General features: G+C 46.0%; 2 protein-coding genes and 1 non-coding gene across 5 annotated transcripts; 1 reads left to right on the forward strand and 2 right to left on the reverse strand.

The window, feature by feature from the left end:
* Window positions 1–32809: 32809 nt before the first annotated feature.
* Window positions 32810–32896, reverse strand: TRNAM-CAU (transfer RNA methionine (anticodon CAU)). Its single transcript is given in 2 exon segments — window positions 32810–32845; window positions 32859–32896. It is a non-coding gene; the product is annotated as a tRNA-Met (tRNA).
* Window positions 32897–34529: 1633 nt separating this feature from the next.
* Window positions 34530–40098, reverse strand: LOC136477369 (uncharacterized). Of its 2 annotated transcripts, none has more exons than XM_066475510.1 (15): window positions 39746–40098; window positions 39086–39166; window positions 38923–38982; window positions 38761–38808; window positions 38548–38652; window positions 37728–37802; window positions 37565–37639; window positions 37393–37467; window positions 37177–37297; window positions 36964–37074; window positions 36558–36730; window positions 36135–36470; window positions 35856–35975; window positions 35260–35776; window positions 34530–34910 (listed from the first exon to the last, which is right to left on the reverse strand). In XM_066475510.1, the coding sequence occupies exons 1-15, from the start codon at window positions 39794–39796 to the stop codon at window positions 34651–34653; spliced, it is 2208 nt and encodes a 735-aa protein (XP_066331607.1). In that variant the 5' UTR covers window positions 39797–40098; the 3' UTR covers window positions 34530–34650. The 2 variants fall into 2 exon arrangements, with proteins under 2 accessions (XP_066331607.1, XP_066331606.1); XM_066475509.1 differs by having other exon boundaries at window positions 38761–38838.
* Window positions 40099–41802: 1704 nt separating this feature from the next.
* LOC136477370 (uncharacterized) lies at window positions 41803–49713 on the forward strand. 2 transcript variants are annotated; one of them, XM_066475512.1, is made up of 6 exons: window positions 41803–42024; window positions 48729–48806; window positions 48905–48980; window positions 49141–49214; window positions 49308–49381; window positions 49461–49713. In XM_066475512.1, exons 1-6 carry the CDS (start codon window positions 41992–41994, stop codon window positions 49552–49554), a joined length of 429 nt encoding a protein of 142 aa, XP_066331609.1. In that variant the 5' UTR covers window positions 41803–41991; the 3' UTR covers window positions 49555–49713. The 2 variants fall into 2 exon arrangements, with proteins under 2 accessions (XP_066331609.1, XP_066331610.1); XM_066475513.1 differs by having other exon boundaries at window positions 41804–42024; window positions 49521–49713.
* The last annotated feature ends 22376 nt before the right edge of the window (window positions 49714–72089 follow it).

The raw sequence follows: 72089 nt of genomic DNA on the forward strand, positions 1-72089 counted from the left end.
GCTATTCTACGGAGGGGTGGGGGTGTTGACTTCAGTGGTGACGTACCACCCGAACCTGGACTTCACCACTATCTGCAGCGGGTATGTCGACAGCTTGAGCACAAAGGACATCCTATCACTCGGGGAGAGCTTGCTGCCACACGTAAGGTTGGTGGCAGAGCAAGTGTTTGTGCAGTGGGTGATGGATGCCCACCGTGAGGACAAGGCCAGAAGCGTGCATCGGGGGGACATCGCCTAGCCTACGAATGGCACGGAGCCTAGGTTGGAAGTGGGCATCGCCCTACCTTCAACCGAGCCAGATGTCATCCCGCTGAGGAGTGAGCAGCCCGCGCCTTCACCAGTCGCACCGACAGTAGATGCCACCGGGCTGCCCCAATAGCTTGTAAAGTACAAGTAGTTTAGCGGATGTATAAAGTTAAGTTCATGGGGGAGCCCCCATGTAAACATTCTTGTGTACTTAATGACTATAATCGGTTTTGTTTTTTGTGATGGAGTCACTCTGTTCGAGGAAGCTTGTCCCTTTTGTTCCTTGGTTTTTACCTTAGCACAATTTCATTTTTTATTCTTTCTTTTTTGTACTTGCCCGTTCATCCCATAGGCTGCAACCTTAGGAGCCCAGGCGTGGCCCGCGAGGCTCAGCTACTCGCTACCGTAGGTAGAGGCGGGGTGCGATCGGTCAGAATATTTTAAAGCAAAGCTACGTAAGGCAATTTAAAAGAACGAACTACCCTATTGTTCGGGTAGAAAGGAGTTTCACCATATGATAGTAAACAAAAAGAGAGGTAGTAGTTCACACTCGTGGAGCCCTCGAGCGACTCAGGCCGAAAGTGTTCGGGTCGGGGTGCTTTTATAGGAGCAAACATTAAGTAAACAATGGCAAGACTGAATTTTAGGGGAAGAAACGACATAGCTATTCCAAGCGCAGGTGAGAACATTGTCGTTGGCATCCTTTAGTCAGTAGGCGTCCAGTTGGATCACCTTGACCTTTAGTCGTCCAGATCCTTGCTCAGTACGCCCCCTTTCTTGGCCACTGCTTCTTCACCTTTTTCTTCGTTTGGCCCACCGGCCTGTCGCAAAAGGTGCTTGAGGAGCTCCCAGTCCTCGTAGAGGTTGTGGCAGAACCTCCTAAGTTATAGGGCCCACATATACCTGTCACTGTCCGACGACCTTTGACATTTATGCATATGTTTCTAATAACTTAAAAAGACTGTCGGGTGTCCTCGGGGAACCCCGAATCATCCCCGAATCATCCACGATTTCCGAGCAGGATCACATTACAAAGTCATTACAGTATTACAACATTTATTCAAATATCAGCACCAGAGTAAAAATAGCGGAAGTCTTACGATAACATAGTTTACAAATCAGTTGTTTCAAACCTTACAAACTAAGTTCGATAATTATTACAAACCATAGTAGTAGTGGAGTGCATAATTAACATAAACATAGCACACAAAATAAGCATCCTGCCCAAGGATCACATATTCACTTATCGTCATCGACCTGAACAACAGTCAAGCAGCAAGGTCCAAAACAGACCTGCTCATGAGGCTCACCTGCAACAAGGGTCAACGAACCCTGAGTACAAAAGTACTCAACAAGACTTAACCAAAATAAGAACTGATAAACTCAGGAATGCAGGCTCAGAGTTTCAAGGTATGGCTTTAGCAAAAATCAAGGTTTTTTTTTTGCGTAAAAGCTCTTTAACAAAATTCTTTATATCAACATTTAAAACTTCATAAGATCATATACAAAGCTGACACGATCTGCATTGAGATCATGAAACTTCATATCCAACACTTTCTCAAACCAACCTCAAGTTCCAGTTATTAATACTACGATGATGAACAGTGAGTTAAGTCTCCATAATCGAGGAGCAACGATGATTCGAACCGATTAAAAACCCAGCTGGGGATTCCAGACCACACGACATATGCAGGTCCCTGACCTACATATATCAACCAACTCTCGAATCCTCTAAAGCAAGAACGGGTCCGCGCCACCCGAGAATACAGTACTCCACCAATCCAGCCCATTGCCACGTGGGTACACGCTATTCCCACCATCTCTCCACTCCCAGTGCGCGAGTAGCCCTTCTCGTAATAGAATTGCTAAGATCATGCTTACCAGAGTATGTGGTTAGTACTACAAATTCTCACCTCATGTAATTCAACAACGGACGTGCCTTAATCGAAACAGGCGGAAAGAACCCGCTCACAAGACCTCCATGTCTGGTGGCTCACACTCATCGAGTCCGCCCGGTCTAGATTTATTACTCCACATTCCCATATCACATGCTAACATAATTAACCAATGTTCTATTTAAAACTTGCAGGTGGCAGGTAGTCACCCGACTTTCATCGTTCTACGCATAGCTAAGTAAAACTAGGCATATACGAGTTTAAAACTGGTAATATGGTAAATATGGAATAACAAGGGTGGTAATGCACTAATTAGGCTCTTACTTAACTCCTAACCACTTAATGCAGTAACGGAAAGCAAAAGCGAAATTAATTTATAAAACACAAGGTAGGGTTGTATGCATCCGGGGCTTGCCTTTGTTGACGGAAAAGTCCGGCTCCTACGACGTTTCACAAGTATTCGATCCGACCTCAACAGACGGATTAACCTCCTCGACAACTTGATTAACTACCATGTTTTCACCTTCGTTCACTACACGTAATAACAACGCCATGTTTAACATGATGCGGAATACGAAACATGATGCTCAATGATGGATGCAAACTTAATAATTTGAATACAACTTTCCTTCGCGGTACAATTGCAAGTCAAACAGACTAAATCTTTTTCATAACACATACCTCAATTGCCAAGGATCATTATCAACTAATGACCCAAGGTCATCACTCAATCCAAAATTTCAAACAAAACCTAAATCATTAAAGGTTACTATTTGCTTTTATGAATTAATTATTTAATTCAAAATTATGAAATAAATCAACTTATTCTAATTGAACTCAAAATTTTAGTACATGTTCATTACATGATAACTAAGTGGCAAAATAAATTTCATAATTTTTGGACAATTAAATAAGCCTAGAAAAAATCATGGAAATCCATTTATTAATAAATTGAGTAATTTTTATCACATCCAAAAAGTACTGAAAAACATTATTTCATATTTTTCTTAAATACTATACATCACAGAGAGGTCACACAAAAAGTTTCATAATTTTTGGAGCTATAAATAAATCTACACAAAAATAATAAATTATAGCACTATTCAATCATTTCTGAAAAAGGAAAAATTCATTTTCAAATCACCCGCTCACACAAACAACTCGGGAAGAACTAGGAGCTCACACAAACAACTCGGAAGAACTAGGAGCTCACACAAACAACTCAGAAGAACCAGGAGCTCACACAAACAACTCGAAAAGAACCAGGAGCTCACACAAACAACTCGGAAAGAACTAGGAGCTCACACAAACAACTCGAAAAGAACCAGGAGCTCACACAAACAACTCGGAAAGAACTAGGAGCTCACACAAACAACTCGGAAAGAACCAGGAGCTCATACAAACAACTCGGAAAGAACCAGGAGCTCACCCCGAACACATTGGAGCATAAAGCTGGATCGGAAGAACAACGGATGAGTGGTTCGACGTGCATAGAAAGCACCAGTAGCTCACCCTGAGCTCAATGGAGCAAAGAACGGGGCTGGAGAAGTAACGGTGAAGCAGGTCGATGATTCGAGCAACCACGGCGGAGCAAAACGTCGATGATGGCGGTGCTCCAGCGACTGCGGTGGACAAAACTTTCAAGCCACAAGGTATTAAGCACCATGGCATCAAGGTGAAGCTAGAGGTACACTAAGCAAGAGCAACGGCTCATCGGAAAGCGCTGGCCACGATGGCGCAAGCACGACGGTGAGGTTACCGGCCAAGAGGAAGAAAGGCACGCACAGCGGGTTCCCGGTGGAATCAGGCACCAAGACTCGGTTGGCTAGGTGCGCAAGGAGTAGGCGGAGCTGGAACGAGCTTTGCCGAGACGGCAACAGCGCTGAATCAACAGTGAAAGCTCGACGAAGCGATGGTGGTGGCGTCGGGAAAACAGAGGAGAAGGGAAAACGAAGAACGGCGACTGCACAGGCTTTATATGGCGGCCAGGAAGCAAAGAGAAGCCACGCAGGGGCCTTTCCTGTGCCAGCGCGAAGCCAAGGGCGGCCATAGTCGCGTCTGGAAGCAGAAGGAAGGTCGTGGACGGTGAGTTGGCTTTCGCGGTTAGTGTTCATCAAAATTACCAAACTGCCATTCGATTTAAAAATCCAAATTACTCCTAAATTTATGTAACAACTCAAAAATCTCCAAAAATAAAAGTTGTTCAAAATCAAAAGTTCTACAACTTTGCTTTTATAACCACCCTCTAATTCAGTCTACATTTTGAAATGCAAATTTGAATTCAAAAAGGGAACATTTAAAGAATTATGCCTTTTCAAATTACTTCAAATTTTATAAAACAACTTTAAAAACTCCAAAAACAAACTTTGTACAACTCAACAAGCTCTACACTTTTGCTTTTAGGCTCAACCCCAAAATATACTTAGATTTTGAAATAGGTTTTCAGGGTAGAATTTAAATACTAAAAATCAGAGTTTTCGGAAATTCAATTCAATACAAAGAATTTTAACTCAATTCAAGCCATACTAGTCAACACATGTAACATAAAGGTAAACTTGTTTTAGTGTATGCATATAAAAAATCTCGTCCCGAGATTCAAAGTCCAAGGGCAAGTAATGGAAAAAGAAATATGTCAATCCAAAAACATTCACAACTTGTTCATAAAACAACTGAGGTTCCTTTACAAAACACAATTTGTAGCAACCGAGTTCAACTAACATTACTCTATTCTATATTGACGCTAGAAACTCTGTAAACTTTTCTAACAAGTAATCTTCTGATTCCCAGGTAGCTTCCTCTTCTGAATGTTGATTCCATTGTATTTTATAGAACTTGATTGTCCATCTTCGAGTAACACAATTTTTCTGATCTAACACTCGGATAGGATATTCAGAATAAGTTAAATCCGGTTCTAGTTCCACTCCTTCAACTTCAACATTCTGTTCAGGCACTCGGAGACACTTCTTCAATTGAGAAACATAGAACACATCATGCATAGCTGTGAGATGTTCAGATAATTTCAAGCGATATGCTACTTTTCCATACCTCTCCAAAATTTGATACGGTCCAATGTATCGGGGTGCCAACTTTCCTTTAACACCAAAACGGGTAACTCCCTTCATTGGTGATACTTTCAGATATACAAAATCTCCTTTGTTAAATACCAATGGTCTCCGTCTTCTATCCGCATAACTCTTTTGTTGGGATTGAGCTATCTTTAAATTACTCTGTATTTGCCTAACCTTGTCTTCTGTTTCTTTCACAAGGTCAACTCCAAAGAATCTTCTCTCTCCAGGCTCAGACCAACTCAATAATGTTCTGCATCTATGACCATAGAGTGCTTCAAATGGAGCCATTCTAATGCTTTTTTGATAACTATTGTTGTATGAGAACTCGGCCAAAGGTAAGCACTCATCCCACTTATTGGAATAGTTAAGGACATAACACCTTAACATATCTTCAAGTACTTGATTAACTCTTTCAGTCTATCCATCAGTCTATGGATGATAAGCTGTACTATACAGAAGTTTGGTACCCAATGAAGAATGCAATTGTTTCCAAAAGTTAGAGACAAACTGTGTACCCCTATCTGACACTATGGTTTTTGGTACCCCATGCAAACTCATGATTCTTGCTAAGTACATCTTGGCATATTGGATCGTGGGATATATTGTCTTGACTGGAAGAAAATGTGCTGACTTAGTGAGTCGATCTACAATAACCCACACTGAGTCAAATCCCTTTGATGTCTTGGATAGACCAACAATAAAATCCATACTTATGTCCTCCCACTTCCAAGATGGAATAGGCAATGGTTGTAATTCACCAGCAGACATCAAATGTATAGCTTTCACCTTTTGACAAGTATCACACTTCGCTATATATCTAGCAATCTCTATTTTCAATTTAGTCCACCAGAATCTTTACTTCAAATCATGATACATCTTGTTGCTTCCCAGATGGATAGATAACCTAGTAGCATGTGCCTCATCTAGAATTGACTGCCGCAACTCAAGAACTTTTGGTACCACCAGACGATCCTTGAACCATAACACATTTTCATCATCTATGCTAAAGCATTCCGCTTTTCCATTCTTGACTTTTTCCTTGATATGGGCTATACCCTTGTTTTCCTTCTGAGCAGCAATAACTTGATCTCAAATAGTAGCTTCAACAATTATGTTGGTCAAACTTCCTTGTTGAATTACTTCTACATTCAACTTCTCCATTTCTTGGCATAAATTCAAACCCATTGTTCTCACTGTCAGACAATTGCAATAACTTTTGCGACTAAGGGCATCTGTAACCACATTTGCTTTACCCGGGTGATAATGTACTTCCAAATCATAATCCTTAATCAGTTCTAACCATCTTCTTTGTCGCATGTTCAATTCTGACTGAGTAAAGATATACTTTGAGCTCTTGTGGTCTGTGTACATATGGCACATATTACCAAGCAGGTAATGTCGCCAAATCTTCAGAGCATGAACCACAGCTGCTAACTCCAGATCATGAGTCAGATAGTGTTCTTCATGCTGCTTAAGTTGCCTAGATGCATAGGCAATGACTCGGCCTTCTTGCATTAACACACATCCAATACCAATACCTGAAGCATCACAATACACGTCAAACGGCTTCTCGATATCAAGTTGGGCTAATACTGGTGCAGTAGTCAATAGTCTCTTCAAGGTCTGGAAAGCCTTTTCACAATCAGATGACTAGACAAACTTAACTTGGTTCTTCAACAATTCAGTTATGGACTTTAATACTTTAGAGAATTCTAGAATAAACTGATGGTAATACCTCGCCAATCCCAGAAAACTCCGAACTTGATGAACTGTGGTTGGCGGTTTCTAATCAAGCACATCCTTTACTTTGCTGGGATCAACTGCAACTCCTTCGACTGACAAGACATGTCCAAGAAATTGCACTTCCTTAAGCCAAAAATCACACTTGCTGAACTTGGCATATAATTGATGTTCTCTCAAACGAGTCAGAACAATCCTAAGATGTTCTGCATGTTCTTTCTTATTCTTAGAATATACTAAAATGTCATCAATAAACACTACTACAAACTTGTCTAGCTCAGGCATGAATACTGAATTCATCAGGTACATGAAATGAGCGGGAGCATTTGTCAAACCAAAAGACATTATCAAGTATTCATATAATCTATATCTTGTGGTAAATGCCATTTTGGGAATATCTTCAGGCTTTATCTTGATTTGGTGATATCCTGATCTCAAATCTATCTTGGAGAAAACTTTGGCTCTGGCCAATTGATCAAAAAGCAAATCTATCCGAGGTAATGGATATTTATTCTTGATGGTCACTTCATTCAACAGACGATAGTCGACACATAACCTCAGAGTCTCATCTTTCTTTTTCATAAAAATTGCCGGATATCCCCAAGGTGATGTACTAGGTTGGATAAACCCTTTCTTAATCAATTCTTGTAACTGAGTCATCAACTCGGCCAATTCCTTAGGTGGTATCCTATAAGCTCTCCAAGAAATCGGAGCTGTCTCAGGTTGTAACTCTATGTTAAACTGTACATCCCTATCAGGTGGTAGACCAGGTAAATCTTCAGGAAACACATTCAGAAATTCACACACTACCAGAATATCTCTAATCTCTTTGACAGCAGTTGCACAAATCTTGCCCACTGATCTTCTTAGGGTTGGAAGTTGGATGAGGAGTTGAGAATTACTATCAGGCAAACTTACTCTTAAAGTCCTATTCAAAGCATCTATAACAGCCTTATGCTGATACATCCAATTTATTCCTAAGATTACATCTATATCCTAATCCTTAAGGATAATCATAGTAGTGGGAAAAATATGCCCACCCAGGTTTATGGGTACCTGGTATACCATTTTCTTAGTACACAGACGTCCCCCGTGCGACTATATAAAGAAACTTTCCTTTGTTGCCCCAATTGAAATTTCATGCTTCACGACAAATGTTCTATTAATGAATGAATGCGATGTGCCAGAATCAAAAAGTATAACTGCAGGGTGATTGGCAACAGGAAACATACCCATCATCACTGGCTCCCCTTCTGGAATTTCTCCAGCTTGAATATAGAACACCCGTCCTGTCTTCCTCTCATCTTTGCCCTTCTGAACATTCTGATTGGGGTTCTTGTTTGGTGCCTGACCTTGTTGTTGATTAGCAGGGACCTTCTGATAATTTTGATTAGCCTGTCTAGGATATGGACATTCCCTGGAGAAATGACCAGTCCTTCCACAATTGTAACACGGATAGTTGTGACCCTGGGACGTTGGAGCATTGCCACCAGAAGCATTGGTTGACTGTGAATTTGGATAGGTTATAGTAGGACGGACATTTGACTGTTGCCTGGCTTGAGACTGTGGCAGACGGTAAGGAGGACGATTATGATGTACTGGATGATAAATCACCCTCTGCCTCTTCTGATTTCCCCCAAAAGATCTAGACGGCACACTCTTTTTCTTTTTGAGCTTCTTATGCTGCCGATACTTTGACTCTAAAGCAATTGGAATATTTACGGCCTCATGGTAAGTGACATTGGTGCAAGTTGTCATTATTGTTTGCAGCTTGGTATTCAAACCTCTCATAAACCACCTCTTCTTCTTAGCATCAGTATTAACATGTCTGGATGCATATTGTGACAGGTGATTGAATCTTCCCACATACTGCATCACTGTTTGATCTCCTTGTTTTAAAGCAAGGAGTTCATCTAGCTTCATTGCCATCACTCCTTCAGGGATATAATGGGCTCTAAAGGTAGTACGGAACTCAGCCCAAGTTATTAGAATGCCAGTTGGTTGCATAGCCACTAAGTTCGCCCATCAAGCACTTGCTGCACCTCTAAGTTGCTGGGCGGCAAACGCAGGTTTCTGATACTCCATACATGGAATAAGGTCAAATTTCTGCTCCATGGTTCGAAGCCAGTCATCAGCCTCCAATGGTTCATCTGCCTTGGTGAACACTAGTGGTCTTGTGTCTGTAAAATCAACATATGTAGCTTCCTATCTATTATGGTGGCGACCATGGTTTCCTTGCATCTGATTCTGATTACTTAGGGCGATCTCATGAAGCAAACGGGAATTTTCAGCCATCATATTGACAAGTGCGATTATAGCATCAGCTAGATTTGTTGGAACTAGTGGCGGATCTAGAATACCATCCTCATCTTGTGAAGTTCCAGGAACATGCAAACCCCGCGTACGACACATCTGCTCATAACAAGCCAAACTTTATTCACAAGCCTTTATTGAAATGCACAAAAGCTTACTCCAGACACATTACAAAGGGTCCACTAATATAAACGCCAACCTGTAAGTACTAAAAACAAAACTACATAGCTTAACTATAACTAACTATTATACAACTGTACTCTTTTTCGTAATTATTTCAAACTTCAGGCTCGGTATCTATTCCGGAATTGTTACCGCCTTCATCATCACTTTCATTGATCATTACTAATTCTTCAGAATCTTCTTCTTCTTTTGATTCATTATCATTGGCAAGAATGACACCGGGGTCCATGGTATCAGCTTGAGGCTCATGATTCGGGTTTAGTAGATTGCTAAGCCTATGAACTTCCTCATGTAGATAGGTATTATGTTCTTCTAAATCTTCTACATAGAATTCTAGCTCATGAGTTCTAGCTCTAGCTACATTTTCCCTATGCCAAGCTTCATTTCGTCCCTCCACTGTATGAACTAACATACTTTCGCAGTTCCTATGCGCGGTGGTGAGACGCCTCAATTGACCCTGCAATTCTCCTACCTGTATAGCATCCAAAGCCTTATCTCTAGTAGCTTGTGCTAATTCTATAGAAATCCTCTGTATCTCTGCTTAGGGATTAGGCCTAGAACTGCTACTACTAGTACCATCGTTTCTAGGGGCAAGTTGGTGACGAGGAACTCCTTTGGGTCTAGTAGACTTACGGGGCGTCATCTTGGCATGAGCCATACTGTAGGAAACCAATTTAATCCAAGTAAGACCATTTGATCAAAGTCTAAAGAGCAGCTATGATGGATTACATTACTCCAACCAGTCTTACTACTCAACTCCAGACTAAAAGGTGAAGGAAGTAACGAGTGAATTAATAATGATGCATGAATCGTTCTTTCGAACCAAAAACATCAAAGTTTATAATGCACATAAACAACATTTATTTTTATATAGGGCATAGTAATATTACAACTCCACCACACAAAACCTTTTCAATCACATACGGAATAGGGAGAAAGAAATAAGATAAGTCAGAAGCAATTTGGACCAAATTAACAAGTTAAATTTAGTCATCCCAAATCAATTTGAAGTTTTTGTAAAACAATATAACAAAAACCTTGCAACGATCGCTCTGATATCATTCTGTGGCAGAACCTCCTAAGTTATAGGGCCCACATATACCTATCACTGTCGAACGACCTTTGACATTTATGCATATGTTTCCAATAACTTAAAAAGACTGTCGGGTGTCCTTGGGGAACCCCGAATCATCCATGATTTTCGAGCAGGATCACATTACAAAGTCATTGCAGTATTACAACATTTATTCAAATATCAGCACCAGAGTAAAAATAGCGGAAGTCTTACGATAACATAGTTTATAAACCAGTTGTTTCAAACCTTACAAACTAAGTTCGATAATTATTACAAACCATAGTAGTAGTGGAGTGCATAATTAACATAAACATAGCACACAAAATAAGCATCCTGCCCAAGGATCACATATTCACTTATCATCATCGACCTGAACAACAGTCATGAAGCAAGGTCCAAAACAGACCTGCTCATGAGGCTCACCTGCAACAAGGGTCAATGAACCCTGAGTACAAAAGTACTCAACAAGACTTAACCGAAATAAGAACTGATAAACTCAGGAATGCAGTCCCAGGGTTTCAAGGTATGGCTTTAGCAAAAATCAAGGTTTTTTTTTGCGTAAAAGCTCTTTAACAAAATTCTTTATATCAACATTTAAAACTTCATAAGATCATATACAAAGCTGACACGATTCGCATTGAGATCATGAAACTTCATATCAACACTTTCTCAAACCAACCTCAAGTTCCAATTATTAATACTACGATGATGAACAGTGAGTTGAGTCTCCATAATCGAGAAGCAACGACGATTCGAACCGATTAAAAACCCAGCTGGGGATTCTAGACCACACGACATATGCAGGTCCCCGACCTACATATATCAACCTACTCTCGGATCCTCTAAAGCAAGAACGGGTCCGCGCCACCCGAGAATACAGTACTCCACCAATCCAGCCCATTGCCATGTGGGTACATACTATTCCCACCATCTCTCCACTACCAGTGCACGAGTAGCCCTTCTCATAATAGAATTGCCAAGATCAGGCTTACCGGAGTATGTGGTTAGTACTATAAATTCTCATCTCATGCAATTCAACAACGGACGTGACTTAATCGACACAGGCGGAAAGAACCCGCTCACAAGACCTCCATGTCTGGTGGCTCACACTCACCGAGTCTGCCCAGTCTAGATTTATTACTCCACATTCCCATATCACATGCTAACATAATTAACCAATGTTCCATTTAAAACTTGCAGGTGGCAGGTAGTCACCCGACTTTCATCGTTCTACGCATAGCTAAGCAAAACTAGGCATATACGAGTTTAAAACTGGTAATATGGTAAATATGGAATAACAAGGGTGGTAATGCACCAATTAGGCTCTTACTTAACTCCTAACCACTTAATGCAGTAACGGAAAGCAAAAGCAAAATTAATTTATAAAACACAAGGTAGGGTTGTATGCATCTGGGGCTTGCCTTCGTTGACGGAAAAGTCTGGCTCCTGCGACGTTTCACAAGTATTCGATCCGACCTCAACAGACGGATTAACCTCCTCGACAACTTGATTAACTACCACGTTTTCACCTTCGTTCACTACACGTAATAACAACGCCATGTTTAACATGATGCGGAATACGAAACATGATGCTCGATGATGGATGCAAACTTAATAATTTGAATACAACTTTCCTTCGCGGTACAGTTGCAAGTCAAACAGACTAAATCTTTTTCGTAACACATACCTCAATTGCCAAGGATCATTATCAACTAATGACCCAAGGTCATCACTCAATCCAAAATTTCAAACAAAACCTAAATCATTAAAGGTTACTATTTGCTTTTATGAATTGATTATTTAATTCAAAATTATGAAATAAATCAACTTATTCTAATTGAACTCAAAATTTTAGTACATGTTCATTACATGATAACTAAGTGGCAAAACAAATTTCATAATTTTTGGATAATTAAATAAGCCTAGAAAAATCATGGAAATCCATTTATTAATAAATTGAGTAATTTTTATCACATCCAAAAATACTGAAAAACATTATTTCATATTTTTTTTAAATACTATACATCACAGAGAGGTCACACAAAAATTTTCATAATTTTTGGAGTGATAAATAAATCTACACAAAAATAACAAATTATAGCACTATTCAATCATTTCTGAAAAAGGAAAAATTCATTTTCAAATCACCCGCTCACACAAACAACTCGGGAAGAACCAGGAGCTCACACAAACAACTAGGAAGAACCAGGAGCTCATACAAACAACTCAGAAGAACCAGGAGCTCACACAAACAACTCGGAAAGAACTAGGAGCTCACACAAACAACTCAAAAAGAACCAGGAGCTCACACAAACACCTCGGAAAAAACTAGGAGCTCACCTCGAACGCACTGGAGCATAAAGCTAGATCAGAAGAACAACGGATGAGTGGTTTGATGTGCACAGAAAGCACCAGTAGCTCACCCTGAGCTCAATGGAGCAAAGAACGGGGCTGGAGAAGCAACAGTGAAGCAGATCGATGATCCGAGCAACCATGGCGGAGCAAAACGTCGACGGTGGCGGTGCTCTAGCGACTACGGTGGACAAAACTATCAAGCCACAAGGTATTAAGCACCATGGCATCAAAGCGAAGCTGGAGGTACACTAAGCAAGAGCAACGGCTCACCGGAAAGCACTGGCCACGACGGTGCAAGCACGACGGTGAGGTTGCCGGCCAAGAGGAAGAAAGGCGTGCACAGCGGGTTCCCGATGGAATCAGGCACCAAGACTTGGTTGGCTAGCTGCGCAAGGAGTAGGCAGAGCTGGAACAAGCTTTGTTGAGATGGCAACGGCGCTGAATCAACGGCAAAAGCTCGACGAAGCGATGGTGGTGGCGTCGGGAAAACAGAGGAGAAGGGAAAACGAAGAACGGCGACTGCACAGGCTTTATAGGGCGGCCAGGAAGCAAAGAGAAGCCACGCAAGGGCCTTTCCCGTGCCAGCGCGAAGCCAAGGGTGGCCATAGTCGCGTCTGGAAGCAAAAGGAAGGTCGTAGACGGTGAGTTGGCTTCCGTGGTTACTGTTCATCAAAATTACCAAACTGCCATTCGATTTAAAAATCCAAATTACTCCCAAATTTATGTAACAACTTAAAAATCTCCAAAAATAAAAGTTGTTCAAAATCAAAAGTTCTACAACTTTGCTTTTATAACTAGCCCCTAATTCAGTCTACATTTTGAAATGCAAATTTGAATTCAAAAAGGGAACATTTAAAGAATTATGCCTTTTCAAATTACTTCAAATTTTATAAAACAACTTTAAAAACTCCAAGAACAAACTTTGTACAACTCAACAAGCTCTACAATTTTGCTTTTAGGCTCAACCCCAAAATATACTTAGATTTTGAAATGGGTTTTCAGGGTAGAATTTAAATACTGAAAATCAGAGTTTTCGGAAATTCAATTCAATACAAAGAATTTTAACTCAATTCAAACCATACAAGTCAACACATGTAACATAAAGGTAAACTTGTTTTAGTGTATGCATATCAAAAATTTTACTAACACATAAATGATGTGCTATGCATATGATGACATGGCATGTTTTAGTATTTAAACACCCGAGGTGTTACAGATGTGTTTAACGGGGTAGGCGTGGTTGGTGCATGGGCTCTCCATGAGCTCATGAAAGTGACCCAGAAGGTCCTGCTAGGGCTGCTTGCCCATATGATCAGTCATGGCGACCAACGTGGAGTTGGCCGGTCGGCGATGATCTTTTCTATTCTGTTTTCCCCTCTACGTCGAGGGGCCCTCATCCAGATCCTAGCACTTAGCCTTGCCTTTGCCTCAGCCTCCGTTGGAGCACTACGGGAGCGGCGCTCTCTAGATATGTCAGACAAAGGCCCATGGTCTCGGGCCATTTGAGCTGAGACTCCGGGTGCTGATGACGCTGGGAGCGTCTTGGTTCGGCCCGAGATCCTCGTGTACAAGCGATCAATGCGGAGCAGTCGCTAAGTCAAGACGAGGCTTAGATGCGACCTCCTATGCCGCGCTCGACGGCTGTAGCAGTGAGCGGGTGGAGTGATTCGTCTAGTGTGTCCCTACTCCCCTGGTAGGGAGAGAGGCCGGTGTCGCGATGCGGAGCTCTCCGCTTGTTGAATGGCGGCGGTCTCCACCAGTGCCAGGAGGTTCCGGTGGATTGCCTGTTCCTAGAGGTCGTTTGGCTCAGGAAGGCCACGCTGAAGTAGTGCTGCAGTAGCGATGTTCTGATTGGTCTGAGCGAACTTTGGGGGATCGTTCCCCTGTCCATGGTGTTGCGCTAGACCCGACGAGCGTGACCCCGGGCGCCATTCGCCGGTCTATGCGCATGGGGCGTAGTGTGGTGCACCGAGCGTACTGGTGCAATCGGCGGCTAGTTCAGCCACTGTTGTCGTAGCTCCTCGCCGTGCTCCCGTGTGAGAGCGGAGGTCTCCACACAAGGGTCTAGAGGGTGTGAGTCTACAAGGACTCTGTTACCACCGGTGGCTATCCTGGAGCGTCCGCCATAGTGCACTCCTAGGTCAAACGGTGGCTAGGCGCCATGTCACCAATGCTAGAGCCATCACTCTCAACATCATCATCCATGAGGTCGAGGAAACGGGTGGGAGCATAGCTCGCCATCCCCACGAATTCAGAAATGAGAGGGGGCGGCACCGCCATCCTTCGGAGCCCCTAGGCGTACGCGTCCGTGGGAGACGTGAGGCCATAGGGAACCGGTCTCATGGCGGTTGTGGCAGGGGCAACGGGGTCCCTTCGTATAATTTTCAGAAGATAGAGAATAGTAAGTAAATAACAGCATGTACATTACCCACAGTGGGGTTTGAGTAGAGAGTTTGCTCGGAATGAAGCACAGATGCCTTGTCGTTGAAGTCATCGTGCGTCTCAAAGCCGATGGGGGTGCCCCTCCGACGGGTGCCAGAATGAGTGCCTCCTCATGGAGGTGTAGTATGCCGAGCCGGTCAGCGACAAAGTCCAGGCTTCCAAAGAGAAAGGCCTAGGATAGCTCGGAGACGGATGAAACCCACATCCCAACAGGTGGGAGTGTGGGAAACTCCAGTGAGACGAAGCGAGTCGTATCGCCTGAGCCCGCCATGGCGAAAGTGGCAGAAAAGTGGGTCATCCGATGACCAAAAAGTATTGAATGTACAGCGTCTTCCCCACGGACGACGCCAACTATCAGCGTAGACAGTGACCAACACGTAAATATTGTAGTTTTGTCGTACGTTATGATCGGAGATGGCCTAGTACTCAATGACACATGGTTTATACTAGTTTAGGCAACGTAGCCAACGTCTAGTTTAAGTCGGTCGGTGACTTTTATTTCTGAGCCCAGGTGCTCGAAGTTTGCTGTGGGGTTACAAATGAGAAGGAGAAAGATGAGGGTACAAGAGGTTCGATCGGACTCTGGTCGGAAGGGCCGAGAGCGACGGGAGCTCCACTATGAGCTAAGTGTTCGAGCGTGTGCTTGTGGTTTGAACCTGGTGGTTCTGCTGTTGTGTACTAGTGAACTCGATCGATCTGAATCAACCTATCTGTTGAAAGAGAGTGCATCCCCTTTTATAGATGAAGGGGATGGCGTTACAAGTGAGAGGGAGAGAGTATGTATGCCACTACGCCTTGTTGCCCACGCTGGCGGGTACAGGACGATGGTAGGCGCCCACAATACTGTTGAATGTCAGATGCACGTGGGAGGTTGTGTTGTCTTCTTCGGGTATGGCAGACGTCGGCGCCTACCACACTGTTGATACCTGGCAGCATGCAAGGGGGTTTTACCATGTTCGCCTGGTACGGTTAATGCCGGCGCCCACAACACTGTTGATGCCCAAAGGTATGTAGGGGGAGTCTTACCGTATGGGAGTTAATGGCCCCCACGATACTGTAGGGGAAAATATTGACGCCTACAACACTGCTTAGGTTCTATCGTGCTAGGACGGTCGTAGGGTACTGCCCGGCAGGTGCGCAGGGTATGGTCCCTGGTACTGCGGTTTGACTTGTGTGCCTTGCCTTACTTTCTCCGTCCGTTCCCTGATTCTTATCGAGCGGGCGTCCCTGGTCGGTTAGTCCCAGTCGGCTCTGAATGCGCCAGTTGGAGAAGAACAGTGAGCAGGGGTTTGGTGCATCTCCAGTCGGAGACGCAGGTCGGAGTCGGAAGTAGTGCTTTGGCCAGGCCTTGCGGTCAGAGAGGCCGTCCGGAGGTGGGCTAGAGATCGAAGCGAGCACTCCAGTCGGAGAGGTGTGCCGGAGTCGGATACGGGCGCCGTTCCTCCTCGGTCAAATCTTTCGGTCGGTGATTGGATTGCCCTCCTGGTCTGTCGTTTAGTTAATTGGGCCAGCCCATGAGTTGCATGTTTGTTTGCCACGTTACCCTGTTGGGCCGAGCCTTTGTTGGAAAGCCGGTCCGTAAGAGACCCCGGGTTTATGAACCCGACAGTATTGTTGGCTGATTTATTATGAGAGAAAAATACTATTCGTTGGCTAAAAAAGTATGGCTTATAAGCCAAGCGAACAGGACGCATGTTTTTAGGTCCAGCTGCACGATGAATTCAGAGGAGTTTCGATAAACAGGAAAGAAGATTCAGTCTATCAATTGTGCATGCTTTTTTCTAAAAGGAGTCATACCAGAAGAAGCTTCCACGGCAAATCATAGCAGGTGCTGGATTTGATTGAAGATTGAGTAGGAGAGATACGCCCCCGTGATTTCTCTTATGATCCGTCATTTTCAGTTTATTTTATAGTGTTTGTCTCTCCCACGTAAAATCAGCCAGAACAGTATTTCGACTTGTTTTTTCAGCGAAGCGAATGGAGCCATAAGGAGATGTTTTTTTATATATATCAGAAACTATGTCTATAAAACAGTAAAAATGGAAAGAGTTGTGATAGATATAGATGATATGAGATAGGTGATGGATGATTAGAGAATAATTTTATTTATAGAAACCATTTATTAAAATTATATTTTTCTAAAGATAATATCTATATTAAATACTAAATATGAAAATTATTCTATAATTTTATGGTTTGGACTGTCCTTAGCCCCGAACATGGCCACATAAACAATGTCGTTTTCATCTGGGCAACGTGCTCCGGCCATAACATGCGCCGACGCCGTCCATCTCTGTCTCCGGGGAACCCAGCTGTGCACACCAGACGAGCCGGAATTCTTGGCTAATAGTTGCTGATTAGTACTCCGTACATTAAACTGGAATTTGAGATCCTGGAAGCGCATTAAACTGGTTGTAACTTGCTCGAGAGGACGAGGAGCCGGGTGCAAGAAACTGAAGAACGTGCACGGTGATCTGGCATCGGAATCCGGGGGTAAGAGCGTACTAGGCCGTATCGTGTCGTGGTGAGGGGCTGAGAGGGGCACGCACCACGCAGCGATGCTGTCCAGGAGACCAGAAACGCAAGTGGTCAAGAGAACAGTAACGACATGCGAGTCAATGCCGTCCTGGAACGCCGTTAATTACTCTAGGGGACTATTGCACCGACAGGGAAAAATACTAGTACTAGAATGTGTGGCCATCGTGCACGCACTAGTAGAAGCCTCAGAGAAAAATAATGCCCCTACGAAAGAGCATACTGCTGCTCCATCATGGGGTTTTTTAAAGGACGGTACTCATCGATTATATAATGAGTAGTAGAAGAAAAGGCTCGTGTATCTTTTCAATGCCTGAATGGTACAGTAGTATTGTACTGACTACTCAGTACCGACAACTATCCATATTTTTTACTGTGTACATGTAGGTCAGAATAATCAATTCTGCCTTGTTTTTCTTGTGTGTTCTATTTGGGGGAAAAACAATGGAATAGTATTTTTTTTCTCATAATAAATTAATTTTAGCCGTCCTATGAGCCGCAGAAACCATCAGCCGAACAACTTGTCAAGATGATTTAAAATTGGTTGTGCTTTTTTATGTAAAAATTTTCATGGGAGCATAGCTGTTAACATACTCTAGGTTAAGATATCATAACTTTTTATGATTATTTTCATAGGTTGAGAGCTGATACTGCCTTATCCCACCAGATAAAAGGTATTAAAATGGTTAATTAAAATTCTCAAAGTATTGTTTGAATGGGCTATGATGTTATTTACTTTGTCTTTTTTATTTATCCAGATACAAGGTTTCTAGTATAACATATATTTGGGTGCATAATAAAAGCTAGCTATAGGCCTGCTTGGTTGCAAGCTAATTTTTGCCAAGCGAAAATATGGACAAGTTCGAAAGAATTGACGCGCAATTGGTTTAGTTCCAAAATTTTGGCAAGGCCATATATTTTCTCTCTTGTTAGCAGCAAACCAAATACCAAACTTCGTTGCCCTACCAAAATATTGGATTGTCCTAATTTCAGAATACTCATATTTTTGGGCTTGCTCTAAAATTGGCTTGGCAAGAATTAGCTTACAACTAAATAGGCCTCATATATATATATATATATATATATATATATATATATATATATATATTATATACTAAAAAGCCAAACTGAGTTATTGTCGGGTTTATAAATCTGGGGTCCCTAATGGGCCCGCTTCCCAGCAAAAGCTCGGCCCAGCAGACGACATTACAAACGACGCAGAACTCTTGGACCGGCCCAGATATCTAACGATAGGCTGGAAGAGCGATCCAGTCTCCGACCAGAAGGCCTAGCCAAGGAGGGGACGACGCTCGCTTTTGACTCCGACCCGCTTCTCCGACCGGGAGGCCTGGCCAAGGAGGGGACGACGCTTGCTTCCGACTCCGACCCGCTTCTCTGACCGGACGGCCTGGCCAAGGAGGGGACGACGCTCGCTTCCGACTCCGACCCGCCTCTCCAACCGGGAATACACCGAACCTCTGCTTACGGCTCTTCTCCGACCGGCGCGGTCGGAGCCAACTAGGAACGACCGACCGAGGACGCTCGCTCGGTGAGGACCCAAGAAATCAGGCAGAGCAGACCAAACAAGGCACTCAAGTCAACCGCAATACCAAGGACCGTACCCAGCACACCTGTAGGACAATACTATGAGGCCATGTCAGAAGGATGCTTTGCAACCTTCCAGATATGTCAGAACATGAATAGTATTGTAGGCGCCAACATTTGTCCTACAGTATGGTAGGCGTCGATATTTGCCATACTAGAAGAACACGATGGAGCCTATCACATGCATCTGGGCGTCAACAGTATTGTGGACGCCGACAAACCGTCTTGTACCTGACGGCATGGGCAACAAGATTTGGTAGCACACACACTCTCTTTCTCTCACTCTCTCGCTTGTAAGGCCGTCCCCTTCATCTATAAAAGGGGATGCGCCCTCTCCCAACGAAGAAAAAGAAAAAAAAACAAACAACAGATGGATCATTCTGACTCACTCTCTGCTAGCTTTAGATATCATAAAGCTACACAGAGCATACGTTCAAATACTTAGCGCACGTAGGAGCTCCCGTCACTCTCGTCCCTTTGGTCCAGAGTCCGACCAGACCTCTAACACCCCTATCTTATTCCCACTCGTTTGTAACTCCACAGCAAACTTTGAGCACCTAGGCTCAGGAATAAAGTCACTGACCGACTCAAATTACACGTAGAGCATGTTGCCTGAACCAGTATAAATCCTGTGTCATTGAGTGCTAGGTCACATCCGATCACAACGTACGCCAAAATGACAAATATTTACTTATTGGTCACTTTTCGCACCGACAGTTGGCGCTGTCCGTGGGGAGGACGTCGTACGTTCATGTTTTTGATCAACGGATGGCCCATATTTCCGCCATCTTCATCATGGCGGGCTCAAGCGATATGACTCGCTTCGGCTCGCTGGAGTTTCCCACACTCCCACCTATTGGGATGTGGGTTCCTCCCGTCTTCGAGCTGCCCCAGAGCTTCCTCTTCGGAAGCCTGGAATTCGTCGCCGACCGGCTCAGCGTGCTTCGCCTCCGTGAGGAGGCACTTGTCGCCTCGACGAGCGCCAGGACACCCGGCAACATCAACAACGAGACGCCTGCGCATCGCTCCGAGCCCACGATGGGCTCAAACCCTACTGTGAGTAACGTATATATTATTCTTTACTCGCTATTTACTATCTTTCGCCGACTCTCCAGAGGGACCCCGTTGTCCCCACCACGACCACCATGCAACCGGTTCCCCTACAGCCTCACATCCCTCGTAGACGTGTACGCACAGGGGGGCCCAAAAGATGCTGACACCTCCCCCTCTCATGTCCGAACTCGTGGGGGCGGTGGGCTACGCTCCCACCTCTTTCCATGACCTTGTGGATGACGAGGTTGAAAGCGACGCCTCCAGCATCGGCGACGTCGTGGCACCTAGCCACACGTTGTCCTAGGAGTGCGCTATGGCGGATGTTCTAGGACAGCCACCGGTGGTGGTAGAGTCTCTACAGACTCACCCCTCTGGACCCTCGGGCGGAGGCCCTCGCGCGTGCGCAGAAGCACAACAAGGAGCTATGACAAAGGCGGTAGAGCCAATCGCCACCTGCGCTGGCGCGCTCGGTGTAACACGCTGCGCCCCGCGCACGTAACTCGGCGAGCGGTGCTCAGGGTCACGACCGCCAGGTCCAGCGTAACATCATGGATAGGAGGAATGATCCCCCATAGTTCGCTCAGCTTGGCCAGAACATCACCGCTGCAACGATGCTTCTGCGTGGCCTTCTAGAGCTTGTCGACCCCTAGGAGCAGGTGGTTCATCGGAGCCTTTGAGCGCTGATGGAAACTGCTGCCATTCAATAGGCGGAGAGCTCCAATTCATGACACCAACTCATGGCCTCTTTCCCCACCGGAGGAATGGGGGTGCACCAGTCAAACCGCTCTATCCGCTTACCACTATAGTCGTCTAGCGTGGAATAGGAGGCCACAACTACACCACAGCTTGACCCAGTGCCCGCTCCACACCGACCACCTATGCGTGAATGCCTCGGGCCAAACCGAGATGCTCATAGCGTCATCAACAATCAGTGTCAAGTCTGACGTGATGATGATGTCTATCATGGGGTGGTGAGAGCAGGTGGCATGGGCCTCGCCCGAACCACGAGGGGAGCAAGGAAACACATCCTAGGCCTAGTCGCCGACCAGACGACCGGAGTCCTAGCTCGAATAGCCCAGGACCATGGGCCTTTGGCCATCGCATCTAGAGAGTGCCATTCCCACAACGCTTCTAACCGCCTACCAACGTCGCCAAGTATATCGGGGAGACAAATCCTGGTATATGGTGCGAAGACTTCCGGCTCGCCAGCCAAGCCAGAGGAGTGGATGATGACCACTTTATCATTCAATACCTCCCCATCTGCATGGGGAAACATGTTCGAACATGACTCGAATTCCTCCCACATGACAGCATCCACGACTAGGCAGATCTCAAGAGGATCTTCATTGGTAATTTCCAGAGGATGTATGTCCATCCTAAGAATTCTAGGGACCTCAACAGCTGCCAGTAGGAGCCCAATGAGTCCCTTTTAGGATTACATATGTAGGTTCTCAAAACGATGCAACTCCCTTCCAGATGTCGTTGATATGGACGTCATCAATGCCTTCCTCTCTGGGACGACCTGTGAGTCCCTGATCCACAAGCTCGGTTGTCTGAAGCCCCGTACCCACAAGCTCGGTTGTCTGAAGCCTTGTACCCCTCGTGACCTGCTCGATGTTGCCACGAACTATGCCTCTGGTGAGAAGGCGGTCAGAGCGGTCTTTAGTGGAGGTCAGGACAAGGACAAGGGCAAGGCCAAGCACGAGGACCAAGACGAAGGCCCCTCCACACAAAAGAGCAAAAAGAACAAGAAGGATCACCGCCGATCGGCCAACTCCACTTTGGTTGCCATGGCCGATCGTACGAGCAAGCAACCCTAGCAGGGCTAGCCTGACCACTTTGACAAACTCATGGAGAGTCCATGCACTAACCATGCCTACCCCATCAAGCACCTCTACAAAGGACTGTGAACTCCTCAAGTGCTTTCTATGACAGAACGGTGGGCCAAAAGAAGGGAAGGGCAAGGAGGCAGCGACCAAGAAAGGAGGCACATCGGGCAAGGATGGGGATGACTTTCTTGATCCCAAGGAATGCCTCATGATCTTCAGGGGATCTGATGTCATCTACTCCAAGCGCCAGCACAAAGTGCGCTACAAAGAGGCATGCGTCGCCGAAACGGCCATCCCATCCTTCCTTAGCTAATTAGAATCTTCGATCACTTTTGATTAGAGGGACCATCCTTCCCATATCGCCAGACTGGGTCGCTACCCATTCATCGTCGACTCCATTGTCCATAAGAAACACCTCACCAAGGTGCTGATAGGTGGAGGCAACGGTCTCAACATCCTCTACATCGACACCCTCAACACCATGCGCATCCTTCGATCGAAGCTCCGCCCAATGAGCTCTCCCTTCCACGGCATCATCATAGGAATGCAGGCATACTCGCTCGGGCAGATCGACCTGTCCATCATGTTTGGCGACCGAGCCAACTTATGCTCGGAGGTCCTCACCTTCGAGGTGGTGGACTTCCTAGGGTCCTACCACGCCATCTTGGGGCTGCCATGCTACACTAAGTTCATGGTAATCCCTAACTACACCTAGCTCAAGTTGAAGATGCCAAGACCGAACGACATCATCACTGTGGGTAGCACCTTTTCACACGTACACATGCGACCGTGAGCATTGTGAGCTCACCACTATCATCATCAACTCAGCTAAGCTCCCCTAGCTCAGAGAATCATCGACCCTAGCACTTCTAGACTGCAACAAGCCAACCTCCTCGACTACCTTCCACCCACTTGAGGAAACTATGGCGGTCACAATTGACCCCACCAACCTAACCAAGATAGTGTGGATCGGGACCTAGCTCCCGGCCAAATAGGAATGCGAGCTCGCCGACTTTCTATGCGCCAATCGTGATATCTTCGCATGAAAACCTTTTGACATGTTAGGCATACCATGAGAGATCACCGAGCATGCATTACGCCTCATCCTAGGCTCAAAGCCCACCAAGCAACACCTGCATCACTTTGAAGACAAGAGGCGCAGGGCCATAGGCGAGGAGGTCACCAAACTCCTGGCAGTTAGATTCATCAAAGAGGTATACCACTCCGACTAGCTTGCTAATCCTATTCTTGTTAAAAAGAAGACCGAAAAATAGAGAATGTGCATTGATTATACTAGCCTCAACAAGGCATGCCTGAAGGACCATTTTCCTTTGCCATGCATAGACCACATAGTTGACTCCACCTCAGGATGTGAAATCCTCTCCGTTCTGGATGCCTACTCAGGCTATCACCAGATCGCAATAAAAGAGTCTAACCAGCTCGCAACCTCATTCATCACCCTATATAGTTTGTATTGCTATGTAACCATGCCTTTCGATCTGAAGAATGCTGGTGCCACCTATCAATAGTGCATGCAGCAATGCTTCACTGACCAAATTGACTCGCTTGACTAGTCTGACCAAGTCGAGCAGCCAAAACCAACAATCGTTGTCTATGTTGATGACATAGTGGTCAAAACGGCCCAAGCTTGCGACCTGATCGTGAACTTGGCTGCAATGTTCATGAACCTCTGAAGGTTCAACATCAAATTGAATCCAAAAAAATGTGTTTTAGGGGTTTTGAAGGGGAAGCTGCTTGGATACATCGTGTCTAAACACGACATCGAGGCCAACCCTAAAAAAATCACGGCCATCTCCAACATAGGCCCTATACGCAATGTCAAGGGCATACAGAGACTCATTGGCTATTTGGCCACCATGAGCAGTTCTTCTCCTAGCTAGGTGAGTGTGGGATGCCTCTCTACAAGCTTCTCAAAAAGACAGACGTGTTTGTCTAGACTGAGGAAGCACAATAGGCTTTGGAGAGCCTCAAAGCATCACTAACATTGGCCACAATCCTCGTCGCTCCTAAACGGGGAGAACCCCTCCTCTATGTCGTGGTAAGCAACCATGTGGTAAGTGTCACCCTAGTCATCGAAAGGGAGGAGCTAGGACACCACCTAAAGGTCTAGCGACCCATTTACTTCGTCGGTGAGGTACTCACCAACACCAAGGTATCATACCCCTAGGTGCAGAAACTTCTATATGCTGTGTTGATGGCGATTTGGAAGCTCCTACACTACTTCATCGAGCACGAAGTCATGGTCATCACTTCATTCCCATTGGGAGACATCGTCCGCAACCGTGATGCCATGGGGCGGATCTCCAAGTGGGCACTCGAACTAATGGTCCATGACATTAGGTTTATCCCCCGCACCGCTATTAAGTCTCAAGCTCTCATGGACTTTGTTGCCAAATGGACGGAGGTCTAGCTCTTGACCCCAGACGTCACCCATGAGTACTGGACGATGTACTTCGATGGGTCAGTGATGGCACTCAGCTCGAGGGCTGGAGTGGTTCTGATCTCCCTAGATAGGAGCAGGCTCCGCTACGCGATCTATCTCCACTTTTTGTCCACAAACAATGCTGTGGAATATGAGGCCCTCATCAATGGACTACGCATCTCCATTGAGCTTGGCCCTACGCGGCTCTATGTCCGCGATGACTCAGAGTTGGTCGTTGACCAAGTCATGAAGGAGTCCTCTTACAAAAGCCCCCTCATGGCAGCATACTGCTAGGAGGTGTGCAAGCTCGAGGACAAATTCTAGAGGATCGAACTACATCATGTCCCCTAAAAGGACAATGATGTTGCCGATTTTCTCGCAAAATTAGCTGACAGGCGGGTTCCGTCTCCAGATGGGGTCTTCATCAACGACCTTCAAGAGCTGACCGCCCACATCCTAGAAGGTTCAATCCAGACACACCTCAATGCCAATCTAGCGCTCGGGGCTCCGACATCGGTGCCTCCATGACAACATCACCCGCCAACATCGCCGTGGTAGGACTCAGTCAAACCGACTGGCAAGCACCGCTACTCGCCTACCTCCTCGAGGAGGTTCTCTCACTTGAAAGGACTGAAGCATGATGGATCGCTCGACGTGCCAAGACGTTCATCATATTTGGTAACGAACTTTACAAGCAAAGTCCATCAAGAATACTCATGAAGTGCATCCCTACTGACCAAGGAAAACAGCTCCTCCTCAAGGTCCATGTCAGAATTTGTAGACATCATGTGGCCCTAAGGTCGCTGGTCAAAAAAGCCTTTTGGCAAGGTTTTGGCAAGGTTTTTGCTGGCCCACTACGCTGTGAGAGGCAGAGGAGGTCATCCGTAGGTGCGAAGGATGCCAGTTCTACACTGGGCAAACTCATTTGCCAGCATAGGAGTTTCAAACCATCCCCATCACCTAACCGTTTATGGTCTAGGGCCTCGACATGGTAGGACCCCTCAAAAAGGGCTCGGACGGCTTCACTCACCTACTCGTAGCTATGGACAAATTCACCAAGTGGATATTGGTGAAGCCCATCACCAACATTTATTCCGAAGAGGCGGTCAAGTTCTTCCTTGACATCATCTACCAGTTTGGTGTTCCTAATTATATCACCACTGTCCACAGAACTATCCTAACCAGCAAGAAGTTCCTAGACTTTTGAGATGGATACGACATTAGGATCGACTGGGCCTCGGTCAGACATCCATGTACCAACGGTTAGGTCAAGTGGGCCAATGGCATGGTCCTCCAAGGACTCAAGCCACGCATCTTTGACCAACTCAATAAGTACGTCGGGCGATGGGTTGTAGAGGTCCCAATGATCCTCTAGAGCCTGAGAACGACCCTGAACAGATCCATAGGGTTCACACCCTTCTTCCTAGCCTACGGAGCTGAAGCAGTGTTGCCCTCTGACCTCGACCACGGCGCCCCAAGAGTGAAGGTCTTTGACCGTGATTGAGCCATGGAGGCTTAGCAGGACACGGTTGACCTACTCAAGGAGGCTCGTGAGATGACCGTCATCCGCTTTGCTCGCTACCAGCAAACTCTCCGCAGGTACCATGAGAGGAAAATCAGAGGGAGGATCCTTGAGGTCAAAGACCTCGTACTCCAAAGAACTCAATCAACCAAGGAGAAACATAAACACTCTCCACCATGGGAAGGTCCCTATATGGCTACCGAGGTGATTCGACCGGGCACCTACTGACTAAAGGACGACAACGGCAATGTTCTCATCAACACTTAGAACATCGAATAGTTACGTCATTTCTTCCCCTAAAAATTCAGTCTAACTGCTTTTCTTCAATCAATGTTTGCTCCCACAAAGCACCCTAGCCTGAACACTCTCAGCCTAGGTCGCTCGGAGGCTCCACGAGGGTGCGATACAAATCCTCTTTTTTACTATCATATAGTAACGCTTTTCACCCAAACAAAAGGGTAGTTCGTTCCTTTAATTACCCTATGTAACTTATGTTTTAAACTCCTGACCGATCACACCCCGCCATGACCTATGGTTACGAGCAGCCGGGCCTCACGGGCCATGCCCAAGTTCTTAAGGTTGCAGCCTATGGGTCCAACGAGTAGGTAAGAAAAAAGAAATGATAAAAAACAAAGCTATGCTAGGGTAAAAACAAAGAACGGACGGGACATGCTTCCCTTATAAGTGATTCCATCACAAAACAAAACTGATGTATTCATAAATACAAAAAATTGTTCACATGGGGGCTCCCCCATGAACTTTTACTTTATATTTACTAACTACTTCTACTCTAAATTCTACTGTGACCGACCGGCGGCACCGGCTAAATGCACGGTCGATGAGGATAATGGCTGCTCGCTAATCGATAGGGCGATGTTCGGTTCGGTCAGAGGTGGGACGACGCTTGCTTCCGACCCGGCCTCCACTCCATCCGCATGCTAGATGATGTCTTCTTGACACACACTCGCACGGTGAGCCTCCATCACCCACTACGCAGAGACTTGCTCGACCACCATCTGTGCGTGTGGCACCAAGCTCTCTCTGAGCACGTGGATGGCATCCAAGCTCTAGCCATTGGCATACCCTATGCAGATGGTGGCAAAGTCCAAGTCCAAGTGGTGCACCACCACTGAGGTCAGCACCCTCGATGTCCCGTAGAACATCCCATTGGAGATGAGCGCCCAAATCTCGTTCAGGACCTCCACCAGCTGGATGGCGGGCATGCTGGTGCTTGGTGCCGACCTGAACACCTCCGAAACAATGACCTAGGAAACGTTACGGATCTGGTCGAGCTCCCCCTCGAGAGCATGTCGCTCTTCAAGGGACTCGGCCAGCGCCTCCGTGCTCTGACCGATCGCTACCTTGGCTATCTCCAGCTCCTACTCTAGCGATCCAATCCTTCCGCCCATTTCTAGAAGAAGGACGACAAGATCAGAAGCAAAGGAAAAAAAATCAAGGCATCGACCAAAGGTGCAATAGGTATGTACCAAGGTGGCTGTTCTCGAGGATGGAGAGTCCTTCTTCCTGCCAGGTCACCTTCTCGAGCAGCCGAGTGTTCGACTCCTCCACCCCAAGCACTTGCCCTCGGAGCATGAGCACTTCCTGATTGACCTCCAACCGGGCCTTCCGCTCCATCTCTAGGGTCTCCAAGGACTTCTAGAGCACCGTCTTAGTCTCTGTCAGGTGGACCTTCACCGCCGTGAGTCCACGCTCGGCAGCGGTCGCTTATTCCATCGCGATCAGCTCCACCGCCCGTGCTCCCATTGCCTTAGCTGCTCGGTCTTGGGACTCTAGCTGGCGCTCGAGCTCGTCAACCCGCTATGACATCATGGCTTCCTGCTCTATCTGACCATGCTCCTCTCGAAGGAAACAAGACTTGCGGATCGACGCCGCCTCTAACTCCTTTAAAGCAAGAATCAAGCACGCTGAGACAACCAGTGGAAGACCAAGGAGTTGAGGATAAACACTAAAAACCCAGAAGGCTTACCTTGGCAACGCACAGTAGTTCAACTGAGACTGCCTGATGGATGAGCTCAACCCGCTCTAAGGCCTCCTTAAGCTTCGCCTTGGTTTGGGTGAGGTCAGACTCCATTGACAGTCCGCTCTCTTCTAGGAAGTACCAGAGTCCTACCTCCTCCTCGTCATGCAGGATGAGCCGAGCCTTCCTCGGGTCACCGGGGTATGGCCACACCATCTTGCGGGTCGCCCCCAACCCACTAGAAGGCCCAGTCGATGATCGGACCATCGCCAACTCCTGCGATGGCGGGATGGCCGGCAGCTCCTTCCTGGTGCCTGCCTCGCCGGAGTAGGGGATCTCCACTACCTCGACCCCATGGCCCATCGGTGGATGTTGTGCCTCCAGCCTAGCCACGTCACCTCTTGACACCTCCAGTTCTGACCAGGAGGGCAAGCCGTGCGTCCCTCCGTCGAGCGAGGTAGGGAGCCTAGTCTCCCTCATCTCTTCTGCCGTTGCTATTAAGGGAGGGATCGCAAGGGTCACCTCTGACCTAGCCTTCGCCATCACCACGGGGATCGCCGCCATCACCACTACCACACACCGGGCATAGTAAACAAGGTGCAACCACACACAAACGGCCCTTCGCCTTCCTAGGCAGGACTTGCGAGGGCCAAACAACGGGATCTCCATCAAAGGAGAGACCAACATGCTTCCTAAGTCGATCAGATGGCTTAGGCGAATGTCGAGAGACAGGTAAGGAGCAGAGGGATGCCCCATGTGGGCTATGCCGACTCCATCACGAATGACGGACACGGATCCCAATCGAACATAACCGATAAGACCACCTCAAAACCATCACTCGAGTCATCAAGGTAACTTTACCAAATGTTCTTACTTTATTTTCTGATACACACATTCATACAATCATTCATTCATCCTTTCTCATACATGCAGTCATACATTCATCCATACAATCATTTATTTATCCCATACATCCAAAGCAGCGCATATGCAATTAATGCATCACAATGTTTTGTGTTGCGTCACAAAGCGGAAGTTGTCTCATTTAACATGAGCAATGACCAACCGGGGTTCATAGGTCGGCCCGTGAAGGGCTTGAGGCCGCCTCGCATCAAACAGAGCTAGGGGAGAAAACGCAGATGAGCCCTAGTGGCCCTCGCCTGATCTGCCCTGAAGCAGATAGGGTCATCTCAACGTTCTCGTTCGATCCTAACCTCGAGCCATGCCCACAGAATCTCCATCGAAGGAAGGCCAGCGGACCACCTGAGTCGGTCTCCGGAACGACCTGGGCATCTGCCATGAGGCGGATTAAGGAGCAGTGGAATGCCACATGAGGGCTATGCCGACCCCGTCATGAACGATGTACCCAGATCCCACTCGAACATGCCCATTAGCGAGCTCACCGAGTGCGTCACTCGAGCCATCGAGGCAAGCGACATTAGCTCAGCCCCACCAGTTGTGAAAATTGCGAACGAGGTAACACATGGAACTAGACCAACCCCTACCGAAGCCAACAGGGCTCAGGGGCTCAGGTCGCCCGACACCTACTCGGGAAATCAACCGACCGCACAGGTCGTGGGTGGGATAAACACGGGCGAACGGCAGAAACACAGGAGTCTACAGCCCTAGGAAAGAGTATCAAGATGCTCAGCCTCTAACCGACTCACTAGTCGGACACAGGCTCAGGGCTACACCTACCGGATGCGCTCGCGCGCAACCGCTGGCAAGTCAAAAAATCCCCCAAATGATTCTACCCGAATCGCCCGGGGGCTCGGGGGCTACACCCACCGGGTGTGCTCGTGCGCACCCGCTGACAAAACAAAAAATTCTCCAGACGATTCTACCCGAATCGCCCGGGGGCTCGGGGGCTCCTGTTGGGTTTATAAACCTGGGGTCCCTAATGGGCCCGCTTCCCTGTAAAAGCTCGGCCCAGCAGATGACATTACAAACGATGCACAACTCTTGGGTCGATCTAGATATCTAACGACAGGCTGAAAGAGCGATCCAGTCTTCGACCGTAAGACCTGGCCAAGGAGGGGACGACGCTCGTTTCCGACTCCGACCCGCTTCTCCGACCAGAAGGCCTGGCCAAGGAGGGGACGCCGCTCGCTTCTGACTCCGACTCGCCTCTCCGACCGAGAATACACCGAACCTCTGCTTACGGCTCTTCTCCGACCGGCGCGGTCGGAGCCAACTGGGAACGACCGTCCGGAGATGCCCGCTTGGTGAGGACCCAAGAAATCAAGCGGAGCAGACAAGACAAGGCATTCGAGTCAACCGCAATACCGAGGACTATACCCTGCACACCTGCAGGACAGTACTATCAGGCCATGTCAGAAGGATGCTTTGTAACCTTCCAGACATGTCAGAACGCGAACAGTGTTATGGGCGCCGATATTTGTCCTACAGTATGGTAGGCGTCGACATTTACCATACCAGAAGAATATGATGAAGCCTACCACATGCATCTGGACATCAACAGTATTGTGGGTGCCGACAAACCATCTTGTACCCGACGACGTGGGCAACAAGACTAGGTAGCGCACACTCTCTCTCTCACCTATAAGGTCATCCCCTTAACCTATAAAAGGGGATGCGCTCTCTCCCAAATAAGAAAACGACAGACGGATCATTCTGACCCTCTCTCTGCTAGCTTTAGACATTCTGAGTGCTCGAACAGCTCCACGGCTCTAGAGCTCTAAAGCTACGCAGAGCATACGTTCAAATACTTAGCGCACGTAGGAGCTCCCGTCACTCTCGGCCCTTCGGTCCAGAGTCCGATCGGACCTCTAACACCCCATCTTATTCCTACTCGTTTGTAACCCCACAACAAACTTCGAACACCTGGGCTCAGGAATAAAGTCACCGACCGACTCAAACTGGACGTAGGGCATATTGTCTGAACCAGTATAAACCCTGTGTCATTGAGTGTTAGGCCACATCAGATCATAACATACGGCAAAATAATAAATATTTAGTTGTTGATTATTTTTCGCACCGACAGTTATAACAGCAATTTTTATAGCAGCAAATAATTTGTTTACAAAAATATTCCCTGACGCAGTCGAAGCCCAACTGCCATTTCACTATCGTAGATGGTCGCTGTCTCGCTGAGCTAATCGGCTCCTTTCGTCGTGGCTTTTATCGATGCGCTGCGCCGGTGTAGATGAGACGTCACCGTACGCGCAAATTCCTTTCACCGACGCGCGGGGGAGGGAAATATTAAGGAAAAGATGCAGAAAAAAGCGCCAAGAAGAGACGACACTTGCTTCCATCTTTGCCTCTGAAAAATACAGTATGCTACAAACAAAACGTGCCCCCCATCAATCAACTCTACAACAAACAAATAAAGCAAGCGGAGAAACCTAAGTACCGGGACAAAAAAAAAAAAAAAAAACACGCGCGTTAATACACGACCTACTCCTCATCATAGACCAGAACATGATCCACGCCACGAACGGACATCCGTCCGCCGCAACCTTTAAAAAAAAAAAAGCAAACACTACCTTGTCCTCAGCAGGATCTTTCTTTCGCCCTCTTCACTTACTTATAAGCTGAATTTTTTCGGCTAATAAATAGTATTTTCTTTCACAATAAATCAGTCAACAGTATCTTCAACCATGGCTTATCAACCAAGGCCATATTTAGTTCATCCAAAATCTAAACTTTAGCACTATGCAAAAAGAAGATTCTCCGTCACATCAAACTTGCGGTACATGCATGGAGTACTAAATGTTGACGGAATCAAAAACTAATTGCACAGTTTGGTTGTACTTTGCGAGACGAACGTTTTGAGCCTAATTAGTCAACGATTGGTCAATTATTACCAAATACAAACAAAATGATACATTGCGCTACAGTGCCTCAGGATTTCAGGCGGCGCCAACTTTGGGGGCAACTAAACGCGCCCCAAACGAAAAGAGCGTTTGTTTTTCTCCCGGGAAATGAACTGGATCTTAGTTGGCATGGAAAGCCACGGCCAGGGGCCATGAGGGGGGTTATTTGCTGTTGTTAGTTGCTACAGCCCGGACACGATTGATGCCACTGACCGATCGAACAGCGCGATCTTCTCTTCTCCCACCGGCACCGGGCAGTGCCCACATCGACCGGTGATCATTTTGTGTGGACTACAGAGGCTAGGAGCCTGGCCCAAATAGTCACTGGCTCACCGGCTGGCTAGCGAGTAGCGACCGTCCACACGACTGTCACTGACTCTGACTGCTGAGGAGTCCGGCATCCTATGCTCCTCGTGGCTACAGTCCGGTGCGTGCTGCTGCCTGCTGCCGGGTCCGGCAGCCTCCTCCGTTCCGTTGGTAGTGTTGCGCTAGCTCTAGGCTACGTATGCACGAATTTCTCTAGCTCCGCCTCCGCCCCTGCTCCGTTGGTGGCGTAGCGTAGGGATGGGACGTAGCAGTGATGCTGACGAAGGAAGAGAGCGTGCAGCGTGGTTTCTGGATGCCCGTGGTCCGTGGAGCATACTCCTAGAAGACGCGAAACTGTTAAGAGGGAGAGTTAAAAAAAGAAACGTGGGGTGAGAGAGGCTCGAACTCTCGACCTCAGGATAACTCAGATTAGCTATGAGACCTACGCGCTAGCCAACTGCGCCACCACCCCTTTTGGTGCCTGGTCAACCCATATTTCTGAAAACCTAGTATCAACTTGAGTCAGAATGAGTTCACGCAAGATTCTTCCGTCGACCTGGCTCCGTGGAAATGAGATTCAAATCCGTTTCTTGCAGGTTTGATTGGCGTGACGCAACTTGGTTGCTTTTGGCTTCAAAATGGGTTAGGTCAAGCAACCCATCAACAGCCAAAGCAATACGAGCAACCAAACAAAGAGGTTTTACATTGTCTCAGCCGGGTGAGCGGATGCTCTGCATCCCAGATGCGAGACAGGCCAATTAGGGAAGAGAACAAACAGGCCGCACCTGCATCGTCTCTTTGAACTTTGAAGCATGAAGCCGATCTTCAACGAGTCAATCCATTTGCCAGACTTGACAGCATCTTCAAACGTTGAAGCGATCAACGTGCATCTATCATTTTTTTCGACAAAACAGGACTGCAGGAGATGTTCAATACTGAGTACCTCACAGGACTGGCAAATAAAAAAAAATCTATGCTTTCATCCATTCATGTAACCGAGCATATCAGCAACGCTTGGCCTTCTTTGTTAAGATCCTTCGTTAATAACCTGTGTTGCTCTGCAGGTCTTCGCTGGCGCAGTACCACGAGCCTCGCCCCGTGGTGGCGCTTGTCAGGGGACTGAGCAGTGAGCACGCGATGCATCCTCCGGTCTCCAGCACTCCTGCCTGAAAAAACTCCCTGCTTCGCCGTGTTCTGGCTCACTGGCTCAGGCACTCGGCACTCCACGCGGCTGGGCAGCACCCTCAACTTGCCGACTTGCCGTAGGGCGTCAGCCTCACCAGTCACCAGGACCCCAGTCGTGGCAAGTGCCACCAGGAAGTGATCTTGGAAGAGGCTGAAGCTCTTCTTCCAGAGCCAAATGACAGATCCCTCTTTGTTTTTTTTTTCCTCCGCGGAGGCTTCTCTCCAAACGCCATCACGCGGTTCCAGTATGCCATTGGGCGTGTTTGGGATTGAGTCTACAGACCGCGCGGTTCAGTATGGGAAACGAGGCCGTCCCACAGCGGCACGGGAAACGCGACCGCAGTTCATTTTTGCGGTGCGCTTGCCGGGTGCGGCGAAAACAATCGCGGCCGACGCGGGGCGTTTGGCACGATTATACGCTTGTTTTGGCTGCCACCGCAGGGAACGCTGACACAAACACGCCCATTGTCAACTCAGGCTGCCAATTGACATACCATGCCTTATCGAGCGAGACCTCTAGACGAACGGTACAAGGCTGTAGCCCACATGGAAAACACAGTGAAGACAGCAGATGAGTTGTTGCCCTGTTCGGAATGCAGGAATCTTTCCTAAATACTGTGTTTTTCCTGAAAAAATCTACATAACAAAATTGTTTGTTTTGTTACAGGACTGAAGACTCAGAGTCCAGAGAAAACTCGATTCAATTTATTTTCACTGGCTATGATACAGGATAAGCCCTATCCTGTCCTAGTAGTGCTACCTACTACACAAAATGGGCAGTTGTTACAGGTGCCAATCCCATAACATAGCCACATAGGCGTGTGATAAAACATCAGGAGGCAGAAATATTAGAAGATAGATTAACTAACTCCTGCAAGGCGCAACAAATCTAGCCAGCCATAAAGTCTATGACAGCAAAATTAGATTAGGGTGCAGCTGACGACCACAGGGATGCTAAACCAAGATATACAGAGAAAGAGTAGCAAAAGAAAAGAAAGGATATACAGCAATACAAGATTTCGACACCCAACTTAGTAATACCTAGTACTGAAGAACCAGATTTCTTTTCTTCTTGTCCAGAGGGTCACTTGCAGGGCATCTGCGAGACTCGTGCTTTGAATTTTGCTGTGTTATGCAGTCCATTAAACCTTTTCTTCGTGTGGATGTCATGCCCCTCATCAAATGTAATGCATTCTGATCAATGAAAGGACCCTTCACAGCTTTAGATGCAGATGCAGCCTTAGCTTTCTTCGCCTTCGGTTGAAATTTCAAGTTTGGAAGTAAAGTCTCCTCTTCCTCATCTATAAATGAGACAAGGAGAAACGTGAGCCCTTAAAAAAGTGAATGAACAGTGTTTTACAACATGTAACATTCAACTGCGTTGAGAAACAATTAAATAGATCCAAGATAAATCAGCACAACAGTGCAAATCTGATGTTTAGATCTGAAAGGGTGAGGTGATTAGAATCACATTGAAGGATTAGGCCAGTAATCAAATCATAAAGTAGTAGTGTTGTCAACTGCACAATAAATTGAGTGGGAATTCATATTAAATAAATTTAGTGGGAAGTTCTATCAAGGAAAATAAGATAGATGCATTACGAAAATAAAACCAGAAGCTCATAACTATAGTTGAAAATGCATACTTACCTAAGTCCTCAAACTCAAACACGCCAAACTCATTATCAGAGGACAGTGACAGTCGTTTGGAGCACCGTGGAGTAGAGGGCTTGTCCAGATTGGTAGTTTCTAGACTGCAGAGACATCTAGCCGCATCATTTTGGAGAGAAGCCCTGGATGGATTATTTTCATCTATTGTATTATTGCTGTTGGAAGCACCAAGTGAACTTCTCTTAGATGGCTTCTCAGGAAGGAATGATGTTTTGTACCGACTCGTTTCATCTTTCTCTGTCTCCTCTAATTGGCTGGCTTCAGTTTTCTCTAACTTATCACCAGAACTACTGCTACTGCCTCCTCCAGAAGAAGTTGAACAGTTTGCATCTATATTTTCCAAAACTGACACAGGAGATGTGCCACAGGTATTCTCAGCTTGTAGGGCATCCTTGCCTTCTAGCAAACTCGAGAACCATGGAAATTTGCCCTGCCTAACATAGAATAGAATATATGCTTCCTGGTTTAATGCACTTGAACCAGTAATAGAATCAACCTGCAAAATGACTTGCCTATTACAATGGTGAAAAGGTTCATATCATCAAAAGCATTAGCAACTGACTGGTGGCACATACATTGGAGTCATTCATCAAGTACCATGTGCTTGGTGAAGAACGAATGGTGCAGACATAATGGCCATAGTTGGGTAATCCAGAATGCTCAACAACACCATAAAGATCATATTTCAGCTCCCCCTGCATGTGGAGGTATAATAGAACATTAAAATCTACCTAAGTGAAAATAACTCTGTGTAGACTGTAGAGGGACTGGAATCCAAATCCTTAGTCTAGATATTACTATAGCAGCATGTCTTCCAAACAGGCATTCAGTAACTTACTATAGGAAAAACTCACCGCAGTGTCTGGGTTGCTGTGGAATGGCTTCAAATCAACCTCCAGAGGGTACGCCACATGTTTGTCAATCTTCTCAACGGAATTGTCAAGGGTTGTAAAACGCTTGAGATGAAATGCAATAACATCCGGTGCTCTATGAAGTGTAAGCTGCTTGTTCTTACAAACTTGAGCATTGCAACTTTCACAGGTGAGCTTGTTTTCAGAGTCCCCAATCTGCTCTACCTTGGTAAATGATTGCAAAGCATCTACCAGGTGATCGACCTGATCAATCTCCAAGCTTAGATCCAGGAAGGGCTCGAATGTCTCTGAGCTGTGACCACACTCGCAGCAAGATAACTATAGATATAATAGATATAAAGAGTAGCATTAGTTGCGATGCTAGTACCAAGAGAACAAATAGGCGATGAAGAAACTAAATATTACATGGCTTTTCAGTTGTCCTCCAAAAATCTCCTTGACTATACTTTCTTCGTCGAAGGATGAGCCCTTGCCCTTTGACTTGGGATCAAGAGTACACTTATGCAAGTTATCGAGCAAGCAACGTAGGAATTCGTGTGCATCTTCTTGCTGTCCTGGTCTAAAATCCGAAGATAACTCTAGAAAATATTGTTAAGGAATCTTATATCACATAACTTCACATGGAAGGACTATAGCAAGCTGGAAACAATTGAAAGGATGCAGTAGCGCAATACTGAAGAAGAGTAAGGTGAACTGAATGCTGAAAGGAAGTGGAAGGACATGAATTAACAGGAAAAAAACATATATGCAAACAGCAGTTATAGTGGGGAAAATTAAACAGACTCAGCAAAAGTTCAAGAGGAAAGGATACTTCTTAAACTATCTCTGAACTTTGTTGGCGCTATAACAGATCCAGACCTTCGAATTGATTCATCAGCATGTTCTTTAAGGGCACAGAAAGAACAGAACCCATCCTTATTATCTGCAGGTTAACAGCAGTTCATAACATCCAAACTAAAAAAAAAAACAGAATGTACAAAAAAAATATTTCGAACAATAATTAGTTGTATGCAATTATCCATACATGAGCATGGAGTGAAATGATCAGTTGAGCGAAGCTTGAGAAAAAGCGGTACAGTATGAGTGATACACTGAAGAGTTGCATTTAGGAAGCATGTGTTCCCCATATTGCTAAGACCAGCTCCCTGCACATGGGAAAATTTTGTAACATGATAAAATTGTGATAAGTCCTTAAGGATGTCTATAAAGTATAGAACTTAGCACAGAAGATATTACATACCACAGATTTAGGTTGCCTTCTATAAGAAACAGACAAAGGAAAATGCATATCTTCAGCATCACAAGTTTCACCAATCTATTGAACAAAGCCCAGCAATACAAATGACTTGATGTAAGGAAGGATCAAACAAGAAATGACAGATAAGATGTGATTAAGACAATAAAAGGTTTACATTAGAGTTCCATTGCTTGCTGTTATAGGGCAACACTTGCTGATTATCTTGGACACCCCATAAGTCTATTTCATCCTACAGCAGCACCCAAAAATAATGTTAAGGGACTTTTCAGAGGGCAATGCTAGCAGTAAATATCATAGGGTGTGGAGGGGACGCTTACAAATGAATCGGGCTGCTCTGTGACAAGGGGCTCTGGCTGCTCACTTGTTCCTCCATGTGGCACATCAACTCCATCCTACAATATAGGAATAAGTTAAAGTTAAACCCAAAAGGACAAGAACTAGGGATCTTCTATGCACAGAATTTTGTATTAATGTTATATACAACAACAATGCCTTTTTTGTCCCAAGCTAATCAGAGGCAATCTAGATATGAAAGTCAACAAAAGCCATCAAAAAAGTGGGTAGAAAGGAAAGAAAGAAAATGGTATAGGTAGAAACAACAATAGTACCGGAAACTAATGTCATAGGTCAAGGTTCAGGCACATGGATTGCTATAGGAATGTCATGCATGGAATTATAATTGCAGATCAGCTGCATGTGTCATGAATTGTACATAATCATTTAAGTTTCAATTTATGCAGAGTTCTACATCATTATCCCACTATTAGTAAAGGGCGTACAAAGTGCAGAGAGCTTCCGCTCTGTGCGGGGTCTGGGGAAGGGTGTCAGTGACAACCCTCGCCTGTGCAACGCGAGGAGACCGCGACTCGAACCTAAGACCTTCCGGTCACCGGCGGTAAGACTTTACCGCTTGCACCAGGCCCACCCTTCATTATCCCACTATTAGTCTCTCAAAGAAAACCTTAATTTAGCTTAACAGGCAACCTTAGTTAGTTAGTTGTGCTTCGTACTAGTGGCTGTGTGAGGATTGTGCACACTTTTTATTTTTATAAAGGTATAAGAGAACAGAACAGGTACATAAATGAAGTTCCTGAGATGATTTTGCAGATAAAAACTGGCAAGCTGAATGCTTTGTACCATTGATTGTTCCATGTTCATGACATCTTGCACCAAACTGACTTCCTCATTGATTGAATGTGGTGAACATGACTTGTCTTCTCTGTCCAATGCACCAGATATGCCCTGAACAACAAATCCAGAACCAGTAAGCAAATATTACTATCAGAAGAGCCAAGACAAATTCACTAGAGCCATTAAGTTTTAAAGTAAGGGCTGGGGGAAAGGACACACCTCAGGTTGTGGTTGCTTGCTTCCAAGGGGAGCAGATGCGGTTAGGGTCTGTTCATCCGCAATTGAGTTCAAGCCACTCTATATCAGAGAACATGTATACCCAAATGATTACAAGCTACAAATTATCAAAAGATCACATAAATCCTGAGATAAAAGGCTCACAGTGTGGTCATTTTCATTGGCAGCAGGAGCACAAAACCTATCCCACGAATTCGAGTAGCTCTGTAAGCAGAAGGAGGGAAAACATATAGACAAGTTATGAACTTAAGCATAATAACAAATTGACACTGTCAATTCTGGATAGAAGCATGAGTTTTGGGCTTACAACAGTGCGAAGTGGCTGGCACATCGAGAAAAATGGTTGATACTGCTTAGTATTCTGATCCCCATTTTCAGCAGCAGCCCCCTAACAGAAGTGATGATGTTAATATATTTTCATACAAAAATTACAACTATCACTTTCTATGATACTCATTCCCCGTTCACAGCAAATCGTGCAAAGCAGATGGTTCCGAACGAACACAGATCAGAACTATGACCATTCTAATTTTGTTTTGACATGGGTTGGCCGTTGCATTAATAATTAAAACGATTTGAACAAAGAAAACGACAACCGCATCACAACCCCTTCCTGTATTAGAGGTGTTAGTAGCGATCACTCCTGCAGCTAGCAACAGCTGAGGCGCCGATACCGAATTAACGGGTTGGGGATATCCACCCGCATAATCTCCTCAGGGCCCGAATTAGCGAGATCCGAGGTAAAACCGCCGCAATAACCCACACTGAGAACGCACTAAGACGCCAAAGCCCTGGCGCAAGCATCACACTGCAAGTCAATCGGCCCCGGAAAAATCACACCCTTAGTCGGTAAACCCTGAGGCTCCAAGCCTCTAAGCCCAAGCGTACCTCGGAAGCTTCCGCCTCCAGAGGGACCTGGAACTCGGAGAGTCCAAACCAACCCAAGCAAAAAGGCAACGAATCTTACCGGAACGGAGTCGGGCGGGCTCTGCCCCGCGGCGCCGTCCTGCTCCGCCATGGGATGGAGAGGGAGGCGGGCGCCGAAAAGGGTTTGGCGCCCACGGAGTAGGTGGCCGGCCGGTTGGTGCGGGCGGGGGAGTCCTGGCCTCCAGCGATTCCGGGCGAGAGGAAGGTTGGTTTGGTTGGGGGGAGGCTAATCGAGGCAGCAGACGAGCAAAATGGAAGGCGATTTGTTGGTTGGGCGGAGGCAAAGGCGAGGGAAGATTTTTTGGGACGCCGGGAAATTTCGGGTTTGAAACGGTGGCGGGCGCGGCGCGGCGCGTTTTGGTTAACTGATGAGTGATGACGCTGCTGCGGCGGAGGAAGATGTGTTGTGTCGACTATCGACTAGGAAAATGGGACGAAGGCGGCAACCAAGGTAGTGGATTTCGCGTTTCCCGCTCGCGGCGCGTGGGGTCGTGGTTCGTGGCTACTGGGCTGAGGCTGTCCGCACCGCTGGACGCTAAAGGGCCCTGCATCGCGCACGCGCGCCTGTAAACGCTGCACCGCGCGCCTGTAAAGCGCACGTGCGCGTAGCGGCTGGCTGCGCGAGCGCTATTTCCAGAGGCCGGCTGTTCACACGCCAAACACTGTAGCGAGAGTGAGAGAGAGTTAGGGAGAGAGAGAAAGGGGTATGGAGGGGAATAAAATATGGAATAGTGGGTATATAGTATATGATAGAGATAACACGGGTGTAGAAGAAATAGGTATAGAGTAGAGAATCTCGATGACTAGAATAGAATATTCTTTTTTAGAGATGAAAATAGAGGTGGACAAATACGGATAGCCTGACTACAGCGCGGCATTTTTTTTTTTTTTTTTGCCACGGGCGCGCGCGGCGTGGCCGGCGTGGAGTGGAACGGACTTGTGGGTCAAAGTCAGACCCCTCCTGCCCTAGTGGTGTGTGAAGTGTGGACGGTGGGCGGGGACCCGCCAAGCGTTTTGGTGTTCTCTGATTTTTCGTTTTTATTATCGCTTGTTTCAAAATAAATACACACGTACGGAAAATTATTTTGATAACAAAAATAATCAAAGCAACTTAGGACACGTACAACGCTGGACGCTTATAGGTCGTTGGATCGTTTTCTTGCCACCGTGGAGCACAGCTTGGCCAAGTTCGGGCGCTTGCAGATGGCGTCGCCGCTCCGCGAAGCAGCGGCGCTTTGGCCGACTCCAACGTATTCACGTGACATGCTTTCAGTTAACTTTCATATACGAAGCGCCTGCAACATGGTTTTGCATTGTAGATTAAGCAGTTAAAAGAGACGCAGTTCGTTTTTCTCCTTTAGGCGTTCCTATAAGAGTCCCTGCACTATACGTGCCCTTATAATTTGTAACTAAGAGAGTAAGACCTATTGAAAAGACCAACAATGTCTAGAGGGGCGAATAGGATAAACCTAACAATTCAAATAACTTGTGGTGGGTTGCATCATCGAGTCCTGAAAATTCCGTTCATGACAAAAAATTCGACCCAAATCTAATTTATAATGGGCTTGCTTGGGGTATTTACCAAGTAGTCATCTTTCATGAGTGGATATTTACTAAGTGGTTATCTTTAAGAAATTGTTATTGAAACCATCGGAGATCTTTTTCTTTCTTTTTTATCAAAAATAAAGAGTTGTTTTAAGAACCTTTTGAAGATACTCTCTTTTTTTAACAAAACAAAGTAGAAAAAGGGTAAACTTCTCAACACAACTAGGCCGGCCCATTAATCAAGCCTTCTGCAGCCTCATGGGCAGAGCCGTCGGGACACAAAACGTTTGGCCGGGCTCCTGTCGGCTCTGGCTCTGGCACTGTAGCAGGGTGTCAGCCGTTGGACGGCCAACAGGAGGCTGCGGGAGCCGGAGCCGGAGCCGGTGGAGCTCGAATTTCTGGCTCCAGCTGCTGCGACGGCATCTGTGAGTGGGGAGGAAAGAAGATAGAAAAATGGCTTCGATAAACAGTGAAGAAATGTCTGGCTCGGCTCCACGTCATCACCTATCCCTGTTATCCCATATCCATCACGGAAAATAAAATAAAATAAAATTATAAACAAAGGAAAACAGAAAAAGGTGGGGAAGTTGTCAAGAACTCCTCGATCCCACCTATCCATCGATCGACCGACTCCCGTTCCCCTCGGAATCGAGGCGGCCCCGAGAATCCCAACGCACGAGAAGAGGAACAGGGGAACCCGGCGGCGCGAAGAGAACCCGGGGTGATGAATTGTTACGGTTTATGGACGGAGCAAGCAAGGAGCCTCTCCGCAAGGTAAACACCAACACGCGATTCCTCTCCAATCTCCGGCTGTTTCCCGAGATCTGGTGTTATAATCCTTTTAGCTTCGACTCGTGGACTTTTTAGCGTCAGTTCGACCATGAGGGCAACACCGGATTCGGAAATTTTGGGCTGAACCTTGTGTTGTTGAGGTGCTGGAGGGGAGTGGTTAATTGTGGTGCAGTACTATGGACTCAAAAGGCGGATAGAGTCCATGCCATTTTTTATTTGATTTATTTTCGAGCTGCTTTTAGCGTGCGCATGATTGGCACAATCTCTACTGTAGTATTGCTTTGTTGCGGTCTCTCTAGTGGAGTGCACAGGGCTGTATGGTTGCTTTAGAAGTGGCTAAAATTAGTCTTGCTTGACCGGGCAGGTGACTTATTTAGCCTGCTGAATTGTAGGTAGCATTCCAGTTTGTGGCCGTCGTGCGCTTTGGCTTTCAGTTCAACCATCTTTACAGTATTTTCAAATTACTTAAAAAAATTCAGCTGATAATAGATGCAGCAAAATGGTTCCTATTCAGAGCTGGTTTGGTCATTACTCATAATCAGAGTATCAAACAATGGCTGGCATAGTATTATCCACCATGAAAACACACTTAGCTTGCAGGTCTGAACTAGAAATAACGCGCTCTCCCGTGGGGTGTCGGCGTTATGGAGCTAGTTGTGTAGAGTTCAATCCAATGTTTGCCTTTTTTAATGTTTTTTTATTTATTGAAATCAAAATGTGGCGAATTTTAGAAAGTACTGTACCTGTGGAATGGACATAGCAATAACGAATAAATGAGTTGTATTTGCCTGTATAAAAACTTCTGCTCCAAGCAAGCAAGATTTTATATCACATAAATGACTACTTCGTTGGAGCAAAAATTTATATCGGAGAGATTACTACCTCGCTGTAACAGCCACCAAAAGGCATCAAAGAATATAAAATTGCAATGGACGAGCATAAGCATATAGAAGATCGTATTTGTTTGGCAAGTTAACAAGTACTTGGCGTGTCCTTGATGGAGTGATGACTAAGCAATTCTGATAATGCAAGCATAGGAATGCTTTGATAGCCTAAGTGGCTAAGTGCTCATTGTTTTGAATCATGTAATATTGATGTGTTAATGAAATCGTCTGAAAATCAAAGAGGGTCCACACATTGTCACATGTCATAGTAAAATCTTTCCAGAAAGAACATTCTCCATCTGGTATTTTGAAGACTGAACTCTGAAGCAGCACATATATATATGATTTTAGAGAAGCTAATAACTTGTTGGCTTGATGCTAAGGCTAGTAGCCCTGTAAAAATGGGTGTTCGTACTTTTTTATTGGTATTAAAATCGAGAATCAGGTACCTGAATTCAGAATTACCAAAGTACAGCTAGGATATTTTCTGTTCACGTTTTCTTAGAAAGCAGAACTGCTTCTCCATAGTTGTTTTCTGTACATGAAGAGGTTATGATAGGGACCATCAAAACTTAGCAACACATAAGCTTCAGGAATGAGGATGCAAGGTGTAAAAAATTGCAACACCATAAGCTAGAGGTATTGCAAACCAAACATCTAATTAGCTAGCCTTGAAGGTAAGAGGTCCAAAAGCTTGGTATCTTTTGTTATAGAAACATATTTTGTTGTGAGACTTAGCTTGCCTAGCATTGGAAGTGAGATCCAAAAGCTTGGCATCTTTATCCTTGTTATTGCAAGGTTTCTTCGATATGCCTCTCCTTTGTTCTTTCCCTGGCTACACAAAACAGGGGTAGGTCGAATACTGGAAAGTATAGAAAATAAAATGCAGGTAAGGGAGCATAAGTTATTTGTGTTCCTAGAAGTAGTTATAGGGAAACAGCTTAGTGCGCAATGTATCAACAAAGGTTGAAAGTTTTTATGAGATGCCACAGTTCATAAATTTTCATTTTGTGCAGTGCTTTACCTTTAGAAGGTTCAGTCCCATGATGATGGTTAATCCAGAAGCAACTACTGAGAGTCCATGTCCAACCTGAACATCTGGAATGTGTAAGGTTGTTGTCAGTCCTAATATAGAAGCATTTGAATCTGACGACCTCATACATAGGAGAAGCCATGTCAAATATCTGGAACTATATTAAAGGAAGTATCCAGTTGGAAAATATTGACCTTTCAACAATACGGATATGCTTAATTTCCTAGAATGCTTTATTAACTTGAATTTGTAGTACAGGTCAGTAAGGGTTGTGGAAACAGTTCTTCTGAAATTGAAGCTTACAAAAAAACAATGGGTTGGAGCACTCTGCCCCACTGAACCATATCATAAACTTCTTGTTAGCGCAAATAACATCATTTTGGATAGACACTGCGAAGAGGTTGACGGCTTCTAGTATTACACAGCTACTTGCATATCCCGATATCAGTGCATTGTTAGGTCCGGATGTCCATGTGTGGCAATGCACTCAAAAGCTGAAAAGCATCAAATACTGCCTATTTAATAGATTGCCAGAACCTGGATGCATGATGCCCTCAGTTGATTGATAAATCATTTAAAATCATCATTGCAATTTCAGATTAAAAATGTAATAGTGTATATTTAGAACTTCATTAACAAAATAGTCAAAATATGACCCCTTGCAGTGACTGATTTTTTTTCTTCTCGAAAACGCAGGAGAACTGCGCTTCATTGTATTAAGAAGATAATAAGGGGGGTAAGAACCCATACAACACAACACACACAAAACACATTGCAGCAGCTGCTGCTGCTACTAGGAAGCTAACACGCCTTAGACATAGAGGACGCTAACCACCCGGAGCGAGGGCATCCAAGAGGGATAATCCTCGAGCCCCCGCCAAAGACCACGACCTTCTGTCATCTTCCGCTACAGCAAGAGCGCCTGCAACACTTGGGGCTGCACCATCAAAAACACAACTGTTGCGGTGTCTCCATAAGGTCCAAGCTCCCAAGATCACGGGAGAGTTGATTCCTTTCCTTGCCATGTCACTAGCAGCACTGTTTACTCTCTCCCACCACGAGTGAAAGGATATTTCTGTGGACTGCGGGGAAAGGGCTTGGAGTCCCATCCGAGAAAAGAAGCGGAACCAGAATTCTCTTGCAAAGACACACTGAACTAAGAGGTGATCAATGGTTTCTGCAGCCTGATCACACAAAGGGCAGTGCTCAGGATGAGGTAGTCCACGGCGTGCAAGGCGATCCGCTGTCCAACAACGGTTGTGAGCCACCAACCAAACAAAGAAGCGGCATTTGGGCGGCGCCCAGGTCTTCCAAATTCTTTCACAGGGCTCAAAAGATATAGACCCCACAAAAAATCCCTTGGATGCAGTCTTGGCCGAATATTTTCCATCTGAGGAAAACCGCCAAATATGCCTATCTTCAACACCCGGTTGCAAAGAGAAATCAGACAGGACGTCCCAAAGGAGGAGGAAGTCAACCATTACACCGACCGTGCGAGCCCCTTTTATATCAGAAATCCAAGTCTGGTTGGTAAGGGCATCCTGGACAGTTCGTTGTTTGGTCCTCCTTTTAGGGATAGCGGCGAAAAGACGAGGTGCAGGATCTGCGATACATTGGCCATGGAGCCAATGGTCTGTCCAGAAAAGGGTGTTCGCTCCATTCCCAACTTCGGAGTACACAGCCACTGCAAAGAAGGCTCTAACTTGATCTGGCACATGAATTGGAAGATTAGCCCATGGGTGATATGGTTCTGTTTTTTGTAACCAGGCCCATCTCATTCGCAATGCCCAGCCAAGGGATTTAAGGTCTGAAATTCCTAGACCCCCAAGTTCTTTAGGGATACAAACATTACCCCAAGCAATAAGACAATGCCCTCCTTTTGCATCTCTGCGGCCTCTCCAAAGGAACCCACGCCGAATTTTATCCACTGCTTTAATAGCCCAAGGTGGAAAGTCGATGGCCATAATTAGATAGACGAGCATACCGGTGAGCACAAACTGAACCTGAACCATTCTTCCAACCTTGGTCATCAAATCTGCCTTCCAGCCAGGAAGCTGATCAGCAATATGGTCAATAATAGGCTGAATTTGAGCCTTGGTAAGCTTCTTCAAAGCGAGAGGCAGTCCCAAATATCTGCATGGGAAGTCAGTGAGTGCACAGGGCAGCAGGTTTTGCACTGCTGCAAGCTCCACATCACCACATCTGATGGGCAATACATTGCTCTTTTGTAAGTTTGTCTTGAGCCCCGTTGCTTCTCCAAATAAATTGAGGATATCCAAGGTTACAGCAATGTCACCAGCTTCTGGATGGAGGAACATAACCACATCGTCCGCATAAATGGATATTCTGTGGTGTAAGCTGCGCCTAGATAGTGGCTGCAGCAAGCCTTCATTTTCAGCCTTCAAAATCATGTGCCCCAATACATCCATAACCAGGATGAACAACATCGGGGAGAGGGGGTCGCCTTGCCGAAGCCCTCGTCGATGTGCAATCCTGTCACCTGGGATCCCATTTAACGAGACTTGAGTTGAAGAAGAGGATAGCAGCCCGCTGATTATATCCCGCCAAATTTGTCCAAAACCGAGCTGCTGCAATATCTCAAGTAGGAAGGGCCAGGATACGGAATCAAATGCCTTCGAAATATCCAACTTGAGTAAAATTCGGGGCTGCTTCTGCTGATGAAGGAACCTTGCTGTTTGTTGCACTAACATGAAGTTATCCTGTATAAAACGCCCTTTTATGAAGGCGCTTTGGTAAGGAGAGACAATCTGTTGCAGCCTAGGGGCAAGACGAATAGCAAGCAGCTTTGTTACTAGCTTGGCGAAGCTGTGGACCAAGCTTCCGGGCCTGAAATCCTTGGGTTGTTCAGCACCTTCTTTTTTGGGGAGAAGGGTGATGTAAGCTGAATTCAGAGCTTCAAAATTTACCATCTTCCTACTCCATACAGCTGAAATTGCTACCATGATGTCTTCTTTTATAATAGTCCAGCATGCTTTGTAGAAACGACCCGTGTACCCGTCTGGCCCGGGGCCTCATCTGAAGGTAACTGCTGGATCGTCCTCCACACCTCATCTTCGGTGAAGGGAAGATCAAGCTCTGACATGTCTTGCGCATTAATTCCCAAATCAGCCAAGTTGATTGTGTGCTCTCTAGCTGTACAGATTCCCAGCAGGTTTTCATAAAAATCATCAATGACTGAAGCCTTGTCCTCATGGCTGGTGCAAATTCGATCACCTGAAATAAGTTTCCCAATAAAATTCTTCCTTTTCCGGTGCCGGGCGTGCATATGGAAGATTCTTGTATTAGGTGACTGATTTTTTAAGTTAGATGTGCTTGGATATGATTAGCGACCTCCATTATCTTCATATCAAAAGTGTATGTATTCAAGAAATCATTTTTTTTTTCACCTCTAAACATCACAAGTCTCAATCTTTGCTGTCAGTGGCTGCACCCGAGTGCTATTTTGGCTTTTTATCTGTTTCTATAATAGCAAAAAATCAGATTTTTTTTAATTACAAACTGCAAACAGGCAAGGCAAACCTTAGAAATGTTAGATTAAATCAAAATTGCTTAGAGTAGAAGGGAACCAAACTGATTTAAAACAACAGAATCTGAATATGTACACTTTGAGAAGGGAACCAAACTGATTAAAAACTACGGAATCTGAATATGTACACTAAAATCATTAAGAGAAATCCAGAGATAACCAGGGAGAGGGAGGAGGAAGGCGCGGTCACTGCTTACCGTGACTCTTGCTGAAGGCAGCGTTGGGCAAGTGGCATCCCCCAGGAAGCAGGAGTGATGGAGCAGAGGCAGTCCTTCACTGTCGCCTTTGTTCATGTTCGAACTGAATAATTATCTCACAGACGCAAATAAAACTGAGCCCATTGTTCTTTAGTTGTCTTCTTAACCTAAACTTGACCTACTTGCATTAGAAGCTCATTGGTGGTGTTTGCTTTTCCGAAATGAATTCGGCTACCCACCTCAAGCCACAATTTGTCGCGAAATGTGGCTTTCAGAAAGTGAACTGAAACTAAGAGGTTTCTTGGCAAGTGTCACTTAAATTGATTTTTTTTTTCTAGCAACACTATCTACTATGCAATTAAGTATCTTAAATGTTCTGTGATGGTTTGCTGGTGGTCAATATGGTGCGGAAGCCATGAAAAAACTTGACACTTTATGATATTCTCACGTAAAATGTTCAGGATCTATCCCATATAACCCGACCTTCGATTTATATATTAAAGGCCAATATGTACAGTCATATAGTCACTCTTTATCTTGATAAAACATTCTAAGACATAGTTGTTCTTTTTTGTTATGTGTTTCTGAGATATTTCTTGATACTCCCCTATTCCGAATTTTAAGTCTATTTGTTTTTGTCCTGAGTCAAACTTCTCTAAGTTTGACCAAGTCTAGAGAAAAAATGTACTGACATTTACAATACCATATTAGTTTCATTCAATCTATCATGCAATACATCTTGATAGTGCACTTATTTGATATTGTAGATGTCGATATATATTCCCATAAACTTGGTCAAAGTTAGTTAGAGAAATCTGACTTAGTACACAACCCTAGCGACTTATAATTTGGAATGGGCGTAGTATGTTGTAACATGGCTTACTTACCGATATCTGCAATTCTCCTATGCTTTGCGCTGAATGCCATTTATATTTAGAATAATATTCATTGCAATATGTCATATCAGATTATCATACAGTTAATTAATCTGTTTATTTGTTTCATGAACTTAATTATGCTTGCAGGACTACTACAAAGTTCTGGAGGTTGACTATGACGCATCTGATGACACCATCAAATTGAGTTATAGAAGATTAGCTTTGGTAAGATTCTGTCGAGCTTCCGCTCGTCATGCTAGTATTATGTATTAGCATGCAAAGATGTTTGTAGATTGACTCATTGTAACCCATGCTTCCTCTAGATGTGGCATCCGGACAAGCATAAGGGCGATAACGATGTCACAGCTAAATTTCAGGAGATTAATGAAGCATACAAGGGTATTCTTCCAACCTTTATTACTTAGACGCCAATACTCTTTACAATCGTCCATACTCCCCAGAAAAAAAAAGGAATGGATGATCCCACCGCTGTACACTTTTATGAACCGTTCTTACAATCTTTACTTATTATATCTCATTGGTTTCTCTTCTTTTTCAGTTTTAAGTGACCCAGCTAAGCGACTAGAATACGTTGTTTCCGGTTGTCATGAGATCGATCAATATACTTTGCGTGTAAGATTTTCTTATTCATTAGTCAGACAGTCGACGCTTGAGACAATCCTTTCTGCACTCATCTTATAATCTCTGTCCTCTATTGTATTTCAGGAGTACCTTGCAAAATTTAAGGGTATGATACTTACCTGTAATGGCCTTGGCATAGATCATCCTTCTAGTAAATGGTAAAGACGATTCAGTTGAACTGTCACCTATTTATTTCAAAATAATGTTATGTTTTCTACTCTCGATTATTGATGGCAGCACACATGTTTGGAGGCAATGTACACAACTGTATGACTATATTGTATTTGTCGTTTCGAGGGCCCGACATTTGAAGGAACTGAAGCCCCATTGATCAACGGGTACGGACTGTACCATTATTGATGCTGATCGGATTTACTGTTCCATGTAAGACACAATTGGCTTGTATCACAAACAATGGCCCCTTGCTACTTTCTGCGCAAAAGATGCACGCTATACTAATTCCAGATGGAGACTGGTCACGGATACAAAATTGGCTCCTTTCTCACGACTGATACCGCGCCCCCAACCCGCATGCACGTGTTTTTTTTTTAAAAAAAACTAAAGCATCCATGGTTAAACGCTCGGCACCAACACAAAAATCAAGCATGATTATATACATTATATATAATACTATAATAGTGAAAATGTAGATGAATATGAAAAGGCCTTGTTCGACCGAATTGGGCCAATTCACGCGAGCATATCCTAGATATATTATCAGCAATACTCTGCCAAAATCCCCTAAAAAAAGCAATACTCTGCTAAAAAAAAGAACTATAAGTAACAAGCACCCGCATCCGCTAATGTATATTTCAAGGGGCTCATGAACTTGCAGGAAATGTCAGTGGCATTTCTTCTATGTGAAATGCTTGAGTAACCAACTTGTAACAAAACACCACCAAGACAAACTGAAGTAATTAGTTGATAATTCTATATGAGAAAATAACCTAAACTCAAGCAAATTGTTTCAGTAATATAATATGCTAGAAGCCTAAGCCACAATCTATAATTCTGGTAAGATCTTAAGAAATATCTATTTCATGACAGTAGTTGTGATGTTCTTCCGGGAAAAATATGTGGTGGAAACCACATACTAGGTGAAAATATGAAAACCAATTTAAAAAAACCTATTTTGGTCATCCAATTTTTTTGGAAATTTGGTATATACATGATGTATACAAATATTCACTCATGTGCAAAGGTTGGGATACGAACTCAAACTAGAAAAATTCAGACAAAAATAAATTTTAGATGCATGTGCACTAAAAGACAAAAACCCTAGAAATTTATCTTTTAGTGCACATGCACCTAAAATTTATTATTTTTGTATGAATTTTTAAAACCAAGTTTTCATATCAACTTTTGCAAGTGAGTACTTATTTGTATGCACTATGGATGTGCTAAATTTTATATTTTTTGGGATAACCGAAATACATTTTTTTAATTGGTTTCAATGTTTTCACTTAATATGTGGTATACACCACATATTTTGCTCCCAAATATAGTAAATCATTAGTATCCAGTAAAATTTTTAATATCGAGTAAATATTTCACCCCCTAACATAGTAAAAATTATTAATATCCAGTAAATATTTTAATACACAACACAGTAAATCATCGATTTACTGTCATTTTTCGATCATGATATTGTGATTTTTTATTATGAATACTAACTACATGTATACAAGCACTGAAAAACTGTTGACACATACGTTTAATGTATACTTATCATACTAGTATGAGATGCTATCATGTTTGCCGGCCCCCCTTAATCAAAATTCCTAATTTCACCCTACTGAGAACCTTTGGGGAAATATACACGGGAAGTTCTTTGGGAAACATTGTCTATTTTTTAAGTTGAATTGAGTATATATCGAATAGAAATATGAATCAGAGATACTGTTTCGTATTTGAAAATATCCATATTAGTATTCGTATTGGAATAAAAATATGATAATGCTTGGCCATGAGCGTCCGTCCCATCCGGACGTCGCACACCTCAATCCGCTCGCTGCTGCGGCCTTCTCCCATTGCGCGCCCACCCTTACCTCGCTCCTAGCTTCGGACGTGCACCGCGCCACTCGCTCCCTCCCGTACCGCATGTCGCCCGCCCAGCCGAGCCAAGACCGGTGGTGTTGGTGTTGGTGGTGCTCGCTCCGCAACGACTGGAATCGACCGGCCCCGACCTTCCCTCCCCCTATGTTGCAAATGTATGTTTCAGATGTTTCAGAAGTATGTTGCAAATTGTTACGTAGGTATGTTGCAGTAAGTGTTTTATCTGAATGTTGCATATGTTTCACACATGTTGCAAGTTGTTTATCTGGATGTTGCATATGTTTCACACACACATGTTGTAAGTGTTTTATCTCGACGTTGCATATATTTCACACATATGTTGCAATGGCATGTTTCAAATGTTTCATCTGTGTCAGACATATGTTGCATCTAAGTGTTTTATGTTGCAAGTGTTTCACGGGGGCACAGACAGTGATGGGCGCACAACCCGGGTGCCGACGGATGGGGCGCGGCGAGCTGGGGGCCGACGGACGGTGCACAGTGAGCTAGGGGCTAGCTCCCGGGTCCCACCCACACGGAGAGAGATGCGGGGGTCAGAGGGAAGGAGTGGGGTGCAGCAATAGAGGTAGGGTGCAGTGGCGGATCTAGGATTTTACCTCAGGGTATGCCATCCAAAAAAAATCCATATATAATTCGGTAAATCTATTTTAGCAATTCGGTAACAATTATAAGATTTTACAACATGATTCGGTATACATGTACTAAGTAATATGATAAGGTTTAAATTAAAGGATTAAGTTAAAACCATTCACGAAATACAATATAAAATAGTTTAAAAGGCATACTGATAATTCAAATATAGGCTTAAAAGAGTATCAGAAACTTACAATGCTATTTTTCTGACTGTTTGATTCGATATTTTCGAAGGGACATGAATGTTTTGATTATATTATCTTCATTAATTTTAAAGAAAATATCCCGCTTGGATAGAAGTAATACCAATTTAAGAAGTAATACTAATATTGTCTAGAACTTTGAAGATGAAGAGCCGAAGAAACCAAAGAGTTAAGATTGAATTTCTCCTAAGCGAAATGCGAATCAAAACGGCGAGGCCTCCGTGACTATCTGATTAGTGCGGTCGTGCAGACTGCAGACGAATGATCAACTGCAGACGTGCGAAATAGCGAATCAGGACCAGCAGACAGCGAGCCTCCGATGCAGCATCCAGGTAAGGGCACCAGGCGTCACGGCCGCCACCGTCACGCCGTCACCGCGTCAGGCGGCGTGTTGCGCCTTCCGTGTGTTCCCTCCCTCCGACTCTGATCGAGATTTTTTTTGGATTAGATTAGAAAAAACTGGAAACGTCGTGGTGTACGTAGGCATCCGGACTTCCGTGTGTTTCGCGTTGGCGTGAGCGTGGTCTGGGTAAGTTTTTCTTTTCTTTTTATTTATTACAAATTACAAATACAGATGTATTGATATATATTACGTATATATGTACAGATGTACTACTATGCTGGCTGGTCTCGCATACCCGACATCCCCTGTGGCTCCGCCGCTGGCAGGTGCACGCGCGAGGGGGATGAGGACGGATTGTGTGGCCAACTAGACGCGAGTAGCAGTGGGCGCAGCGTCGAGGTCGGGGCGTGCGAGTCGGAGCGAGAAGGTGTAGACGGGCTGCGTGGGCGACATGCGCGTCCATCCTTACGCTAACCGTACAGTAAAAGATAATATTCGGGTCCGATTCCACGTGACTCCGATCCGTTTCCATCTCTATCCCAATGCATCCTGACCTGTAAAAGGCGTGGATTCTGGTTATGCCATCTCAGCTTTTGTCAGGTGTGATAATTAATCCGCATCAGCGTAGCCTCACTGTTCCATGTAGGCTAGGCTAGCGGCTAGCCCGTGGAATGGATTTGATTCCAGATCTCAAGTTGGCAAGCAACCGTGGCCCATGGTTTCCGTTGGGCATCGAAACGGACGGGCGATAGTCCATAGGATGAGACGGCGCCGTGGGCTCCCACCGTACGACAGGCTTGATGAGCAAGGCAATATCATGTCGGTGTCAGACTCATACGGGACTGTCCCTCTCCGTCCCTCCTCGGCGTCGGGCGGTGTCGCGGTGATGGTGGTGACTGGTGACGTGTACGAGTACGGTGTACGGAGTAGGAGTAGGAGTAGTAGGAGTTGGATGTTCTCCCGCACACGGCGGACAAAAGCTGCGCCGGTCCAATGCGCTCTCGCCCATCCGGCCATCCGGAACCAGCCAGGCGACTGGCAGGCTGCGGCGGCCTGAGGTCAGCGGTCACTCCATGCGTCTACCGCGCGCAGCCCTCCCCCCACGAGTAGGAGTAGCAGGTCGCGTGTTGTTTTCTCGGTTTCCCATCGTGTTGCTGCTGACAGATTACGGGGCCGTCGGCTCGGGCTGACATCCGGACACGGAACACTGTAGCAACACGGTAGTCCGGAGCTGTTTTCCTCTCGACACCTTTTTCTTCTCACTGTAGCGCGGTACTGCTCATGAGTGAATTTCTAGCTCTTTCGGTTCCGGTTCTGACACGCTACAGTGCGTGAATAGGCAGGCCGAAGCATCTCGGAGCGGTACCAAAACGGGGCCTACGTCTGGTTGGCTCTGTTTATAAACCGTACTTTCATAGCTTATCAGCCAATCGAATAGGATATTAGTAGATTCACGTTTCATGTTTGAGGATGATTTTTTTTTCGGTCGGCCTGGTGATGCCGGGTGTGTAGTTTTGACGCTCTCGAGCCGGGGTCAAGCAACGCTGACGAGCGGCGGACGTTGCGTTAACCTCGCCGGACTGGTCGTTCATCAGTGAAACTTTAGCGTCTGTTGTCCGCTGAGATGACCGGGAAAGCAACGGGGCGTGACGCTCCCCGCTCGTAGACGAGAAGGGCGCTGTTCGGGTGATGGGAGACTGGCTGTCTGGCGCTTCGCCGCCGCCGCCCGCGGGAGAGGATCCCAGGTCCCAGCTCGGTGCCGTGCCGACCTGACTCGGCACATCATAATATTCTTCGCGGGGGCACGGGAAATCCAAGACCGAGACGACGGGACGCGGACGGGCCGCCTACCGCGCTGTCCGCGCAGGCGCAGCGGCCCCTCACCCCACACCGGACGACCCGAGCGGCGGACACGACCTCTGATCTCGGCTTCCAGAGTGTTCCGAGCCCCGGACGCTTGTACACGTTGTTCCCCTCTGGCTGTGGCCATATCTTTCCCGACCGATTCTGCTACAGTTAATAAATGCAGCTAAACCAGTCGGATCAGTCAGGCAACCATTCAATTAAAAAAAATAGCGCCAATTGCAACACCAGCCATCATGCATCGGCAGCCCTTACATCATTCAAATTCAAATCAAACGCCAGGCACAAAAAACCAGCCATGACCAACAGCTCAATAAAACAATTCATTATAACACCACTCACATACAACATAGCACTACCTACATATTGGACCATGCCAAAGTTATACAATTAGGCATACAAGCAACATTTACAAACCTGTACCCTCCACGAAGCCATAAAGCAAAATGCACGGACAACTCTTCGGCTCAACAAGACCACATGCAACCTGCAGCTGAACATAAACCAGCGCCTGCATGCACCACCAAGTATAAGACATAACTGATGCAAACCAAAGCCCATCTAACTTGAAATCACCTACTTCCCATCCGAAGGTACATCACCTCTGCACAATCATTGTCCCCACGGCCCCAAAGATATGAACTCCCTCATTGCTGTCATACTGTTACTAGCATTGAGGTGAACCCAGGGAGACGGTGGGTAGGTTGGGGATCCAAATCCATGCTCCCTAATGAACAAATAATTGTGGAGTGCAAAGTAAGACATCATAATCATCTTTTGCTTGGTCCTATGACAGTATGGTACCCCATCAAGAATCTGCCACCGGCCTTTAAGAACTCCAAATGTCCGTTCTATAACATTGCATAGCCTAGAACGAGTCAAGTTAAATTTCTCCTGTCGAGACATAATCTCTACATGTACATCCCTAAAATCATCCAGATAGTACCTTGTATTTTTGAAATAACCCATGTATCCAGACTCCAGTGCGTAACCAGTGTCCACCAGATAGTAGCGGCCTGCAACACATGAACTAATTGCACATTAGGTTTTATGTTCTGCACAAGCAACTAAAACAATGTAGGTCACATAATTGCTTGGCAGTCGTCACTCACCGGTTGGTGGATGCGGGAAGTTTGGTTCCTCCCAACATTATTTGAGAACCGACATGTCATGCACCGAACCCGTCATCCCCACATCGACATATGTGAAGCGCCCATCCATGTCCACAATGGCACAAACATTCATGGTTACATTTTCTTTCCTATTTATATGGTCAATTTTGGCCTCCTTATTCACCTTAAATTTGATGTGTGTGCCATCCAAAGCCCCGATGCATCCATCAAAAAATGGTGCATATGTGCCAAGTTGCCATTTCACTCCAGCATAACCGCAATCAGCTGGAACAAGAACATAGTGTGCCCACCTACACATAACCTCGGCGACATGACTCATCTTCCTACTAACTGTATCCAAAGACCGTTCGAATCTATCCTTGCTCCTTCTAGTTGCCTGGTTGTACGCACAAGTCCACACATATGTACCTAAACATTCTAGGGATCTTGTCTCTCATGTACCCTTCAGGCTAAACCCAAGTAAAATGTTATGCAAATGCAACAAGTTATCAGGAGACATACGCAAGTTGTCCAAGCACTTCCGTCCACACATATATACCTAAACATTCTAGAGATCCTGTCTCTCGTGTACCCTTCAGGCCAAACCCAAGTAAAATGTTATGCAAATGCAATAAGTTATCAGGAGACATACGCAAGTTGTCCAAGCACTTCCGTTCATATCGCAGATTGACTTCCATCCACTGTCGCCCGATCATCTTCTAGAAGGGTAGGTCCGGGTTCACCACATGAGCCTCATTGGCTACTGCTGCTTTGTACTTTACAAGCATGACAGCAACAGCGCCAAGTTCAAAATGGGCCGTCCTTCGCTTGAGCTGTCGCTGTTAGCGGAATGCTTAGTGCTGCTCATCTGCAAAACCAATATTTAGTCCTAAATTATGAGGCAGTTAATATTACTGCAACTTGAAACTAGAAAGCTCAGGTTACAACACAATTTTTACTTTCCAGCTATATTATATGTCCACTCTGATACATTATCACTTCACATGTTGAACACTTGTAGGTCTTTAGTAATCAGTAACTTTGTTTTTAATCACTCAGTCCAGCTCAATGAAACAGAAATACTTGAATTATCTACATAAGTGTAACAAATATAGAGAAGTATTTGTACCTTGGGACTCCATGATGGCTGCAACAGCTACCTCGTCCTGAACATGAAAAACCAAAATGTCTGTTGGACAAAGCAATTTACAACATAGAAACAATTTATTTGGGTACTTGGAAAAAAACCAGCACACAATGTTCAGGCCACATGCCGCATTACAACGATGGAACTTCAACAAATGTTCTCAGCGACACAATGCAACTCAACATCAATGTAGTAGGAAGTGAAACAACATAGACTGTCGCAGTAGGAGGGCTTGTTCGGATAACATCTACTTGGATCTGGTCCTCCTATCCTCCCAGCACATCTACACAAAGTTGATGCGGCCGTGTTTTGTTTCCATGCGAGGAAGTTCCTACGGTGCAATGTATTCATGCAAATAATTAAAGCCTAAGCATAAACAACATCAGACTCTTTCAAACCATCTTCTTTCATAATCTTCACCACTTTGTCCATCTCCTCTTCCTGCTTGCTCATATGGGCCTTCTGGAGCTTATGGCCTTTAATGATGTTGGTCAGGTCGTTAAGGCACTCATCAATGGAAGCACTCTTCTTACTACGTGGACTGTTGATAGAGAAATCCCTAGTGGATCTCTTAGAGGACTGACCAACACTCTAGACACCTATGGGGTCCGGTGATATCTGGTGTGGACTTTCATTGCTGGCATTACTAGGTGTCGTCTCACAATGATGGCCACCAGAAGACAGCAACAACCCCTGTCATGGGGATTGTATCCCCATAGAGTTATCAGTTGGTCAAGGCATTTGGGCATTTTGGTATGTTCCACAGCAGATTGGCTATTTTCCTGCACGTGTGCCATGGATCTAAGGGTTAGAATAAATAGAATGGGAACATCCCCAACACTAGAGAGTGGGGGTAGAAAGGAATTAGGTGGAAGTTAGTACCCCATTGCCACCCTTAAAGAACGAGGAGTCAACTGTGACGCCTCCTGTAGTCGAGTCTCGACCTAGGCCAGTGTGGGTTTGCAGGTCACGCCAAAGAAAATATGACCGCTTCATTTCGTTGAACTTGTTCTGCAGCTGTTTCTTGTCATACGACAACCCCATTGCCTTTGCGAATGCTGGATACACATTTGCCTAGCCCATGGTTGTGAGGTATCGCTGGTTCCAGTGCAATAGGTTTTTCTGTTCTATCACTAGTTCTAGAAAGGTCCTCATGGTAGCGTCATCCTAGTTAGCACGATCCGTGGACATCTATTGCCATGTTTAAAATGTAGGGTATGATGAATGCAGTATAGAAACAATAAAACAATAGCTCTTAGCATGATAAACAAGAGAGTTAGGGTGAAAGAAATGCGAATGTGCCTTGGCAGAATGCTTGGCGCGTTTCAAACAAAGGTTGTAGTGCCTAGCTTCAGGGGAAGAGCACGATGAAGTGGAGGACGCTGCCAGTGTGGGCAGCTTTGAGAAGCACTTGCGAGCGGTGCACTGAAAGAAACAAACAAAAAAATACCTTGTCAATGAAAATATATGTGCACAATGGGGAATCATAGATACGAAAGCAGGCCCAAAAAATCAGCAACCCATTTCGTGTTTCGACATAACTAATTGCCATATCAAATTTACATTCGAGACCATAGACACAAAAGCAACAAGAAAAAACAAGTAGTAGTTGCTCTCATCGTTGAAATGATGTGAAGTGGTGGTGACAAGGTCAAGCAGTACGAAATAGCAAAAAGCAGCTCATAAAATTTTAAGGTTAACAAATCATAATTTGAACAGACAAAGGCCTCCCACACTTCACCTGGGCAAGCTAGAACATCACTACCACCATGGCCTAGCTCCAGGGGCTTTCGAGTGACGCCTGAGGATCATTGGGCCCATCATGAGATTCACACGCTACTCGAGCGTACGGTGGCGTAGTAGGACGAGAGCTCGCTGTCCAGATGATGTGAGTTCTGCGCCAACCAGTGCGTGCCCTTAGAGTGACCCGACAGGGGCGTGTTAGTCCACCAGGTGTAGCGAGGCGATAGGGCGCATGCTGTGGTCTTGGTGCATGAGCGTCTCGGCCTCCACCGTAACACGTGCAACACCCTGGATGCCCATGCTACCACCCTCATCGTGGTGGATGCTACGACAGTAGCGAGGACCGATGTCTGAGCCCTAACTTGTTGGGACCTTAGGCCTTTGGCCGACACATCCTCAACGCCGTCTTCCCACTGCGGTACCGACCACCGACCAACATCCTGAAATACTCTAGGGAAACAAACCTTGGACTATGGCTCTAGGATTATCGGCTTGCTTGCCAAGCCGGTGGAGTGGATGGTGACAATTTCATTATCCGCAACCTTCTATTATTCCTGTCCGATTCGGAGCGAATGTGGTTGGAACACCTTCTGCCCAACCGAATCCAAAGTTAGACGGACCTAAAAGAGATCTTCGTGGGAAACTTCCAGAGCATGTACGCACCTCCTAGGATCCCATGGGATCTAAAAAACTGCCGATAGAAATCCTCGGAAACTCTTCTTGGGTACATCCGACGCTTCTCGTGGCAGTGCAACAAGCTACCCGACATGGCCAACGCCGACATCATAGGAGCTTTCCTGTCTAGGACCACCTATGAGTCTCTGGTTCACAAGTTGGGATGTAAGGGCCTATCAACCACCAAGGAGCTCCTCGATATCGCCACCAGCCACACCTTGGGCAAGGAGGCGGTCGGGGCAATTTTCAACCACCCTAAGAGCAAGGCAAAGCAGGATGAGGATACCGATGAAGGCGCCTCCAATTGCCCCAACAAGAAGAAGAATAGGCAGCGCGCGAGGGCTCGCTCGTGGCCACTACCGACCATAAGGGGGGTCAATAGCCTGCTAAGGGTACCCCAGACCACTTCGAAAAGCTACTCGAAGGGTCATGCCTGAACCATGCTTTCCCCATCAAGCATACAAGGACTATGTCCTCATGAAGGGGTTGTTGTCCGAAGGCTCCAACAAGGGGGAGCATAGGAAGGAGCCCAAGCCGGCCACAGACAATGCTGAGGGGAAGGACAACAGATTTCTAACGCTAGATGGCTGCCTCATAATCTTTGGAAGGTCGACAACCTATGACTCCAAGCGTCACCAGATGTATATACGGGCGAGCTAGCCATGCCTTCCTTCCTCCGATGGTCGGAGTCTGCCATAACCGTTGATCGGACCGACCACCCAAAAAGCGTCCTATAGCCAGGAAGATACCCACTCGTGGTCGACTCGACCATTGGCATGAGGCGGCTCACCAAGGCGCTGATGGATGGAGGCAGCAGCATCAACATCATGTACACTGAAACGCTCGATGCCATGGGCATCGATCAATCATGCATCCAGCCAACTGGGGTGCCTTTTTATGGTATTATGCCTAGAAAGCAGGTTGTGCCACTTGGGCAGATCGATATACCCGTCATCTTTAGGAATTTGACAAATTATAGGACAAAGACCCTGTCGATGTTTTACCATCGATAGCCTGCCACGGGGGTACCCGGGGCAGTATGTTAGGGCTTCGGCGTATGCCGAACTCGATGGTTTACGCAAGAGACAGCCGATTTATCCTGGTTCAGGCCCTCGATCATAGATCGAGTAACAACCTTACGTCCAGTCGGCCTTAGCCTTTGCGTTGGATTGATTATGATCTGCTCTGTTCTCCCTTTTGATAGGAGCATTGCCCTCCTTTATATAGTCAGGAGGCCAGAGTCCTAGTCGGTTTATAATGAGATTTCCTAGTAGGATTACTTGATAGTTCTACTATGAAGATTTACATGGGAAGAATCCTAGTTGAACTAGATCTTCTCTCTCCCTTGCGGGGTATCCTATGGGTCCCATATCGATAAGCCCCCGAGCACTTCATGGTTGAGCTCTGAAAGTCTCGCTCTGCCCCTTCAAATCTTGTTGAGTAGGAATAAGATGTCATCCGAGTGCTTTCTAGAGTGAAACCTTGCAGCGCTTCTTAGGATCTTTGAGTGGTGGGTGCTTTTCTGAAGAAAAAATACATCCATCTGGTTGTAGCCCCCGAGCCTCTTGCTATTTGGAACAAGGAGCTGGAGGATCTTGTCTTGAAGTTGTTCCGATTGTTCGTTGAAGTTTTATCAAAAAGAACTCGAATATGGCTCGTTCCGAGTTCTTTTTGTCATAATGTCTTGAAATGGTCTGTGTTGAGGAAGTCTTTTGGTGACGTGCGCTTTTTTGAAGAAAAAGTGCACAGTGTACGAGCCTCGTGCTTTTTGGTTTATCCCGCAGCTCCGCGCTTTTTCTGAGTTCTTCTCTTTAGAAAAGAAGTCGGATGAAGAGTCTTGATGTATCGTCGTCGTTGTAGTCTTGAGTTTCTTGTATTCTTGGTCCTTTGTCTTTGGTTCCGAGCCTCCGGAAGTAGTTGAAATGAAAACCAGGTTCCCTAGCTTAGTGTTGATTAGGCTATGGTGCTGGTCGAGCCTCCGTGCGTATATCCGTGTTGTTTTGTTCAGGAAGAAATCGGATGCGAGGTCCTAGCGTATTCTTTGATGGTCTGCTGTTGCCAGATGTAGTTGTATGGTGATGGTTGAGTGTAAATGCCTTTTGTTCATGGGTTGTACTGTGCCGGTATATTCTTCCGAATATGCCCGTCTTCGAGTACTGCTTTCTCTAGCCTGAGTCATCTATTATTGAGTCCTGTCTTTTCACTGTGTCCTTTGTTAGGCTTATTTCGTTGGTACTCCTAGTCCATGTGCGCCGATCCTTTGGTCTATAAATACTGTCCCGGAGTGCTTGTTTTCATTCATTGGATATTCTGTTGAAACCTTGGTGGTCATGAACATGGTAGTTTGTGAAGTAGAGCAGCCCCCGGGCATGTTTTGTAGTTCCTGTGTGTCTTGTCGTAGCTGGAGGAAGTCTTGTGATAGGGATTAGAGGTAGGCTAATCCCGCGACAGCATTGTGCCAGGATGTACGTGGTGATAGTTGGAGGAAGTCTTGTGATGTGGGCTTCGTTCCTTCATCCGGCAGTTCTGGGTTGATCCTCGTCGCTTGTCTTGAGACCGTCCAGTGTAGATCAACACCATATCCAGCATCACATCGGTCTTGGGTAGACAGATGCCTACCGACCTTCTATGCTCCATGTTGCCCTGCCGTGCTGGCAATTTCCGCCTTGGCTGCACTGCGTCCGTCCTTTGAAGAAAATAGTGTAACTGATGGCGGTTTGTCCTTCCAAGTAGCAATTTGGGACACGTAGTCATTCTAGAGCCTAGTTGTGTCCGTGTTCCTCTTTGCTACTTTGCTTTTCGTGGTGCCGAGTTCATTGGGTCTTGTAAGATTTGTAATCTTCTATTTTTGAAGTCGCTTGTAATGTAACGAATCTTGTCTTCTGAGTTGTCTTTGACTTTTCTATTGTGATCCCTGTCGTTCGTGAGACTACCGAGTTCTTTCTTACATAACCGGGTTCTTTTGTTCCTTGTGAGGTAGCCCTTTCTTTCTTCTTTCTTTCTTCTTGGTTTGACGGGTTGTTCTTGTATCAATCTGATAACCCTGCCGTGGCGTTGGACGGATAAGTCTGAAATCTGCCCGTTGGTTTGTACCGTTGTGAGGATTCGTGCCCTCTGTCGTTTTAGCTGCGTCGGTAAATGGACCGTTGCGTTCCCACATTGTGTTTTAACGGGCTTTGTGGGCCGTTTGTATCACTGAAAAATCTATTTAAAGACCTTTTATCTTCCTTTCCCTTGTCGCCCAGCTCTTGCCTTTAAACCCTAGCTCTCAGAAATCCGCCGCCGTTATTATCGCCATCACCCGAGCACCATCATTCTAGCTTCATCTTCCTTAGTGCCTTTTTTGCTTCCGCCAGTTCATGGGAAAGAAGAAAACCACAAGCAAGTCTCAGGCGACCTTCGTGGACGAGGAGTCATCCCTGTCTTTGATTGAAAACTAGGAGTTCGTGGCCATGAGGGTAGCTCAAAAGGTTTGGCCGGCTCCAACAACGAGCGAAGACCAGCTGCGCGAGCTCGTTAGCGATGGCTTGATCCAAAGCAAAGTCATCGCTGAATGGAGAGTTCTGGGCGAGCATCGGGTTTCGGCTCCGGGTCCTGGTGAGATTGTCCTTTTTGTTTCCTTTGTTCCCGCTGGACTTTGTCTTCCTGCCTCCGCCTTCCTTCATCAGTTTCTTAGTTATTTTGGGGTTAGTCTAAACCATCTAACCCCCAATGTCGTTCTCCATCTTTCTGTTTTTGTTCACCTTTGTGAAGCCTTCCTTGGGATCCCTCCTTCTCTATCTCTTTTTCGCTTTTTCTTTCGTCTGAAACCTCAACCCCGCCGTAAAGAAACCAGCGCCCTCGGCGGTTGCGGGATTTAGTTTTGCTAGGGTCTCAAAATTAAGTTTTTTGATTATGACCTGGTTGATTCTATCAAAGATTGGCATGCCGAGTGGTTCTACGCTGCCAATTTGATCCCTTCTCTTGTCGTTCACTCTAGATCTGGTCCTGTGGTGAATGACCGATGGGACAAGAAGCTTGAGTCACCTGCTGAGATTCAAGCGATCCAGCCACTCCTTGATAGGATTAGCATGCTGAAACAGCAGGGTTTGACCGGCTTTGGTATTGTTTCAAGCTTCCTTCATCGCCGGGTTCAGCCTTTGAAAGAGCGGGAGCATCTCGGCTTTGAGTATTCTGGGGCCGAGGATCCTTCACGCATGGTCCCAGCTCTTGAGCTGACCGGTGAGGAGGTACTCGAGCGCCTCCAGAAGATGCTGAAAGGAGTGAGCGTCATTCCTCCTGCTGTCTCTGAGTTCTCAGCCATCAACCCGCCCCCAGCTGTGAGTTGTCTATCTTTTTGTTTGAGTTCTTTATGTACTCTTGCTGCATCCGTTCTTGCTTAGCTTTTCCTTGTCTTGGTGTTTTATCTTTTTTCGCAGGAGCTTGGGCGGAACTTTGTCGATCCGATCCCCCTTGATGTTCTCCCTGCCGTGGCGGAGACTGGGGATCGTCTAGCTGGTACTTCTGCAATTAGTAAGTCTCAAACCTTTACAGCCCTTCCTAGGGTTTCTTTTAGATTTGTTGATGTATATGAAGAATATGTTCCTCGTCTAGTCCCTCGTGGTCCTCGCAGTGTCCCGAAGAGGGGGCGAATGGACGGGTCTTCATCTGGCTTGCCTGTCTCCAAGAAGCCTCGCAAACCAAGTACTCCCTCAGGTACTCCAGTTGTTGCTAGCATGCTCTTAGGTGAGCACATTTAATACTCTTTGTTCTTTTATTTTCATATTTCTCTCTTGAACCGAGTACTTTTCATCTCCTTTTCAGCAGGTGCTCTGGTTTTGTTGGCTGAGGAAGAAGAGGATGATGAAGTCCCCCTCATCATGCGGCGGTGAGTTGTTTTTCATATTCTTGTTGCATTGAATTTCTCCTCTTTGTTTTGAATTTTAGTCTTGAACTTTTTGAAGTAATCGGAGGTCGGGTGTGAGTTCTTCCAAGGCTCCCGCGCCGACTTCTTCTGAAGCTCCAGTGTCGAGTTCTTTGGTTGCCTCTGTCCCGAGCTGTACCGCTCCTCCGGTGCGGAGTTCTTCCAGGGCTCTAGCTCCGGCTTCTTCCGCGGCTCCGTTGTCGGCTGTCCCGCTCCCGTCGTCGGGTGGCGGGGACGTCTTCGCCGTCGTGGTTCCCCCTGCGAGGCTTTCTCTTGGCTTTGCGAAGAAAAAAGTAGTCGGGTGAGTAGATTCTAGCTTTATTTTTTTGGCTTTTATCTTCCTTCCTCTGGTTTTTTTGGTGCTTCCTTTTATCACTTTTCAGTGTTTCATCTTCTCTAATTTCTTCATCGACTTCTTCTCTGCCTCCCGCCGTGCCAACGAGTTCCGAGCCTCGAGACTCACAACATTCTGTTGATGAAGTCGCCGCGGGGGCTTCAGAGCTACCTAGCGGAGTTGCAGACTTGGTCGCTCCGGAGGTAACTGTGGTCGTCGCGCCGGGTTCTTCTGAGGGTTTGGCTCTGGCTTCCCTGGAGGTTTCTTTGGTTGTTCCTTCTTTGACCCAGCCGGCCTCTCCTTCCCCTTCTCTTGCTTTCGGCGGCCCCTCCTTTTCCGGTGACGTGGTGCAACAGTTCGATGCCACTCATCGGTTATCGGAGCTGACCGTAGCCTGGGGGAGCTTGTCGACCCTCGCGACTTCTTTTGGTGAAAAGCTCCAGGTAGGTTTTACTGCCACTCCTCTTTTGCATGCTTGTTTTTCTTCTATCCTTACGCCTTGTTTCTCTTTGCCTCTTTTTGCTCAGTCTTTCTCTCGTGATCATTCTGGCTTCTTTTTCTCATCTAAAAATGAGAGGAAGTTGTCTTCGGAGGTGGATGCTCTGAAAGCCGATCTTGACCTCCTCCGGGTTGAGTTGGAGACGGAGCGTCAAATGCACCAAAAGGAGGAGAAAGCCCTTCGCGCCCAGGTAGTGGAGACGGAGAAACAGAGAGATGCTGCGGTGGAGTCTGCGAAGAATGAATGCAAAGGTGCCGCGGGTTCTGCCTGTTTCTTCTTGTATTTTGACTTCTTTTTCCGCTGACTTGTTCTTGGGTGTCCTGCCTCGCTCTCCGAGTTGAGAAGCAGAAGCTCTCGGAGAGTATTGATGAAATGAGGGCCCTTGTCCGTTCTAGTCATAATAGAGCTGAGGAGGTAATTTCTCATGCTGAGGAAGAACTCGCCCTTGCTAAGCTGATTAGGCACAGAGCTGACAGAGATCTTGTGCAGGCCCAAAAAAACTATTGAAGGCTTGTCCGAGAAGCTGGCGACGGCTACTGAGAATTGGAATGTTTTGTGGAAATCTTTTCGTTTAGTAGCTGATGTCCTCCGGACTCCAGCGGATGACGGGCAATCTTGGGCGCAGTTCATTCCCCAGATTCCGACTCGTTTCCAAGAGTTCGCGAAGAGGTGTGCCCAAGTATGTACCAAGAATGTGCTGGCCCAGGTCCGGGTCCTTGCTCCAGAGGCGCCTCTCTCCAAGATAGCAGAAGAAGCTGAAAGCCAAGAATATCTTGACGCCGTTGAGAGGATGGAGTCTGAGGTCGAAGGTCTAGCCAGTAGGGTTGTAGACAGTCTAAATATTGACATTTCCCTTTCTGATGACAACACCTGACTCGATTGAGCATCCCCTTGTAATATTACACTCCTTTTTAAATGAAGATTCTTTATTTTTGTTGATGTATTCTTTGCCTGGGTGTGGTTGAAGTTACTTGTCTTGCTGAGTACTTTGTCATGTTCCCGTCTCTGCTCCGCAAAACAACTCTGTGCATTATTCTGACGAGACCCCTCGATTTGTCGAGTACTTTTCTTTTCTTCCTCCTTTGTGATCCGTTGAGTGCTTTGTCCGTGCTATGACTTGTTAGATGTAGATCTTTGCGTTAACAACCTTTCGCCTACGCTATGTAAAACGACTCGGTATAGAATGTTGCCTTGACAAACTTTGGCATCCGAGTGCTTTCTTGAGTGGCGCTTGTGCTTTTCTGAGGAAAAAGTATTCCTATCTGGTTGTAGCCCCCGAGCCTCTTGCTTTTCGGAACGAAGTGCTGGAGGGTCTTTTGAAGTTAAATTTCGGTCGACTCAGCCATTTTGCTTTTTGTTTCGGGTGTTAGCTTTTAGCTATCCTCATCGGCGAGCTCAAGCGTTTTTTCAGCTATTTTGCTCTCGGCCGGGATGCTCAGGCATGTTTTCAGCCATTTTGCTTTTTTGTTTCGGGTGTTAGCTTTTAGCTACCCTCATCGGCGGGCTCAAGCATTTTTTCAGCTATTTTGCTCTTGGCCGGGATGCTCAGGCATGTTTTCAGCTATTTTGCTTTTTTGTTTTGGGTGTTAGCTTTTAGCTACCCTCATCGGCGGGCTCAAGCGTTTTTTCAGCTATTTTGCTCTCGGTCAGGATGCTCAGGCATGTTTTCAGCCATTTTGCTTTTTTGTTTCGGGTGTTAGCTTTTAGCTACCCTCATCGGCGGGCTCAAGCGTTTTTTCAGCTATTTTGCTCTCGGCCGGGATGCTCAGGCATGTTTTCAGCCATTTTGCTTTTTTGTTTCGGGTGTTAGCTTTTAGCTACCCTCATCGGCGGGCTCAAGCATTTTTTCAGCTATTTTGCTCTCGGCCAGGATGCTCAGGCATGTTTTTAGCCATTTTGCTTTTTTGTTTCGGGTGTTAGCTTTTAGCTACCCTCATCGGCGGGCTCAAGCGTTTTTTCAGCTATTTTGCTCTCGGCCGGGATGCTCAGGCATGTTTTCAGCCATTTTGCTTTTTGTTTCGTGAACACAACTCATTGAAGGTCATGACAAGACATGCTGTGGATGAATGCCATCTTTACTGATCATGAGTATAAACTACTACATATGTTGTTGAAGAGTATTGCTTTTCGTCGATTGTGAACGTTGGTCCCTTGTGGCTTGCATATCCGTTTTTTCTTGAGTTGTTTCTACGCGTAGAATCTTCTTAGCTGGCTGATGTGCCATGTATTGCTGACTTCTTTTCCATCTTCGGTTATTAACTTGTATGTGCCTGGTCCGGTGACTTTTGTGACAATGAAGGGACCTTCCCATGGACTGAGTAGCTTATGTCGTCCGTCAGTCTTCTGTATCCTTCTTAGTACTAAGTCTCCGACTTGTAGTGATCGAGGTTGGGTACTCTTGTTGTAATGCCGTCTTAAACCTTGTAGGTATCTGGCTGATTGGAGGGTAGCGTTTACTCTGATTTCTTCTGAGCTATCGAGTTCTAATCTTCTTGTGTGTTCTGCTTCTCCTTCATCGTATTGCTCTATCTTTGGGGATGTCCAGATCAAGTCAGCGGGCAGTATGGCCTCTGACCCGTAAACTAGGAAGAAAGGTGAGTAGCCTATAGCTCTGCTTATTTGAGTTCGTAGTCCCCATACTACTTTCGGTAATTCTTCAATCCATTTGGACCCATAGTCCACTAGTTCTTCGTATAATCTTGGCTTTATTCTGGCTAGTATGAGTCCATTAGCCCTTTCTACTTGTCCGTTGGCCTCTAGATGTGCAACAAACGCATAGTCTATACTGAAACCATAGTCTTGTGCCCAGCCCTTGAATTCTGTAGCTGTGAAAGGGGAGCCTAGATCTGTGATGATTCGATTGGGCATGCCGAAGTGGTGCATAATGTCTTGGATGAACTCGACTGCTTTGGTTGCACTGTACTTCGCGAGTGGTTTGTATTCAATCCACTTGGTGAATTTGTCGATTGCTACAAAGATGTACTCGAAGCCACCTTTTGCTTTTTTCAGGGGTCCTACTTGATCTAGCCCCCAGCAGGAAAAAGGCCAAGCGGGTGGGATGCAGATAAGATTGTGAGCTGGTACGTGGGCTTGTCTTGCAAACATTTGGCAACCTTTGCATTTTTTGACAAGCTCTTCTGCGTCTTTCAAAGCGGTTGGCCAGTAGAATCCGGTGCGAAATGCTTTGCCAACCAGTGTCCTTGAAGCGGCATGATTTCCACAGCAACCTGAGTGTATTTCATCTAGGATTTCTTTGCCTTCTTCAAATGAAACACATTTTAGTAGTACTCCTGATGATGCTGCTCTTCTGTAGAGTTTATCCCCTACTAGAACATAGTTTTTGCTTCTGCGAACAACTTGTGTGGCCTCTGCTTTATCTGCTGGCAGTTTATTTTCTTTGATATAGTCAATGAAAACTTGGGTCCATGAAGTGTTGATTATCAAGATCTGAATGCCTTTAGCCTGAATTTCATGTGTTGTTTCACCGGGTTGTTTGATAGAGGGGACTGATAGCTCTTCTATGAATACGCCGGGTGGAACTTTTGCTCTGTCTGATCCGAGCTTGGCAAGGACATCTGCTGCAATGTTGGAATCGCGTAGGACGTGTAAAATTTCTAATCCTTAGAAATGTTTTTCAAGTTTCCGTATTTCAGCACAATAAGCACCCATGTTTTCTTTGGTGCAATCCCAATCTTTGTTGACTTGGTTGATGACCACTGCTGAATCACCGTATACGAGTAATCTTTTTATTTCGAGGGTAATCACCACTCGTAGCCCGTGGATGAGGGCTTCATATTCTGCTTCGTTATTTGTAGCTTGCCATAATATCTGAAGGACATACTTGAGTTGTTTTCCTTCTGGAGAAATGAGGAGAACGCCTGCACCGGCACCGCCTAGTTTGAGTGATCCGTCAAAGTACATCTTCCAGTGGTCAAGGATTGTATCTGATGAAGGCTGTTGAATCTCTATCCATTCGGCCACGAAATCGGCGAGGGCTTGAGATTTGATTGCTTTCCATGGGGTGAAATTGATGTCAAGAGCTCCAATTTCAACTGCCCACTTGGATATGCACCCCGTGGCATCTTTATTGTGTAGGATGTCTCCGAGTGGAAAATCTGTCACCACGGTAATCTTGTGGCTTTCGAAATAGTGGCGAAGCTTCCGTGAGGTAATGAGTAGAGCGTAGAGTAGTTTTTGTACATGTGGGTACCGGATTTTGGATTCTGATAGTACTTCGCTGATGTAGTATACGGGATGTTGCACTTTATACACGTGCCCTTGTTCTTCTCTTTCTATGACTATTGCTGTGCTGATTACGGTAGGAGTTGCCGCAATATATAGCATCATATCTTCATCTTTCTTTGGAGGTGTCAGGACAGGCGATGAAGTGAGGTATTCTTTAAGTTTTTTGAAAGCTTCGTCGGCCTCTATTGTCCACTCGAACTTGTCTGTCTTCTTTAGTAGTTTAAAGAAAGTGTCGACGAAATATGGTCGGCAGTCTACCTAGGGGTATGCCCAAGGTAGTAGATTATCGGCAGACAGATGCGCAAGTCCCAAACAAGACGGTGACGCAAGACAGACACGAGGTTTTATCCAGGTTCGGCCGCCAAGAAGGCGTAATACCTACGTCCTGCGTCTGATTTGTATTGCTGTATGTCAATGAGAGATGTTTTTTAGAAGGGTCCCCTGCCCGCCTTATATAGTCCGGGGGGCAGGGTTACAGATCTGGAAACTAATCCTAGTCAGTTACAATTGCCATATGTGGCCGGACAAGGATTCCTATTCTAATCGACCAGGATCCTGCTTGGTCGCCAAATCCGTCTTGATTCCTTGTGCGGGACTCCGATCAGGTGGACCGAGCCGCACGTCGTTTTTCGGGTGGACTGAACCCATCGATCCGGGCCAGCCCAAGCTTAGCCGTAAGGGTATAGGGGTTAATACCCCCACAGCTAGTCCCCGAGCATCATGTATTATGCTGCGACACGCCATTTTCACCTTCTCCGACAAGCGAGGCTTGGAACCTTGACTCCTCCGACCACCGTCATCACCGGAGAAGTATGTTGTCCGAAGAATGTATGGTGCTCTTATAAAAAGAAAAGATTTCTGTCCTGAGAAGTGTGCCCACTTGTATTTCTGAAAAGAAATGTAAGTGGTCTTGAAGCATAGCATTCTTGAACATCAGAAGCGTAGGGGTCGAAAAACAAACACATTCACCACAAGGTGAAGTGTGCCCACTTAGTCCCCGAGCCTGGTAGGAGGTGACGTAGGCACGTGGTGCCAGGGTCTAAAAAGAATTCATAGTTTAGTTGAGAACCCAATCGTCGTACAGGCGATACGAGATGCACCGGCAGGTGCATCGTACCGATGTAGTCCCCGAGCTTGCTGGAAGGCGAGGTATGAGCCTTGTAGCAAGGTCTAAAGAAATGTCTCTTAACTGTATGTGAGTACAAATCACATGTAGCCAAGGAAAAACACTATTCAAGCAGTGGTCGGGGCAGTCCCCGAGCATATTAATAATCCTTATAACCATTCAAAGCACAAACACATTCACCGCAAGGTGAAGTGTGCCCACTTAGTCCCCGAGCCTGGTAGTAGGTGACTCAAGCATGTGGTGCCAGGGTCTAAAAAAGAAATTCTGCTGAAGTTAAGAATCCAATTGCCGTACAGGCCAAACAAAATACACCGGCAGGTGCATCGTACCGATGTAGTCCCCGAGCTTGCTGGAAGGCGAAATATGAGTCTTGTAGCAAGGTCCAAATAAATGTCTTTCAACTGTATGTGAGTATAAATCACATGTAGCCGAAGAGAGCAAAACTCCAAAAAGTGGTCGGGAGGGTCTCCGAACACAGCGGTGGTCATAGCAGTTCCTGAATATAGTAATGATCGGAGCAGTCCCCGGGCACAACCGTGGTCGGAGCAGCCTTCGAGCAAAAAAGGTGGTCTGGACAGTACCCGAGCACCGTAGTGGTCTGGGCAGTCCCCGAGCACCGTAATGGTCTGGGCAGTCCCCGGGCACAACCGTGGTCGGAGCAGCCTTCGAGCAAAAAAGGTGGTCTGGACAGTACCCGAGCACCGTAGTGGTCTGGGCAGTCCCCGAGCACCGTAATGGTCTGGGCAGTCCCCGAGCACAGTAGTGGTCAAGGCAAATCCACGATCACGTGCGCTGCTTGTACTATTATTTGGTGTATTTATTTTTCTCTACTCTCTGCCAAGTCTAGTCTGTCCAGTCTGACACGTCTGGTCAAAAAAAACAAATAGGTATAGTACGTCATTCTGTCTTCTTATTGTTTTCTGACAAACAGTCGGTTGACACCTGTATTGAGGTGTGTCAGTGTGGGCCCTCTTACACCATCAACGAAGAGGCGCGTACACTGTTATCGAAGGAGCGCGTTTATTGGCGCAGATTTCAGGGTTGTGTGAACAACCGTCCGCGGCGCGTGCGCACGACTCCCAATATTCTCGGGCGGACGAAACGACGGTGCCCTTTTGCTTTATATAATGTAGGTCTGGTAAGTTACCCTCACCATTCCCCATTGTCATCCGCCGCCGCAACCTTCTTCTTCCTCCTGCCAAACCCTATTTCCCAAAGATCATCACCAATCCCCTCGGTCTCCCGCATCCACTCACTTAGTAAGGACGAACAAATGGCGAAGAGAGACGCCCAGAAGAAAAGCGGGGTCATGGCGAAGGAATGGTGGAAGTCGCGGAGCAACGAGCAAACCATCGAGGACCTCGTCGCCATGGGAGTGCTCCACAACAAGGCACTTGCAGGATGGCGTGTACCCGAAGGAGAAAGCTTCCCCGATCCACAACCAGGTGAAATTGTGATCTTTGAAGATTTTTTCAAACGGGGTTTTGGGATTCCAGTGCACCCTTTCCTTCAGGGGCTCTGTTTGTACTACGAGATTGGGATTTGCAATCTGCATCCCAACTCGATTCTTCTCGTCTCTACCTTCATCCATCTCTGCGAGGCGTATGGTGGCTTCCAGCCCCATTTCGACCTCTTTCGCCACCTGTTTTGCCTTCGGAAAAAGGGAAGCGGTGGCTCGAAGATCGCCGGAGGCGTCTACCTGAACCTTCGGGACGGCATGAAGGCTCAATACCTGCACTGCCCCTGGAACACCTCTTTGGACGAGTGGTACAAGAAGTGGTTCTACATCCGTGAAGAGCCAAACTCCATCACTCTGTGCGATGTGGGACTGATTCCAGAGAAGAAAAGCAGCTGGTCGGAGAAGCCCGACAACTTGGAGCAGATCGCCGAACTACTCGGGTTGATTCCGTGGGGAAGGCTTGACGGCCCGAGCGTTGTCGGCAACTTCATCAGCCGTAGAATTC

Source organism: Miscanthus floridulus, chromosome 8 (assembly GCF_019320115.1).
Source record: "Miscanthus floridulus cultivar M001 chromosome 8, ASM1932011v1, whole genome shotgun sequence".
NCBI lineage: Eukaryota > Viridiplantae > Streptophyta > Magnoliopsida > Poales > Poaceae > Miscanthus > Miscanthus floridulus.

Coding starts and splice junctions, on each gene's coding strand:
- LOC136477369 (XM_066475509.1), bottom strand. CDS start 39,796: ATGGCGGAGCAGGACGGCGCCGCGGGGCAGAGCCCGCCCGACTCCGTT. Junction 37,298..37,392: donor GAAGGCAACCTAAATCTGTG/GTATGTAATATC, acceptor TCCCATGTGCAG/GGAGCTGGTCTTAGCAATAT. Junction 36,471..36,557: donor GAGGACAACTGAAAAGCCAT/GTAATATTTAGT, acceptor TTATATCTATAG/TTATCTTGCTGCGAGTGTGG.
- LOC136477370 (XM_066475512.1), top strand. CDS start 41,992: ATGGACGGAGCAAGCAAGGAGCCTCTCCGCAAG. Junction 42,025..48,728: donor GCAAGGAGCCTCTCCGCAAG/GTAAACACCAAC, acceptor TTATGCTTGCAG/GACTACTACAAAGTTCTGGA. Junction 48,981..49,140: donor GATTAATGAAGCATACAAGG/GTATTCTTCCAA, acceptor CTTCTTTTTCAG/TTTTAAGTGACCCAGCTAAG.